The 72,089-nt window shown below is 34.4% G+C and overlaps 3 protein-coding genes across 4 annotated transcripts in view; all 3 read right to left on the reverse strand.

Annotated features, from left to right (window-relative positions):
- Positions 1-31,013: 31,013 nt before the first annotated feature.
- On the reverse strand, positions 31,014-40,731 carry LOC145062458 (putative WRKY transcription factor 47). Of its 2 annotated transcripts, none has more exons than XM_079010061.1 (6): positions 40,337-40,731; positions 40,065-40,115; positions 39,808-39,903; positions 39,490-39,696; positions 37,018-37,131; positions 31,014-31,698 (listed from the first exon to the last, which is right to left on the reverse strand). In XM_079010061.1, exons 1-6 carry the CDS (start codon positions 40,556-40,558, stop codon positions 31,120-31,122), a joined length of 1,269 nt encoding a protein of 422 aa, XP_078866187.1. In that variant the 5' UTR covers positions 40,559-40,731; the 3' UTR covers positions 31,014-31,119. The 2 variants fall into 2 exon arrangements, with proteins under 2 accessions (XP_078866187.1, XP_078866186.1); XM_079010060.1 differs by having other exon boundaries at positions 39,808-39,918.
- A 16,338-nt stretch (positions 40,732-57,069) lies between these two features.
- Positions 57,070-60,710, reverse strand: LOC145061166 (SWAP (Suppressor-of-White-APricot)/surp domain-containing protein). Its single transcript, XM_079008564.1, has 4 exons — positions 60,302-60,710; positions 59,661-59,821; positions 58,446-59,177; positions 57,070-58,349 (listed from the first exon to the last, which is right to left on the reverse strand). Exons 1-4 carry the CDS (start codon positions 60,552-60,554, stop codon positions 57,240-57,242), a joined length of 2,256 nt encoding a protein of 751 aa, XP_078864690.1. The 5' UTR covers positions 60,555-60,710; the 3' UTR covers positions 57,070-57,239.
- A 6,126-nt stretch (positions 60,711-66,836) lies between these two features.
- LOC145061888 (uncharacterized) overlaps positions 66,837-72,089 on the reverse strand; it is a 7,274-nt gene continuing 2,021 nt past the window's right edge. Inside the window, exons 7-22 of the mRNA XM_079009468.1 lie at positions 71,782-71,951; positions 71,542-71,708; positions 71,309-71,470; positions 71,110-71,199; positions 70,941-71,021; positions 70,714-70,857; positions 70,541-70,623; positions 70,309-70,450; positions 69,449-69,700; positions 69,247-69,334; positions 68,741-68,818; positions 68,574-68,640; positions 68,392-68,491; positions 67,371-67,487; positions 67,223-67,279; positions 66,837-67,044 (exon numbers count right to left, since the gene is read on the reverse strand). Of these exons, the coding sequence (XP_078865594.1) occupies positions 66,907-67,044; positions 67,223-67,279; positions 67,371-67,487; positions 68,392-68,491; positions 68,574-68,640; positions 68,741-68,818; positions 69,247-69,334; positions 69,449-69,700; positions 70,309-70,450; positions 70,541-70,623; positions 70,714-70,857; positions 70,941-71,021; positions 71,110-71,199; positions 71,309-71,470; positions 71,542-71,708; positions 71,782-71,951 (1,936 nt within the window). The 3' untranslated portion in view covers positions 66,837-66,906. The remainder of the gene's footprint in view (positions 67,045-67,222; positions 67,280-67,370; positions 67,488-68,391; positions 68,492-68,573; positions 68,641-68,740; positions 68,819-69,246; positions 69,335-69,448; positions 69,701-70,308; positions 70,451-70,540; positions 70,624-70,713; positions 70,858-70,940; positions 71,022-71,109; positions 71,200-71,308; positions 71,471-71,541; positions 71,709-71,781; positions 71,952-72,089) is intronic.

Raw genomic sequence — 72,089 nt, forward strand, 5'->3', positions numbered from 1 at the left:
CCGGCGGTTTACGGCCGTGGTATGCGGCTCAGAGTTTGCGGCTCAGATGATTGCGGCCTCGGCTTGGTGAATCGCGGCTCGGTGAATGGCTTGGGAAGTCGTCTCAGCAGCAGCAAGCCTTGCAGCAACATCTTATTAAAAAATAGAAGCGGAATTGGAGGTGTCGGGGTTCGAACCCGAGTCTACAGGTTCTTCAACAAACGCGCCTTACCAGTTGATCTACCAAGCATCTTGCTCCATTCCTTCCGTTTTTAATTGAAAAACTCTCATTTTCGAACCCAATTTTGCAAATTGACACTTTTAGCCCAAAAATTCAATTTCTTTTATTTTAAAATTCCATTTTCAACCAAAAATTTTAGTTTTTAAGTTTTGACTTTTATTTTTGACTTTTTATTTAAAATTTTGACTTTGACTTTTAAAGTTTGACCTTTGACTTTAAACTTTGATTTTCTCGTTTAACTTTTAAATTTTAAAATTTAGCTTTTTGGTTTGACTTTTCAATGTTGACTTTTGAGTTTGACTTTTTGATTAATTTGACCTTTAACTTTGACTTTTCACGTTTGACTTTTAAGGTTGACTTTTGAGGTTTGTAGTCAAAAGGTTTGATTTTTAAGTTTGATTTTGGCTTCTAGGGTTGCTTTTAATGGCTTTTGGGGTCTAGGAGGGAATTGAAGACATGAAAGAGATTCGTCAGGATATGTTACGACAAAATTTCAACATGTTCAACTACATTCCCGGAGAAACCATGGAGGCTCAGCTGCAGCGATTTACCACACTCACTACTGAGATGAATATAGCTGGGATCTTCTTGACCAAATCTGAGATAAACAAAAAGCTACTGAATTCACTTCCAAAATTGTGGGATATGAACGTAGCTGTCATCAAGAAGACAAAAGATCTCAATCGTCTTAGTATTGCTGATGTAATTGAAGAGCTTTATGCTTTGAAATGTGGAAAAACAATGAGAATGAGTTCCACAAACATCTCGGCCAATGAAGTTTCATGTACTCCATCTTGTCAAGATACGATTAAAATTCTTTGCGAACATCATGATTTGCTAAAAAGGGAAGTTGAGGACCTAAAATACGAAGGATATCGACTTAGGAAAGGACAGAAACCCCTGAGGGCTGAATTAGAAGCAAAAACCAAAGACTTTAGGAAGCTTCAGGAAGAGTATAGCAACAAGTGTGAAAATTATGACTATATTAAGAGACAACTTGCTGATGTAACTAAAGAACTTGACACTTTGAAAATTAATTATGGAAAAACAGATGTTAGTTTCAATAATTATATTGCGTCAAGTCAGACAGTCGAGTCCTTATTTGAAACCCAATTGAAATTCAAAGATAATCAAAACAAGGGTCTAGGGTATGATAGTGTTCCTCCACCTTTCAATCATAACTACACATCCATCCCTATGACACGGGAAGAAATTGTCAGGGAGGCACATCTACAATATGGAAAACCAGCTGGATTTGTGTCAGGAGGTATTCAGGTTGAAAATACTAATGTTTCTACTTCATGTGTAGGTAAAGTAGCAGAAGATGAGAACAAGGAGAACACTACTGAACAAACAAATGACTCCTTGAACTCAGAATCTGTTGCTTCGAATTTTGTTACTCCTAAAAAACTTGTCGTTGAGAAATACAGGCCACCAATTCCAGCGCAACAGAGTGCATGTTGCAAGTGTGCATGTGGGAACAATAAGAGACAAGGAAAGGATATGCCACCAGGGGAAGAAAGAAATAACTTCACAGTGAAGAAAAAGACTTGTTTTCACTGTGGAACACCTAGACACATTGCCAGAAATTGTCCTAATCGCGCATACGTTCCCTTATATGCACAAGGCTGGCAGAACACGCAAAGAGGGAGTTTTCCAAAAGAAACCCCTCAAGGTCACGTTCAGACAATGGTGACTGGAACGCGCAGAAGGCCAAGAATCAAACCCACAACGCCAAGAATCCGAATCCCAAAGGCAAGAAGGAAATGTCGGCCGAGAAGCCTAATCCAAGAGATGCTCCAACGAATTAAAGACCGCTTAGGTCAAAGTCATCTCAACGGCCGACATCAAGTTCAAAAGCAAGTACTGAGCCACCCATCTGATCGAAAAAGAAATGGGTTAGACCCGACTACAGATGGGTTCCGAAGGTTCACTCTCCCAAATCCCCTAATGCTTCTAACGTTTCTACATCTTCTATTTGTGATAAGCAGGATATGTCATGGGAGAGAGTACCCTGCAATGATGACAAAGGTCGACCTAGTTTCAAAATAGACTGGGTTCCAAAGACCAACTGATCTCGTTTTGTGTCGGAGCAGCTATGGAGGCATATCATCAAACTTCGGTTTGTTGATAGTGGCTACTCCTGGCACATGATAGGGGACATCTCTCAACTGTACAACACTCAGAACTTTAAGTGAGAGAATGTGTCCTTTGCGGGAAAGGAAGAAAGGAAAGGATCATAAATGGGGTTAGTGCTTAATGACATGAAGAATTTTTGGATTTGTTCTAAGATTATGCGTGCTGTTCTCAGACCTTCTGGATGCAAATTCAATCGGTGACTTACGGTTTGAGTTTTCTTCTCTATACTCCTAAGTTTATCTTACACTGATTCATTTCAAAGACAATTTTTCATTTTCTTATAGTTTTTCGTCATTAGGTATTGTTTGGGAAGTGATATCAAGAAAGTGATAACGGGCAGTCTAAAACCAGTGTAAGGGACTGAATCTGAATCATCTAGACTTTGTGTTCAATGTGTTGGTAGGCACGACGGATTTGACAGTGTGGATTTAGATAGGATTGTTTGGAATGACCATACGTCGCTCAGGTAGATTGAGCAGTGAGATAAACACGGGAACCCACGGGATACACTAAAAGTGCCTTGGTGGGTGTGTGAAGAAGAAGGAGAGGAGCTTGTGGAGGCTATAGCTTGAAGTGCAAGGTTGGATCTGAGATCTACAGAGGAAGGAGCTGCATTTGGAGGTATAAAGTTCAAAACTTTCCTCTTCTTTTTGGTTAGATGATTTCATGAACCATTTTAGGGTTAAAAGTCCCAAAGGTGGAGACTTTATCAGTGTAATGTGCTCCATGGACCTAGATCTGTCCCATTTCAGTGTTATTTGTGTTATAAATCCATAACGTTTCCATCTTGGTCGTGGATATGAGGTTATGCATGTGTATTGAGCTTTCTAGTGTGAGGAAGTGGAGTATTATGGGTGTTAGTGACTTGTCCAGCATGCAAAGGCTTAAAGTCGCTGACTTTATGGATTAAGAGGGTTATAAGTGGTTAGATCTAGAAGTTGGACGTGGGTCTTAAGGGATTAAGACCCCAAAATGCTTAGAGTCTGAAACTGGGAGTTACGTTGGGCGTAATCCCAGTACGCGCGGCGTAAGGGGCCGCGCACCCCGCTTTATGTGAAGACACCGAGTACACCCAGCGTACATGTGTGGTACGCGCAGCGTAACCCGGGGAGTTGACTTTTGTTGAATTTTAGGGTTTGGTCAACTTTAGGGTCTTTGAGCCATGAGAAGGGTAAAATGGTCTTTTACCCTTCTGAGAGTACTAAGAGGAGGAATAGTCTAGTCTTGAGAGATGTATTGATTTAGAGTGTTTATTTCATATGATTAGGCGGAGGCTTGATCGGATTTTACAGAGTTCGAGATTTCACCGAGTTACCCGAGGTGAGTCTTCTCACTATACTCTACCTAGAGTGGTAATTAGAGTTATGAGACAGAGTATTTGTATGTTCTTGCATGATGTGATTTTTATGTGCTTTATGTTATGTATGTTACAGAGTTTACAGAGTTAGGACCGGAAGGTCCACAGAGTTAGGGCCAGAGGACGCATAGAGTTATGGGACTGGAGGCTCCCACTGAGACACATTGACCAGAGGGTCAAACAGAGTTACAGCCTCGAGTGGCTAATATATGTTGTGTGTGGTATTTTGGGGAACTCACTAAGCATTTATGCTTACAATGTTGTGTTATGTGTTTCGGGTACCAGTGAGGATCACGGGAAGGCGTCAGCTTGATCGTTACACAAACGAGGAGTTTTTATATTTTGATCTTGGGATGTGATGTTATGTTTTGACTATGTGATACAATGGTGTTTTTATAACGATTATGAATGAAAATGTGTTTTATAAAATGTGAAAAATTATTTTGAAAATTTGGGTGTTACACAAGATTTAGAAACCCTAATCTAGCATACATATTTCATAAATATAACACAAGATTAGATCTAGATGTTTACCTCTTCAAGAACTCTTGAATCTTCTTCTTCTTTAAGTTTAGAGTCACAAGTGTAACTCATCTAATGGCTTACAAACACCACAATCAAGAAGGCAATTATGAGAGAGGGTAGAGGATATGATTTTTGTCCCTAGGTTTTCTCTTAGAATCAAGTGGCCGAAAATTGCATACAAGGGTCTATATTTATACTATGAGCAGCTAGGGTTTCAGTCAAAACCCTAATCGACAACTTAATCACCAAGAAGCCCATGGAACCTTCTGGAACGAGACCTTGGACGAAAATATGGTGGAATCCCATCATAATTTCGTTCCCCCTTATTCCATTAGGTTTCCTATCCCAAAATCCAACTATCACACATTTGACAGTTCAAGTCCCCTTTATTTAATTAATCTCTTTTAGCCACCAAATTAATTCCTAATTAATTTATGACCAATATTAATTAAATAGTATGATTTATCCTTTAATATATTATTCTTATAATATATTAATAAATCATAATATTCTCTCTCTCCATAAATTACCCTATCAAGTTGCTTTGGTGAAGGCAACCCAAAAGGACCATGCATAACCGGGTCAAGTACATACCAAATATAGTTATGGGGCTTAGATACTAATCCAACAGTAACTACTATCGGTCATAGTCCAATTTGTGCTCATTATCAATTTGGTGTTTAACTTGTGCATGGTAATTCATAAACTGGTAATTCTAGATATTTGATCATAATAGCTAGTAACAAAATTGGTAATCAATAGAATCCATCAATTAGAAATCAATCATAGGAGAAGGTGAAATCGGATCTAAGCATAAGTAATATTCAACTCTTGAAGTTAATTATTTTTCTTTGCTTGCTTAATTGTTTAGTGGATAATAAGTTCTTCTGATCTTGTAGAATCAATAAAAACCCCAATCAAAGTTTGTTTCTTAGTTTAATTAGAAGTAGTTATTTTATTTAATTGAATTACATTCTGTGTGTTCGACATCCGACTTACCTGAGCTATTCTACAATCTAACTAGATACACTGCCTATAAGTGCATAGTTAGTAAAAGTTTGTTAGGTTATAAATTTAATACTGATAGGTAGATATTATGCACATCACCCGGTCTCGGAGAAAACCCTAGTTACCTACATCCTCAACGACCTCTCCCCAAAGTTTGAGAGCATCTCCACACTTTTTTGCTACAAGGATTCGCTTCCCTCCTTCCTCGAGGCTCGCTCAACAATAGTCTCCGAGGAGCTCCATGTCAATTGAAATCACTCCCCTTCTCCTACCCATTTTGATCATGGTATGCCCCTCAAGTGCTCCTTGCCAACAACACCAGACTCGATTCACGACATCCCCACCAACATCGTGTTGGATTAAGGTATCTAAGGTCCTAATTAAATTAGTATAATGTTGACAAATAAAAGTAAAATCCTTTTTGGGTTGACCTTATAACAAAGAAATTGCTTAGATTGACTATTGGAGATAAATAAATGATTTATTAATATATTTTATAATTAATATAGTATATTAATTAGAAATTGTTCTAATTAAATTAGAAATAATTAGAACTAAATGTAAGGTAATTAGAATTATATAAAGGTTAAAGGACTAAAGCTATAATTGTTCAAAAGTTGAGCAGCGGAGAGGTTCCTGAACCTTCCTACTATACATGGTTTTGGAGACGCTAAGAGGGTTTTTGGAATCCTCCATATAGATAATCAAGGAGCTAGATACCTATCGTATTTGAGATAATATTATTTTATGCTCAAATTAGGGGTTCTTAATGTCTCTTGATCAACTATAAATAAAGCCTTATGCCTTGAGATTTTCAGCCACTCCTATTAAGAAACCAGATGCAAAAATTTAAAACTCTCTCCCCTCTCTCCTAATCTTTCAGGGGTTCATGTGGTATGGGTGTGAACCATTAGAGTCTCACATACAATTGGAGCTTGTTTTCAAAGATACTTGTGGATTAATCTTGTTGGATTCAAAGGTTTGTTTACAATAACAAATCAAAGGTATGTAATTCTTTTGTGAATTTTGATTTCCATTAGGGATTAGAAGTTTTATTGTTCAGTAACATGTTGCTTCAATAGTGTTATGACATAGATCAACGTAGGTTGCATATACCCTTAAGAGTATAAGAATTTTCCGCATTACTACATGTTTACCCATTAGTGGTATTAGAGCATTAGGTTGTCTAACACTTGAATGCGCATTAGTTGAACTTGAACAAATTGAAGAAAACAAAATCATCATTCTGTTGCAGCCATGACGTTGGAGTCTTTCTGCCACGTCGTGGTGATCGTCTACTCCACGTTTTTCATTTCTGTCACGACATGAGATTTCATCTACCATGCCGTGAAAAACCTCTTTTCAACGAACTTTTTTGATTAATTCAACTTGATTAAGATAACTACCTTAGCTAATATAATTTTAATTGTATAATGTCTGCATATTCAACCTGGTAAGTTGGTCTCCTAAAATCTTGAGTTTGTGAATTTTCCTCATGATTTTAATTACATTTAATTATTTGATTAATTAAACTATAAATATTGAAATCATTAATTGGTTTAAATAATTAGAAAACTAAAATGTATAATAAATAATTTCTAAACCTTGTTGTTTTTTAAAATGTTTAAAATACACCTTTATACTTATATATTAAACATTTAATATTATATATGATATGAATCAGATCATAAGGTATAACCTTACAATATATATATATATATATATATATATATATATATATACATATATATAGAGAGAGAGAAAGAGAGAGAGAGAGAGAGAGAGAGAGAGAGTTTTTTATCATTGTAACACTGTTAATTTTTCGAACAAATTTTTCATTTTTAAATCACAAAAATGCTCTTAATACATTTCACAAAAATTTCAATTATCAAATTAACAAAACATAAATCCATAATTGGTTTAATTAATGATTCAAGACCCTCCAAAACATAACTCTTTATCTCGTGTGTACAATCGAACCGTCGCCTTCCCGTGATCCTGAGAAGTACCTGAAACACATAACACATAACACGGTAAGCACGAAGCTTAGTGAGTTCCTCAAAATACCACACACACAACACTAAAGCCACTCGAGGCTATAACTCCATAAGACCCTCTTGGTCAATGTGTCTTAGTGGGACCCTCCAGTCCCACAACTCTAATGGACCCTCTTGGTCCTAACTCTATGAACCATCTTAATCCTAACTCTGTGGACGCTCTTGGTCCTACTCGGTAAGCTCGGAACATAGCACATATCACATAAAACAATAATGCATAATATAACAAAGACATAATGCACAACATAACACATAAGTCAGGATACATAATTCTCAATGTAAGCACATAAGACCCTCCGGTCACACATAAGTACCACTCTAGGTAAAGTATAGTGAGAAGACTCGCCTCGGATGGCGAACAGATCCTATAAATGCTGCTGCTACACTCCGGCTCCTATCACTAATCCAAACCCACAAATAACCTCATTAGGATCTAAGAACAACCTTCACATTATTAGGTCTAATTATGGTCCACCAATCCGGTCCATAATTAATCCAAGCCCAATGGGCCCACCAAGGCCTAATACCAAATGAGTTCACAAAGGTCCTTTAATGAACCAACTATGGCCTAATTTTCCAAATTGGGCCCTAACCCTCACACGTGCCTTACTCTAGAGCCCATCTAAATATTCTAGTCCACATGACTACTCTTGGATGGCTCATCAATGGCCTAATCACCAAAGCCCAATAAAAGGCTCAACACACGGCCCAAGTAAAAATTAGGGTTTCCACATAAAATGATGATTAGGGTTAAGTGTTTCTCACTTAACCCATCAAGTCCATGATTCCACGAAGCCATCATACAATAAAATCGTCATGAGTTATAACTTCAGTCCATTGGTCCAACTGCAGGTCCCAATAGGCCCAAACCATCAAACCCAAAAATTAGGGTTTTCCAAACCCTAATTAGGGTTTCTAGCCCAATAGCCATCCAACAAGCCCAGAGCAAGCATTTGGGCCGATTAGGGTTCACTATGCCAAGCTCCACCCACTACCACCTCAGGTAGTGGTGGTCATTGGCGGCTCATGGCGGCGACCACCACCACACGGTAGTGGTGGTGGTTTTTCCCTCAATTCCTTCACCAAAAATGCTAATACGAGACTCATTTCACAAGACATACTCATACTCATACTCATCAAAACAAATACACATAGCCACCACCATATGGCGGCTGGTGGTGGTGACGCGGCGGCAGGAGGCGGAAGCCACCACCTCGTGGTGGTGGCAGTGGATTTCCAGCCATATAAACATACATCCCACGCCTCAAATACCGAAAGCAACCCCCACACCCTAGCATGTGCCCAAACAGCCAACTCTTAGGCAGTAGGCGTCGCCGGAAAAGCAACAACGGCTCATTCAGCCACCAATTGAAGGTCGGCAGCACCCAAAGGCGTTGGTATCGGCGGTTGAAGCCGACAACGATAGCTGGGGGGTACCGTCGTCACACACCCACACCGGACGGATGAAAGAGGAGTAAGAATCCGAGTGCAGCCAACTTACCGATGGTTTTCAGCCGTCCAAAACTCCCAGCATTACTCAGAGCCCATCGAAGGATTCTGGTGGATCTCTCCGGCTTCTCACCTCGTCATCGGCAGCGGTATTTGGGGCGGCGCTCAACACAGTAGCAGGCGGTACCTTCCCCTTGATCGGAATAGTGAAGAGGAGGGATAGGTAGCGGATTGGAACTCATGTGTGGCGGCTGCATGCTAGGGTTCATGATGCAACAAGGGAATGAACGAGTTCAATCCCACATCCCTTAAACTTATGCTCTTTTTTTCACTTCTGGCCCCTTCCCAACATTTCTCTTACAAATGAAATCCAATAGTTCCCTTTTAACCCCTGATTCCATAATTCTTCACAGATTAGATCTAAACTTTACCAAGCAACCCCTTTTCTATAAATTATTTACAATGTCAGTCCCCGCCTTCATAAATATTCATAAAACCAATTTGGAACTTACGCTTTTAACCCCCAAATTCACAAATTATAACAATTGGCTCCCCAATACCAACACCCTGCTAAATATTATTTATTTTAGGGTTATTATTCATTAAATAAATCTTTATCTACTTATTTATTTAATTGGACGGGATGTTACAATTCTCCCCCACTTAAATTAGATTTCGTCCTCGAAATCTTTCCTTAACATCTCTTTCACTCCCAATAACTTGAACGACATGGCCACAAACCCGAGCATAACCCCAACCGTTCAACCCAATAGGGCTATCTCAAACAACTACATGTACACACCACGAAGTCCACTCTACTTCAAACAATGCTACAACCGATATGCAGTCACACATCATTTACGACCTCTTTCGCCTACCATTCACTAACTCTACGGATGTTGCGATCCTTCTCGAACCAATCGAAACGACCCTCCCAGGTCTAGAACATTAGATACAACCCAAAACCACTACAAATGAAAACCATCAGGAATCTGAAATCTCAACTCATCTATCCTTTACACAGATAGGGCCAGACTCAACTCGAGAGTCCTGTTCAACAGCAGAGTTGGAATCACTCATCTCCAATCAGATACTCACCTCACGACTTGTGATATGCGAATCTACGTGTACATTACTCTCCAATTCTTTTTGAATTACGACAACCTCCTCCTAATTCAAGATGTAATGGATCCCAACAATCATGGAGAACCCAGTCTCGCTCCTGATCCGGCCACAAGGTTCCCAAAGACTCAGTCGTTAAGGCTACTTAAGCCTAAGAACTCCTCTGTGTCATGCTCTAACCAGGGAATACTACGGATTCTCGTAGTCTTAAGATACTCTCACACGGACTCGTGGATGCTACAACTCCTCGCAGGCTGACATCACTTACTCACTCACTTGTGAATGTTACGGCTCCCCGCAGGCTTACATCACTTACTTGATCACCCTGGGCTCCCCCCATGGTTTTTCCCTGATTTTACAAAGTGATTACTCTTACCTGGATCCTCCTACTCTCTTACCACCCCATAATCTCATCATTAACCATTACCATATTGCGCTTATTGAAATCATGCTCCGTGATCCATCATGGACAGGTGCACCTACCCTTTTCTGACGACAATTGTCGCAACTACGCACTTTCTCTCGATACAGTTCACCTTCTTGAACCATCCCTGACTGATGACAACTAGTTAATGAGTTCCCACTGGAACAATAGCTATTCGATACTCCACCTATCATATCATAAACTCGAGTCTCAAAACAATCCAACAACTTAGGGCATCATACTCGGACACCTCGATACACCATCACAAAATCTCATAGTGACTAGCTACAACTATTTATCTTCTTCTCGCACAACTCATAACCTCGGGATACTCTACTCACAAATTGAAACACGGAGAAATCGTCAAGGACTGAGATCACATTAACGATCATCCGAAACCCCATTCTACTACTGATCAAAACCCATGCGAAGCTACTCATAATAACTCTGAAACTAATTGACAATCAAATGCTGCTCCTCCCGGGGTATAGATACAATCTATACATCAAACTCTCAAATCTCAACAATCGAACTAGACCTCGACGAACCAACCGCCTCGAACTCAACCATTGCAATCCCTGAAGAGTCCTTGACCACAATAAGATCCCTGATCAATGGATACTCGCCGTGGATACACTCTCTCTTTCCTGGACATGTACAATATGCATAATCTCGCTCTGTGCCTTGCCTCATCTACCACTAAACCCAAGTCTCATATGCCCGTACCACAAATTCCTGACACCCAATCCTCTAATCCCCAAATTGAACAGAGTGATGATCCCCCCAACAAAATACCACGTTCTCCCCCACTTAGGGTTCAAACCATCGCCCAATGTCCTACCCAATTAACCACACTACAGACTGGCTCTCCAAATGTATCACTCCTAACTCAGGGGACGTACCACCCAACACTCGATGACTTTCCGGAAAATGACCAAATAAATCCAAGTACCTCGAACCCCATATGAAAACCTCAGAATCGTCCCCATGTGACTGCCTCCAATCACCTTGAAGCCTCGGACCGACACACCGCCGGATACCCCACTATTCCGCATTACATCTGACTCAAAATCTGAAAACAATGCAATATCACGCACTTCAACTCTGACTCCTCCCCCGCTTCCCAAATCAGGAAATATTCATAAAAACAATAGACCACATTCTCATTGTCGATACTCAACGTAGACCACGAGGGCCACCACCCCGATATACTCCTCTTTCGCACCTGAAATTGCTAACAACATTTCGCCTTCCTCAATAAGGCACTTCCTTGTTCTCATTCATTTATTCCCACTGATGACTCTTTCATGGAATAAGAATACCTCGTAGAAAACATACTGCCCAAATACTCTGGTGAAAAGGTCGCAACCCCTTGTTACCCCACTGGGTCTACCACCAACTTTGAACCCGGAAGCTCAATATCCCTTCTGCTTCTCATAGAAAATAGCACAACTATAGTCACTGAATGTGGCACCTCCTCTATCGGCCGACTGCTCAGCTCAGACCGTAATCCTCCATAAAGCACCACCTCTACTCATCCCTGAGTCTTGCGACTCTAACTGACATCTCATCAAAATCTCTTGGAAATCAGATCGATTTCCCCCTCAAGGTATGCTCCATTGAAACTCGTTCAACATGGCCCCCTAGTTCCACCCTCTCCCAATCTAAACAATCTCAACGGGATAACTGGTAAAACCAGAAGCACTATCTACCATGAATCATGGCACTCAAACCATGCTATCTCTTCTCAATCTGCTATGGATCATGGTACTCGGACCATGTGATCACCTCTCAATCTGCTACGGATCATGGTACTCGAACCATGTGATCACCTCTCAATTTGTTACAGATCATGGCGCTCGAACCATGTGATCACCTCTCAATCTGCTACTTAGAACCTCTGGAATTTTCCCTGTATCGAGTATGGGTCCTCTACTTTCAGTAGTACGGGCCCATACTACCTGCCACATCTACCCATACTTTCCACGCCGATCTTCCCGTATTTCCTAAGTAGCTACTCAACTTCCCCAATCACTAATCCTGTCATATTGGTCGCTCTCCTGTGAATACTCTCCTCTAGCAGCATACTCATCCGACAAAGGTCACTCCCCAGGCTCTTCCTAGGTTCTCACACCTCTCTGCCATCAACTGCTGAAGAACTCCTTATGATGCCATCCGTCTACCTCCTGAATATCATCATATTCACTTAGTAGTTGACTCCCATCATCAGGAGTTCCACAAAGCACGAAGCAAGCAACATTCGAGCATCGAATAATCTCCACCATCATGTAAAGCCACTCTAGATTACAACTTCACTTTCTCTACACACTCAAAAGTGTCACCCAACTCAAGCAAATCTACCCCACACGGGTATCTAACTACTCTCTCAGTTGGCTCCTCCAATGCTCGTCTAGGTATCTCTCCTAGATTACTCCTCTGCTCAAAGCTCTCTCTAAAAGATTCATGTTGGATATTCTTACTACGTGCATACTCAAAGCACATCACAGATAACAACAGTCCCTAGGCTAAGGCATCACAAATCAGGCAACTCTAGCCCTAACATATGAAACACCTAGCCTATCTTCTAGCATGCAACACTAATATCTCAATAATAACTCATAACACAAATAAGTAAGGGTATTTTGGGAAATCACCGTTCGGGCTCTGGCTGATTGTACACACTGCTCTTTCTCTTTCTTCTCTTAGAAACTTTTGCTCGTTTTAGAAAATCATTTCTTTTGAAAAATTTCCTCAAATCCTCAGTTTGAGTCCAGACATACCCGAAGGTGCATCTAAATCCCTCGAACCAAGGCTCTGATACCAACTGGTAACACCGTTAATTTTTCAAACAAAATTTTTATTTTTAAATCACAAAAATGCTCTTAATACATTTCACAAAAATTCCAATTATCAAATTAACAAAACATAAATCCATAATTGTTTAATTAATGATCCAGGATCCTCCAAAACATAACTCTTTATCTCGTGTGTACAATCAAACCGTCGCCTTCCTGTGATCCTGAGAAGTACCTAAAACACATAACACATAACACGATAAGCACGAAGCTTAGTGAGTTCCCCAAAATACCACACATGCAACACTATAGCCACTCGAGGCTATAACTCCATAAGACCCTCTTGGTCAATGTGTCTCAGTGGGACCCTCCAGTCCCACAACTCTGATGGAACCTCTTGGTCCTACTCTGTAAGCTCAGAACATAGCACATATCACATAAAACAACAATGCATAATATCACAAAGACGTAATGCACAAAATAACACATAAGGCTGGATACATAATTCTTAATGTAAGCACATAAGAGCCTCCGGTCACACATAAGTACCACTCTAGATAAAGTATAGTGAGAAGACTCACATCGGATGGCGAACAGATCCTATAAATATTGTTGCTACACTCCGGCTCCTATCACTAAGCCAAACCCACTAATAACCTCATTATGATCTAAGAACAACCTTCACATTATTAGGTCTATTTATGGTCCACCTATCCGGTCTATAATTAATCCAAGCCCAAATGGGCCCACCAAGGCCCAATACCAAATGAGTTCACAAAAGTCCTCTAATGGCCCAACTATGGCCCAATTTTCCAAATTGGGCCCAAACCCTCACACGGGCCTTACCCTAGAGCCCATCTAAATATTCTTGTCCACATGACTACTCTTGGATGGCTCATCAATGGCCTAATCACCAAAGCCCAATAAAAGGCTCAACACACGGCCCAAGTAAAAATTAGGGTTTCCACATAAAATGATGATTAGGGTTAAGTGTTTCTCACTTAATCCATTAAGGACTTAACCCATTAAGTCCATGATTCCACTAAGCCATCATACAATAAAATCGTCATGAGTTATAACTTCAGTCCATTGATCCAAGTGTGGGTCCCAATAGGCCCAAACCAACAAACCCAAAAATTAGGGTTTTCCAAACCCTAATTAGGGTTTCTAGCCCAATAGCCATCCAACAAGCCCAGAGCAAGCATTTGGGCCGATTAGGGTTCACTATGCCAAGCTCCACCCACTACCACCCCAGGTAGTGGTGGTTATTGGCGGCTCATGGCGGCGACCACCACCACACGGTGGTGGTGATGATTTTTCCTTCAATTCCTTCACCAAAAATGCTAATACGAGACTCATTTCACAAGACATACTCATACTCATCAAAACAAATACACACAGCCAACACCATATGGCGGTTGGTAGTGGTGACGCGGCGGTAGGAGGCGGCAGCCACCACCTCGTAGTGGTGGCAGTGGATTTTCAGCCACATAAACATACATCCCACGCCTCAAATACCGAAAGCAACCCCCACACCCTAGCATGCGCCCAAACAGCCAACTCTTAGGCAGTAGGCATCGCCGGAAAAGCAACAACGGGTCATTCAGCCACCAATTGAAGGTCGGCAGCACCCAAAGGCGTTGGTATCGGCGGTTGAAGCCGACAACGATAGCTGGGGGGTACCGTCGTCACACACCCACACCGGACGGATGAAAGAGGAGTAAGAATCCGAGTGCAACCAACTTACCGAGGGTTTTCAGCCGTCCAAAACTCCCAGCATTACTTAGAGCCCATCGAAGGATTCTGGTGGATCTCTCCGGCTTCTCACCTCGTCACCGGCAGCGGTATTTGGGGCGGCGCTCAACACAGCAGTAGGCGGTACCTTCCCCTTGATCAGAATAGTGAGGAGGAGGGATAGGTTGCGGATTGGAACTCATGTGTGGCGGCTGTATGCTAGGGTTCACGATGCAACGAGGGAATGAACGGGTTTAATCCCGCATCCCTTAAACTTATGCTCTTTTTTTCACTTCTGGCCCCTTCCCAACATTTCTCTTACAAATGAAATCCAATAGTTCCCTTTTAACCCCTGATTCCATAATTCTTCACAAATTAGATCTAAACTTTACCAAGCAACCCCTTTTCTATAAATTATTTACGATTTCAGTCCCCGCCTTCATAAATATTCACAAAACCAATTTGGAACTTACACTTTTAACCCCCAAATTCAAAAATTATAACAATTGGCTCCCCAATACTAACGCCCCGCTAAATATTATTTATTTTAGGGTTATTATTCATTAAATAAATCTTTATCTACTTATTTATTTAATTGGACGGGATGTTACAATTATAATATAAAAAGAGTTAAGTATATGTTTGTGGGATTGAACAAGGTAAGTTACTAATACTTTTTCTTCTAAACCGTGTACCGTATCAACTATAGTTAGTAAAAAAAATTAAAGTTATGCTAATAATCGTACCAAGTATGTACCAATATGTTTGGTTGCTATAAATTAGTAATGGTATATGCATACTTCTATTAATTTTCATGGCACTATTTTAATATATACTAATACGTCGAGTAATTTTGATGATTAGTGAAGAAACTAGTTATGTAGATCTTTTAATTTACTAAAAAAAATTATATTGAAGTAACATTAAAGTAACGTGTTAATTTTGTAATTTAACATGGTAGTAGCCATTAACTAATGCGGCTGAAGGACTTAAATCATCGTCGTAAAACTGTAAACGTTAAATGCAATTGATAATTAATATATGGTTTTGTTTATATATATATATATATATATATATATATATATATATATATATATATATATATATATATATATATATATATATATATATGAGAAAAATGAATATACCCTTAAGGGTATATAAATTTAGGTACCCAATCCATAAAACTACTTAGTTTTGATTAGTTGTTTAATTTTTGAAAAAAAAAAATCCTTAAAACCTACATCTTTCCTTATTCACGATAACAACACAACTCAATTCCTATTTGATTTTCTGCTTCAATTGTCGTCTGGTTGTGAAAGAAAATAAAATTGTCGTACAATTACTAACAGGAAGCCGTCATTCTAACATCAAAGGTTTAATTTCTACTTTCCACTTCATCTATTTTCTTTTCGTTATTAATTACATATTTAAGTTATGAATTTGAGTTTTTACTTTCTCTAACATAACCTTAAATTCGCTCGCATGACATTTCATTTGTAGTTTTTTAATTCTTTTATTAGTTACATAAATCATTATTAGAATATTGAAATTCAAATGGATTTAAGCATAAATTATGTAATTTAGAGTAATGTTCTTCAAAATTTAACGACGTTTTCGTACATTTTTAAATCTTTAGTTAGATGATATATATTTTTAATACTTTTATTGCAATGATGTTATTTAACTAAAAGTAAAAGTTCGATTCTTAAAACGAATTCAAAGAAATTACAAAATTAAAAAGTGAACAAAACTACATAGTTTTGTAGATCGGGTATTTAAACTTATATATCCTTAAAAGTATATTCATTTTTCCATACACGCACACACACACACACACACACACACACACACACACACACACACACACATATATATATATATATATATATATATATATATACTTACAAATGAACTGGTCTCGTCGGTACGATATTTCAATGGTATTCAAAATTGTTTACCATTATCATATCAAGATTGTTCAATTGGTACGGTACTACTATGTTTAACATGTTGACAACCAATTTTATTGGTTCAATTGGTAATATTTTATTAGGTTTTTTTTGGCACAATTTTGACATATGTACTCGTTTGTAGTCATTATTACACGTGATTAGATGGTGTTTATTAGTATTTTCTATTCTGCAAAATTGCTATTACAACTTACAAATGGTCGTTTTTCTTAGTATTTATATAAAATCAAATAATGTTAGAATTCTTTTCTTTATAAAGGTATCATCATTTTTGCCATAATTTTCATATATATATATATATATATATATATATATATATATATATATATATATATATATATATATATATATATATATATATATATATATAAAAGGCTAGGTTATAATGTGGATGGTAAGTATTGTGTGGATGTAGGGATGAATGTGGACCAAGAGTATAAAATACATATTTTAATAGAATACTATAGGGCCAGGTTATAATGTAGATGGTAAGTATTGTGTGGATGTAGGGATGAATGTGGACCAAGAGTATAAAATACATATTCTAATAGAATACTGAGACAACCCGAAATTTATCCCGTCATTTTTAACCACATCTTCCGTTAATAAAACCCGCTTTATTAATTGTCCGTTAACCTTTTGGACTAGGATAATTAAATTGGGACTTTTCATGACTTCGTAAGGGTTGAAACAAATTAGAAACACCCTCAATAATCCCTTGAAATGTTTTAGTTTCAACCAAGTCAAATTACGACCATTTAATCGGGTGCGACCAAAAGCCCCGTTTAACGTCAGTATCAGGTAGATTTCCACCGAGCCACAAACTCAAACCACTATATAAGGGAGAGTAAACCTCATTTACACCCTTTTCACTCTCTCTCTCTCTCTACAAGTTGCTTTCGATCCAAAAACCGCCCATTTCGTGCCCCAAACTAGTAAGTGATCTACCCTAACTTGTTGTTTAGCTCATTTAACATGCAAATTCGTGTTTAAGACATCCAATAGGGACCAAATCATGTGTTTACGGCCCAAGAACACTCTTGGAACGTAAACACCCATAAGTGGGGTTTTGAAGCCCCAAAACCTTTCTAAATCACTCCTAGGGATTAGATATGACTTGTAGACTTGCATGTATGAGCTTAGAACACCAAAACCTTATCATATGGAGAGTAAACAAGAGTTTACGGCCCAAGAACACTCTTGGACCGTAAACCCCTCTTCATCGGCCGTGAACACCTGTTAAGGTGTTAAAATTGCCCTCAACACCTCCTATGGGTTGGGAAAATGTCTAGAATCAACCACAAATGAAGTAGGGGCTTTAAACATCAAAGAAACCAAGGAACTAGGAGTTTATGGCCGTAAACCCCCCAAGGATTGGTCCATGGGTCGTAAACTCCATAAAATGGTCATATGATGCCCCTAACACCCCTTATGACTTGTATAATTGACTAGAAACAAGTATGAACCATCAAAACACAAAAGGAAGGGACTAGTAAGAGTTTACGGTCGTAAACTCTATGTTTACAGCCATAAACTCCCATAAATGGTCTATTTGAGGACTTAGTCACTTCCTATACCCTAGATTTGAACCTAGCCTAATTCCACAAGTGATATAAGACCTTTAAGCATCCAAGAACACACCATCCATGAGTTTGCGGCCGTAAACTCATGGGGATATGGTCTTAGGGCCGAAAACTCCATAAATAGTTTACTCTTGAAGAGTAAACTCCCTAACTAGGCCATACACTCCCTTATTGCAACCCAATAGCCTCCTAGCAATTGACCAAAGTGTTTTCCTCACATTAGGATGTGTTTACGTGTTTAAATTAGTATTATAAACACTAATTGTATGTAAACATATGTCATCATATGTTAATAGGTCACTAAGTGTGTTCAAGTCTCTACTTGGCACCGAGCACCCAACCGGCACCTCCATCCGATCCACTTACAACAGGTGAATTCATACCCCTGAATGAACCTTTTAATGATTTTAACTGCTTGTATAGGGAGAATACAAGTTGACCTGTACAGTTATTATATAAATCACATGTGATTGATAACTGTATAGCAAAATGGATTTTCGTATGTTATACTGTTTTATCCAGCTTAAGATTTTCCAATCTCGCTTTCAACTCTTGTTAACGGTTTTCCAAAGGTTTTCTTCACTTAATCTGTTTTATACAAATCATTTTCAAAGTTGTTATGAAAGGCTTTTCAAAGGATTCCAAAGATTTTCAAACTTGTTTTACAAACTGACATCAAGTCGTAAATTTTCTTATGTGTAAAGATTTTCCAAGGTTTTCATTAGAGTTTTCTTCTATGTTTTTATCTCGTTAAAATGCATGCCTGTATTTGTATAATTATATAAACAATGTTTAAAAGACTTAGGAAGGCTAGTTCGCCCTATTTCCTTTTCCTCGTTGGGATGTGGTCTGGTGGGTAACGGTTATCCGTCCGAAGGTCGTTTAAACATTAGTTATATATCATGTATACACGTATAGACATGAAGGTTTTCATTGACCAGTTCACTTCCCTTGGATAGCAAGGGCATCCTTCCATCCATCATTCATAGATCTTTCGTTAGATGCATGCTTGTACTTGTATAGTTATATAAATAATGTTTGAAAGACTTAGGAAGGCTAGTTCGCCCTATTTCCTTTTCCTCGTTGGGATGTGGTCTGGTGGGTATCGGTTATCCGTCCGAAGGTCGTTCAAACATTAGTTATATATTATGTATACACGTATAGACATAAAGGTTTCCTTCGACCAGTTCATTTCCCTTGGGTAGCAAGGGCATCCTTCCAGTCACCGTTTATAGACCAGAGACACTAGTAACTATTATAGGAATAGTTAGGAAGTTATATTTACTCTTTCTAGTACGAGAATTCCAAAGGAGTCAGTTCATTCGTGAGTCTCTATCATTAGTCCAGTACCTATATTAGAATTCAGTATACGAGATGCATCTTCAGGACACGGATTCCCCCGTTGTCAAGTTGGTAACCAGAGTCTCCTGTAGGGAGAGCGGGCATTGTGTGTATAGATCTATACGGGACTGACACTCCCACACCCTGACTGCTAGCTACAGTCCACGGCCTACTATGCCAAGGGATGACAAATGTCACATTTATTCCGACGCTTGCAGGGCGTCAAGTACTCTAGTGTCAATCAGTATGGTTATGAGTATCACCATGTTTACCTTATAATTCATGGCCTTAAGGTAACGAGAATTAACACTGTATTCTTGAAACAACCCACTTAGGATTACCCTTTGTTTTAGACCTTGCTAGTTGTATCGTTCATTTGATACTGTCTGGGGTCTGTGTTTCTTTGTTTTAGACCTTGCTAGCCGTATCATACATTTGATACTGTCCGGGGTCTGTGTTTCCTTTTATTAGACTGAGCCAGGCGTATCATTCATTCGATACTCTCCTGGAGTCTATGACTTCTTTTACCTTAATCAGCAGGAATTCTGTTGAGGCATATGTTATTTTCCCCTAATATTTTTACTAGTGATATTCTCCTGCTTTTTTTAAAGTCAAATACCGTATTTTGGTAATGATAGTATTTAAGGGAAAATTTCTCTTTAAAACATAACACTGTCGATTCTTGGTAGGAGACTGCTTTTAATTAGAAAATATAGGATTTTCTGGAAAGGGCGCTAATACCCCGTAGATTCTAAACTACTACTTTTCATAAAGTTATTTTGAATAAAAATGCGTATTTATACAAATGACACTAAATACTTATGGACTCACCAGCATTATAAAATGCTGATACTCGCTTTCAAAATAACTTGTATTCTCAGGTCAGCGATAGACAGGTACATCCCAGGAGCTTTGTAAAGACAGCCTAGTACCGAGCTGCATCTATGTTATGTTTTGTAATTACTATGATATTACTATAACATGTAACCGATGTAAAACTATTACTATTAATACAATGGTTGTTGCACTTTGATTACTATACTGAATATGTTGTGATACTTGACATGACGTCATCCACCCCAGAACGTTTCCGCCGTTCCAGTTTTGGGGTGTGACAAATACATATTCTGATTGAATACAAACTCTGACAGAATACATATTCTGATTGAATGAACATTTTGAATAATAACAAATTTTTGAACCATGAGTTGAAGAATAACAACATTCTTAAAGAATATTCATCTATTATTAATATTATTGAAGAATCTAAGGTCCAAAAATAAAAATAAAAAAACAATTTTTACTATCACATTCAATAAAAATACAATGTCATCTTTTGCATTTTTGCCACATTCTATAAGAATACAAGCTTTATAGTAAGTCATTCTTGAAAACAATATTCATTCTATAAGAATACAATTCACCAAAGAATCTTCATTCTCATTCTTGTTTCATGATGTTATATTTTGACATTTTGGTGTGGTGAATCTCAATTGTCATGAAAATGTCTCTTAATTTCCATCCACCGTTGTGTTTCCAAATAACTTTTCTACATTCCGAGTGGTCTTGAAAAAAAACACATACAAAAAATGAAGTTCAAGAATATAAATACATACAACTTGTTGCCTCAATATACATCATTCTTGATACAAACTTTTTCTTGACCGGTTGAGATTCAAAATGTCATTCTTGAAGAAGAACATTCTTCAACTATCATTTGAAGAAGATTTGAAGTGCATCTCATAGAATAACATGTAAAACAAATTATGAAATGATCAATTAAGCATACTCTTAACCAAAATACTCACAGGTAAAACGAATCTAGAATTGCAGGAAGAAAACTTTGATCAATTGAATTGACAAAAAAAATAAAATTAAAAAACGTAGACTTAGATTGAGGGATCGAACAACATACCGATTTTGTGGAATCGAGAACTTACCTAGGAGAAATCGATGATGGCTAAGAGAATAGGGTCGGCTGAATCGATGAAGCACACAGTGGTCAGGAGGGCAGCAGCTTCCTTCGCATCTCCCCAGATCGTGTGTTGTTGCTTCTTGCCTTGACCCTCTCAGATTAGCCTTCTCCCTTCTCTTCACATTTGATTGCTAGAGCAGACCTTGCGCTGCTTTTCCCCTTTGGCGTCGCCGACCCCGGAGACAACGAACTCCCCTCTTCCCTCTGTCTCTTTAACCTCTTCGAACCCCGGAGACGATCCTGATTGCTTACGACAACCGGAATAGCTGACAGCGCACCTAAGAACTTCCCTCTGACGATCTTGACATCTTCGATGGAAGCAGGAGGTGATTTAGTGCCGACGATCTTGACATCTTCGATGGAAGCGGGAGGCGATTTTGTGGGTCTAGATGAAATAGTCAGTAGGGTTTTAAATAAAGTAATTTGCCTAAATTAAAGGGTGAAAGATTTAATTAATTATTTATTAAAATTAAATAATACTTGGTCCATATTAATCCCTACATCCACACAATATTTGTTAATCCATATTTGAACCTACCTCTCTCTTTCTCTCTCTTTATATATATATATAGGGGTAGATAATAATGTGGATATACAACTGTTGTGCGGACGTATGGACATAGCTATTCTATGAGAATTACTAAAAAAAATAGATTGTTTAGTAATGTGAATACGTTCAACCTCACACAACTATTGTCATTTTCATGTATTCTCACTAATTCTTATTAATTTTTGTTTTCACTCATCGTTTTTCACTCATTTTCTTTCTTATAGAATACGAATCAATAAACATTCTGACAACATTATAACAGAAAAAGATTAATACTATATATATATATATATATATATATATATATATATATATATATATAATAACCTATAGACGATTTAATTAGTGAGAATTTGTGATAATAGCAATAGTTATGTAAGATTGAACATATTCACATTATCAAACAACATGTTTTCTTTGTTATTCTCACAAAATAGAATTGTCCGCACAATAGATGTCAATCCACATTTGACCCTAGCTCATTCCCTCTCCTTCTTTCTCTCTCTCTCTCTCTCTCTCTATATATATATATATATATATATATATATATATATATATATATATATATATATATATATATATATATTCTGCTCTATCTTAATAAATGAGTAACTAATTGCCACGTAGCAATTGTTGAGCTCCCTCCCATCATTATTTTTCGCTCAAAGTTTCCATGTGAAGTTCCGAAAATGCCCTTTCTGCCTCTTAAAACCCCATCCGCCTTCATTTTTGCTCCAACGTTGGAAACAATTAAGAGTTTCCAACTTCTATACGACGGATCAGCTCCCAAAAAAATCTCAAGCATTCATCCTTTCCGAGAAATCAACAATCACCAAGATTTTCTCATGTTGATTACGAAGATTAGAATCAATTTCTTGGAAATCTGCTAATTCCACATCCTTATTCTGTTTGTGCAGGCTTTCTCATATTTACTTGAACTTTCAATGTCCAAATATTCATTCTTTATCTTTTTTTTATTCTTCTTGGTTATTGAAATTGATTGCTTAAAGTGGTTTTTTGTAGGTTTGATGTTTCTGAAACCATAATGCCCTTGATATAGGAAATTCTATTTGTTCTCACGTACACTCCTTGAGGATCAAAGAGGTATAAATCGATCGTCACTTATTACCTAAATTTCACCACATAAATTTCTATTGCCCTAATAATTTTTTTTGGCAATTTCATTATTCCGCATTCTTATTCACTTTACATTCCACTTTGTGGTAATTTTGATTAAAGGCAGTCGATTTGGTTCAAGACTGGATATAGAGATGCCATTTAAGTTCAAGCCCAATCTCATGATGAGTAAGTATGGGGAATTCCACATGAAAATTCTTCTTTGGACCAATACCTACTTCACATTATTTTATTTTATTTTATTAATTTCATACAGTTATTCTCCTTCTTGATATGTTTGTAAATCACTAATCGTATTTGGAACATTACCCATGAGTCCATATTTGTAGCATGTTGTTTTGTTGTTATTCATTTTTGAAATTATAGGACACATAATCAAAGGATGGACGATGGCATCGAGTCCATGAAAAGTAGGCAAAAAAATCCCTTTAAACAATTCATCTCTCTTGCATATGCTTCTCAAGATCTTTCAAGATTAGTTGTTCAGGTTAAGTGGAAAGGGTCAAATAAGTCCAATAATCCGCTTACTTTTATGTGGGGAAATGTGAGGAGGAATGTCACCAATAAAGGATCTTTGAAGGATGATGGAGTTGTCGAATGGAACGAAGAATTTGTTATTGTTTGCAATTTCTTGGGTTTCAAAGACGGGTGTTTTCATCAGTGGAAAGTTGCATTCATGGTTCTCAATGAAAGTCCTCGTCCAATTAACATAATCATATATTTTTTCAAGTTTTATTTTATATAATTCTTTCTAAATGATAATACTCATGGATTTTTGTTTTATTCCAAGAATTTATCCAAAAAATTTCGTCCTTGACTAAATTTACAAGCTTTGATTGAGTTGAGATTTTCATCAATCAAGGCGAATTGGAATCTGATAAACTTCGTTTTTATGAATAATCTTGGATAAATTAATGAATTCTTCATTTAACTTTTGTCTAGTTTTGACTTTATATGAAAATCAGAGTTGTATTCCTGTGGGACTACTCACGTAGTATGATTTTGAAGATCTGTTTTGACTTTATTGGGGAAACTTTCTATCGATTTCAATTTCTGTCATAAATATAACTTCCAATTTTTCATCCTTATGTAAATTATATTTGATTAACATATCACTTTCTTTAAGTAAAAGTCATATGTTGGATCAATAATTATTACATACCATCATATGTCCCAAGTTTTACCCCCAAAAGCGCTTGGGTTTGTAGGAGAAATTAATCATAAAATGTGCAAAATATTAAAATATAGAAGATAAAACAGGCTTTGAGTTCAATGATCTGATATTACAGGTATTATATGATCACGTGATGATCAACTATCAATCTCCATTAATCAGAATAGAGATTGATACACGTATTACTCTTAGTGGTTCGTTTTAAGTAAAGAAAAAAGGTTATACCTAAAGCTTTCCGATATTGAAAGTATGCCAATAAAAGGGAAAGATTGTAGCCTTTTTAGTATTTTACCAATTTTAGGCTATAGTTTGTATTTAATTATTCCTAACCATCTTTTATTGTGCCCTTCTTAAAGAGCTACATGAACAAGGATGAAGAAGAACATATATTTAAATTAAATCAACTAGAGCATTTAAAATTCTATTTCTTGATATCTTCTTAGTTTTCCTACCAAAGTTGACTTAGTAAGCAACCTATCCCAAATAACTTTACAATATTTCTCTACAAATAGAGGTTTCCTTTTGTCTTTAAACGTATATAAACTTTAAGTTTCTTTAAACGATCAACACATTAATCATTTATAGCATCCTACTTTGTAAAATGGCTTCTTTTGAGAATTTCAAAAGGGTGTTTTCTTATATTTGTAATGAAACCGGGATGATAAATAGAAAATAAAACTATGTTGTTGTTTAGTACCAATAATTAAGTGTGTTCTTTGGATTTAAGGGTAGGATGTACAATCATTTAATTCTTTTACTATCGGGCTTTCTGGAGTTATTTTTTTAACTCTTTTAAGCTCCTTTTATGATACTATTTCTTGACATGATCAAAGCTTCAAACTGTTTAATTTGTTGATTTATTGTCTACTATACTTTTGAGGTTTGTTATGATATCTATTTTGTGAATTTTCAATGTTGAATGATGTTAATTTACAATATGTTGATTTATTGTCTGCTATACTTTTGAGGTTTGTTATGATATCTATTTTGTGAATTTTCAATGTTGAATGATGTTAATTTACATGTTTTAGTTATGATTATTAGTTTATTATGATGTTTTCCTCGTGTAATAACTGGAATTTGATTAATTAGTATATAGGATGATGTTGATCAAGTGATGCAAACTGCAAAGAAAGCCACAACTAACAGGCACAAGGATTAAAAAAATAATAAAACAATTGCATTTAAAACACCTCAATGTAGGGTTGTAAAGTTCACGAACTGAATGTTCGGCGAACAGTTCATGAACCGTTCGGCGGGAAGTTCATTTATGTTCGTTTATTTAATAAACGAACAAACATAAACAAAATATTTGGTTCGTTTAGTTAAACGAACGAACACGAACAATGCTCTCGTTCATTCATTTACGGTCGTGAACGTTCGTTAACATTCATTCATTTATGTTCGTTTATGTTCGTTCGTTTATTTTTGTTTACGTTCGTTTGTTTATTGTAGGATTGGCTAGAAGGGAAATACTTTTGTCTTTTTGAAGTATTATTTTGTTATTTTAATATGGAATGACAAACAACTTAATGAAACTTTATTGTAGTTTTTGTCGAACAATTAAGTAGAGCGTTATTATTGTATGAAAATGTAGAACATATGTTTGCTTTTGTTTAAGTTCATGGTTGTTTCTTTATGTTCGTTTAAGTTTGTTTGTGTTTGTTAAATGTTATTTTAAGTTCGTTTGACTTTGTGTTCGTTTATGTTCATTTATCAACTAAACGAACGAACACAAACACACTAAATTGTTTAACAAACGAAGAACATAATAAGTTTGTTCGTTTAGTTGTTCGTGTTCGTTTGTTGATCGGTTAAAGTTAAACAAACAAACACGAGCAAGCCTCTGTTTGTGTTCGTTTGGTTCGTTTACAGCCTTACCTCAATGTGTTCGACATAAACTCTAGAATTCAGCAAAGGTCCAAGTAGAAATGAACAACAAGATTCCAAAATTTAAGGATCATCCAGTAAACAAAAAGGTAAAAAAATTACTATTCTTTGTAATTATTTAAATTTAATGAAATTAAGATTTTTGACCTAATATTGATTTTTGAGCTCGTTGTCATTTCATAAAAGATATCGCATGTCTAGAAAACATTTTTATAAAACATAATAGTGTCAGAGTACAAATCCCCATGAAGATCTCATAATGCGGAATACAAGGCATGTGTGTGATGTGCCACTACCGCGCCAACTCCTTCCCCTTCGAAGAAGAGGTACCTGAAACCAAAACTGAAAACTGTAAGCACAAAGCTTAGTGAGTTCCCCCATCATACCACATACCATACAATCACATATCATACATACTGCCGGGCAATTCTGGGGTGCCCAACCTACCCGGTACGACCATTCTGGGGTGTCGACCTACCCATGTCAAGCCGTTCTGGGGTGCTGACTACCCGTGTCAAGCCATTCCGGGGTGCTGACTACCCATCGGTCCTAACAACCGATCCTCGGGGATTATTTCACCCCCTACTGCTACTATCACATATATCATAACATAACATATTATCAGACATATATGGGGTGTCCAATCTACCCTTCGGTCCTAATGACCGAACTTGGGGACTATTCCCCTCCTACTACCATTATCGCATCTAACATATCATGCCAGCATATAAACATATCATCACATACTGTCAGACATATCTGGGGTGTCTGACCTACCCTTCGGTCCTAACAATCGAAATCTACTACTATCACATATACATATCATACCAGCATATAACATATCAGGTAGTAGCAAACCTAGATGATATCACAAAGACAATCATTTACCATACAACTCCTACTGGCGGGCCGGCATTGTGGCCGTAGACCCACCGCTACTAGAAGGTAACTCACCTCAAAGTAGATGTTGATCTGTGTGGGAACTGACAGTCTGCTACTGCTGCTGCCCCGGGAATCCTCCGGCTATAATCCCCACAAAACACTCAGTCAAATACTGCTAAACGACCTCAAGGTAAAATGATCATTTACCCTTAACCAAACCAAGATTCAAATTCAAAGTCAACTTCCAGTTGACCCGACTCGCCGAGTTGGCTTGCCAACTCGCCGAGTCCCTATCCATTCGATTGACCATAATCCCATCTCTACTCGTCGAGTTAGGCATTGACTCGACGAGTTCTCCTTCTAAACCAAGGTCCAATAGTCCTTCATCCTACTCGCCGAGTTGTATGAACAACTCGTCGAGTTCATCTTCATCCGAAGAACATTCTATGCTGAGACTCGCCGAGTTGTATGAACAACTCGCCGAGTCTGTTCTTGAGGCAAGAAGATTGCCTTGAACTCACCGAGTCAGGGCATTGACTCGCCGAGTTCCTTCATGGGTGAGTCTGGCTTCCGACTCACTGAGTCACACCCCATGACTCACTACTCCACCCCGCAAACACGAAAAGGGGGAAAACTCGGGGACTTGCGACTCGACTTGCCGAGTCTGTCACATGCAAATACTATATACTCGATTTTACTTGAATCCAAATCATTCCATTCATAAATCTGGGTTTCTAGGGCTCGATTAACACGTAAAGTTTCCAACTTTACGTGTAAATAAACACTAATGAAGGTTTTAGGGCTCAAAATGCACTAAAAGAGTAGATCTAGGGCTTTCATGCAATATGGCTCCATAAAGGCAGTAGATCCAAGCTCCTGGAGCTCAATCATGCTTAGATCTAGAGGCTAAACAACTTATTACAAACCCTAATACACAATCAAGCTTGGGGAAAGGCTCAAGAAGGACTTTCATGGAGCTATAAGGGACTATAAGCATGAAAACAGAGGGAAACTGAGTTATACCTCAAGGAAATCACTGAAGTAGCACCAAGATGTCTGGCCTCCTTCTTCTCTTCTTGATCTACTCTCCTTTCCTCTCAAAATCTTCAAGAAAACACACCAAAATGCTTCAATCTCACAAGGAACAAGGCTTGGACGAAGTAGAGAGCTCTGAGGGTGAAGGGGGAGAGCTTGGGGCGGATAAGAAGGTTTAAATAGGGTGCAAGCCCTTGAAATTTAGGGTTTCATCAGACAGCGGGGACTCGCCGAGTCCAAAATATGGACTCGCCGAGTCGCCAACTTAAACGTGTTCCATATCCCGTCTCTACTTGGCGAGTCGGGCCTACAACTCGCCGAGTCCAAGGCTAAAAAGGCAAAACACTTAGATAAATTTTACATACCAAGAACCAGGTGCTACAATATTATAAACCGATTTTCTTATGATATGCATGCGTTTAAAAATATTATTAGTCTTGCGAATAATTTATTTTCACTTATATCGATCATGTACAAATATAAATATTAATTATATACGTACGAATTATAACAATTATATCTTGGAAATCATTCGTGCATGTGAAGAAACATATTATCAATTTTAGCGAGTGACATACATTTTTACGGATTTATCGAATTTACTCGGCTTTTATTGTGAAACTTTATCGTATAACATAGTTAATGACCTTTATAGTGAGACAGTATTCATTACCTAAGCTACAACCTCGACGGATCATCGAAGCGGGTGATAATTATCTTTAGTTTAACTACGACGCCCAATGAAGCGTCATAAGGGATTGTAACTAGTCACATAACTCGGTTATAGGACTCGCTATAGGCATTAACTGGACTCTTTAACTAGAAACCACGGATTCAGTTTCTCTGTTTATCAAACATTTTAAGTATGGATTTACTTATGGTTTAACTCTTTATCAAGCATTTTAAGTATGGATTTACTTATGGTTAACTCTTTATCAAGCATTTGAAGTATGGATTTATTTATGGTTTAACTCTTTATCAAGCATTTTAAGTATGGATTTACTAATGGTTTAACTCTTTATCAAGCATTTTAAGTATGAATTTATTTATGATTTATTTATTTATCAAGTATTTAAAGTATAGGTTTACTTATGGTTTATCACTTTATCAAACATTTTAGGTATGGATTTACTTATGATTTATCTCTTTAACAAATATTTCAAGTATATATATACTTATGATTTAACCCTGTATCAAACATGGTTTTAACGACAAAAGGAATACTTTTAGACTTTTACAGTATCTTTACTACGGTTAGCAGAATACCTGTAACTCTCACTAACCTTTATGTTGACCCTTAAATTACATGTATTCTCAGGAGATCATTGAAGCAGCCTTTAATAGAAGAACTGTTCATGGATTCCATACAATCTAGTACTCTTATCTAGTTTTTGTTATATCGGCCTACTTGTTAAGACGAATTTATGAACTCATTACTATTATATGCATGAATCTTGTATTCGAACATTAAACTGGAATGTAACTGCTATGTTGTTATTGTTGTAGCTTGTGATGTATATTCAATTTGCTTGTTATCCATGAACTAAGTCATACAGCTCGGCGTATTCCGGTGCCTCGGTCGGGGGTGTAACCAGGTCAGATATTACGAAAATGAAAATGTCGGGATAATCATCACCACCATCGGACTATCCACTGTTCGTCGGCATCTCCACCTTCTGTTCCCGCCACCTGCTTCCTGGATCCCTATACTTTTGTCGTCTACTAATGACAGACCTTGACAAGATGGTTAGTTAGTCACCTTTGGAGGTCATAAAGAGTCGGAAAGATGACAAAGGCAAAATGTTAATCTAATATATTATTCTAATTTAACTTGAGATCCAGAAAAAAATTGGAAACTATAAATTTATAACAAACAATGAATTATAAATGGCATGGCTAATAAATTCAACCTTTTATGTTGTTTCCTTTATCGATTCTACCCCGCAACGCAGGGTTCTTCTCTGGTTTGTTGTAATTTTCCATGTTAGTTAGCTGGTATAACATTCGCAAAAGTTAATTATTTGCATCTATTTTGGAATTAAAAGTAAGAAAGTTCCTTCCAGACATGTCATTTCCAAGGAAATAACACAATGTTTACAACTAAACCTTATTATAAAAACTATATGAAAGATGAATGAGGAAAACAATAGATTTGAAAATATTCAATTTGTGTATTTTTTTCTAACAAATTTAATATTTTTTTTCTGATCTTTGTAATGGGGTGTAAACCTCTTGGTTTATTTAAAATATATAAATAAATAAAACTTTGCTTTCCGCAAATGATATTGGTAATTAGGATATAAACCTTTAAACGTTTTCAGTTTTTTTTTTTTATTTCTTTCTTTTATAATCTCCACTTTTATTAAAATTACATATTTAAATAATAAATTATTCACCATTTATTATTGATCACTATTATTGAAGATGGAATCGATAGTCAAGCATATATTAATAAATTGTGCATCATTAAAGATTACTTTTTTGAGTTATCAATACTGTTTTTCCTTTTTAATCATGGTTTTTACAGGTTTAAATATAGTGTGTGTATATGTGTATATAAGGTTGTATCTTAACAATATTACATTTTATGTCAGCTTTTTCAGTATTAAAACGACATTAATGAAACTGATTTTGAAAATACACTACAAGAAAAAATAATTTGATTCAACTTTTTATAAGAGTGTGTATTTGTTTCGTTTTGTACATAGTCTATTTCGTTTCCTTTTGGCAATATATACTTTGGAGAACTCTAATTTGTTGTAAAATTATTATCACTTCTTTGGCTGTTGTTGACACCGTCATTGTTATGGTGGTCATTGGCAATAATGGAGCCAATTACGGCAGCCAAAGCTGCCATGAAATGTGGATCTGTTGTGACCGCCGCCATGGCTGCATCCATCAGCTCTTGGTCGGAATTTGGGATGCCAGAAAACTTCCTTACACTATACTGTTGAGTATCCAATTGTGCCAAAAGTGATGGTTTATCAGGAAGACTGAAATTAGGATTTGTGTTGGTCGAAAAAGGAAAGTGAAATGGGGGTTGTTGGAGGTGGTTGGAGCTAGGGTTTGTGAGGTCTAATGTAATGGAAGGAAACGGTGTAGTGGCTGACAAGGTAGTGGTAATATTCGGATGATAAGAAGAAAGCATGGATCCTACGATAAGGTTGTGGTTATGGTGATTTGAGCTTGAAACTGAACCAGAGAGTAGCATAGAGGCGGCGGCAGAGGTGGTGGAGGCCATTGCCATGGCAGTTTGTGGTAGTGGATGGTTATGAGTGCCTTCATATGTCGTTATCAAAATTGTCTGATCATCCATAGATCGTTGTACCTATATAAGATTTAGATAATTTTTTGTGAGTCAAGAGGTATTTTATGAATATACTTTGAATATTGATGATTTCCTTAGTCAATTGTATTAACATCAATAACCTTGATAAAATTCTAAATTTAATGGGATAAATTGATATTTTTAAAAGGTAGCTTTAATCTATTTATTTATAAATTTATTCTTTCCAGAAAAAAAAAATTGTTTATTTATTATTAAATTATATTACTTTTGTAATAGTATAATCCTTGGAATTATATATATATATATATATATATATATATATATATATATATATATATATATATATATATAGGGAGAGAGAGAGGGGGGGGGGAACCGATGACGACTCTTTTTTCGATAAGGACACCTAAAAAAATAAAAAATAAAAATACAAATCATAAAATCAAGCATAGTACTATATCATAGAGAAAAAAAATTAGAATTTTTCTTTTTTGAATCATTAAAATTGAAGCATCGATCTTTTTTATGATCCATGATTCAATTTTAATGATTCAATTTTTTTTTCTCTCCGATACAGTCCTACTTTAGATTTTATGATTTGTATTTATATATATATATATATATATATATATATATATATATATATATATATATATATATATATGTTTCCAATTTTTTATCTCTGATATAATACTATGTTCAGATTCACAATGTGAATCTGTTCAAATTCACATTGTGAATCTGTGCATATATGCAAATTCATAGTGTGAAACCTGAACAGATCACAAAAGTAATATATATATATATATATATATATATATATATATATATATATATATATATATATATCAATTTTAATATCGATGGAAAGATGATGAAAATTTATGAATTTCTATATTTTTAGATTTTTTTCGATAAAAAATGAAACCTAAACTTCCGTGTATATATATATATATATATATATATATATATATATATATATATAAGATTTAGATAATTTTTTGTGAGTCAAGAGGTATTTTATGAAAATACTTTGAATATTGATGATTTCTTTAGTCAATTGTATTAACATCAATAAACTTGATAAAATTCTAAATTTAATGGGATAAATTGATATTTTTAAAAGGTAGCTTTAATCTATTTATTTATGAGTTTATTCTTTCCAGAAAAAAACTGTTTATTTATTATTAAATTATATTACTTTTGTAATAGTATAATCCTTGGAATTATATATATATATATATATATATATATATATATATATATATATATATATAGGGAGAGAGAGGGGGGGAACCGATGAGGACTCTTTTTTCGATGAGTACACCTAAAAAAATATAAAAGAATACAAATAATAAAATCAAGCATAGTACTATATCGTAGAGAAAAAAAAATTAGAAATTTTTTTTAGAATCATTAAAATTGAAGCATGGATCATTTTTATGATCCATGATTCAATTTTAATGATTCAGTTTTTTTTTTCTCTCCGATACAGCCCTATGTTTGATTTTATGATTTGTATTTTTTATATATATATTTTTTCCAATTTTTTATCTCTGATATAATACTATGTTCAGATTCATAATGTGAATCTGTTCAAATTCACATTGTGAAGCTGTGCAGATTCACACTGTGAATATATATGCAAATTCACAGTGTGAACCTCAACAGATCACAAAAGTAATATATATATATATATATATATATATATATATATATATATATATATATATATATATATATATATATATATCAATTTTAATATCGATGGAAAGATGATGAAAAATTATGAATTTCTATATTTTTAGATTTTTTTCGATAAAAAATGAAACCTAAACTTTCGTCCATATATATATATATATATATATATATATATATATATATATATATATATATATATATATATATATATATATATATAGGGTTAGGTTCATTTGAGACCACCTATATTTGTGAGACCGTGAGACGCATTTTTTTTATATATATTTTTTTTTATCTTTTTTTAGTTAATTCAAGTTCTGAAAATAATATTTAAAAAAAGAATTTTTGGATTTTTCCATTTATTTTGTATTTTAAAATTATTTTTTAGAATATGTACAGTGTAATATTCTATTAGAATATTTCACGTATTTTTCAAAAAAAAACGGGATTTTTTTTAGTTAATTCAAGTTCCGAAAATAATATTTAAAAAAAGAATTTTTAGATTTTTCCATTTATTTTGCATTTTAAAATTACTTTTTAGAATATGTATAGTATAATATTCTATTAGAATATTTCACGTATTTTTCAAAAAAAAAAAAAAAAAAAAAACGGGATTTTTTTATTTTTTTTTTATTTTTAGTTAATTCAAGTTCCGAAAATAATATTTAATTTTTTTTTTGGATTTTTCCATTTATTTTGCATTTTAAAATTATTTTTAGATTTGGTCTCACGGTCTTAGAAAATTAGAATGGTCTCAAATAAACCTGAACATATATATGTATATGTATATATATATATATATATATATATATATATATATTGGGAAAAAAGTGAATATATTCTTAAGGGTATATAAGATTAGATACCTGAACTCACTATATTACGTCGTTTTGTATCATATATATATATATATATATATATATATATATATATATATATATATATATATATATATATTGTAATGATCTAATGTTCTTACAATTCAACTTCTAACTTGATTTAATTTGAAGAATTTTATAAATTTTACATTTATCTTCCTCTTACATATTTTTTATTTTCAATTATATTATATATAGCGTAATAGGTGTTCAACATAAAGATGTGATGTAAGAAGAATGGAGAAAAAAATATTTCTTTAAACAATGTATAGGCTGATATAATTGAGTAGATTAAGTTAGTTTTAGGTTTACATGTTTTAACTAAATATGTTTACAACTCTATCTTATTTAATTTATTTAAGTAAACTAGTTTTAAGACTCGTATGTTATACGTGTTGGATAAAACAAAAAATCAAATATGAAGGTTTTAAAAAAAATATTTAAATTGAAATTTTAGAAGTAAAATTTAAATTTTAAAATTTGAATTTAAAAGGAAACATATTAAATACTATATAAGTAATATTAAAATTTGAGGTGTAAATATGATTTTTTAAATTAAGGAAAAATAAAAAAAAAATGAGAAAATGACAAATAGGAAAAAGCATTTATTCAAAAATATCAAAAAATAACATGTGCTCAAATTAATGAGAGAATAACATGTGCCAAAAATATTTCATTTATTATGGAGGATGGGTTAAAAAACTTCATATCCTCTCAATTTATTTATTAAAAAAGTTAGTTTTAAAAAGTTTTTTATGGCTTTGTCATAACATGTTACTGCTTCAAAGTTTGTATTTAACGTCATGGCTAAGTTATATATTTATAAAAAATATATATATAATTATAGAATAGAAATATAAAAAGATTAATTATATAAAAAGTTATCGTCTTAACAAACGTCGTTATTCGTAACAACTTATAAAGTTTGAGACTTAACATTGTCGTCATGTCATTATAAGTATGTATTTAACATAACATTATAAATATTTTTATTCTATAACTTCATATTATTTTATTAATGTAATAATTTTTACAATCAAATTTATTAAATTAAAAGAAAATGGAAGATGATTTGTACACAACAATTTTTCTTCATACACAATGATTATTGTTTTAAAATGTTGTATTGTACAACTCTATAATACATAAATTGTTGTGTACCGCAAAATTTTGTTATGTACGAATCACTTCCCAAATAAAATATACAAAAGTTGAAGGTTGCCCCAATATGGCTCCACCCATTAATTAAGGGGAAAATGACTTAGGAGGATAACTACCTCTTATCCGTGTTCACATATTAGCAACTTCTTCTTTTTTGTACATAATAAAGCAACTAACTTGTTTAATTAACTGGTTAAATTACACCAATATTACCGGCTAAAACAGGTAACTCAAAGGGAAAATGACTTAGGAGGGTAACTACCTCTTATCTGTGTTCACATATTGGCAACTTCTTATTTTTTGTACATAAGAAAGCAACTAACTTGTTTTAACTGTGTAACATCCTAAAAATCATGACCAAAAATTTCGTTTTTAATTTAATACTAAAAACATAATTGTCAAACCATTAATTTAATACTCGGCATTGGGCCTCGCCCGGCATCAGGCCCCGCCTGACATCGAGCCCCGCTCAGTATACAGATCTGTCTCTCTTAGGCCCCGCCTGTCTCCGGGCCCCGACCGCTAAACACATACAATCATATAACATGCTAACACATAAAGAAGCATACTCTACTGTATCCATGTCCTAAGAAACATACTCTGCTAATAATGAGATATGGAACTTTGTCCGTACTCAGCTAGTTCCAGCCAAGTCTTCAGCAGTGCAAGGTGAGTCTCCTCACTGTGTGAATGGGTCTAAGGCCACAATGCCAACCCATGTAATCTATGAGTAGGAAGACCCGAGGGTTAGCCCTAGGCATTGTATGCTAGTATGTTATTCCAGACCAAGGTCTGATGTCGGGCGGGTGCCCGAGGAATGTTTGCATGTTAGATTATACTTGTTGTCCGTGTGATACTTGTATGTGTCGGGTAGAGAGGTGAGTGTGGGCGAGGTCCCATATCTCATCACTAGCTGAGTACGGACGATGTTTCGTATCTCATTATTAGCAGAGTATGTTTCTTAGGACAGGGATACAGTAGAGTATGTTTATTTATGTGTTAGCATGTTATATGATTGTATGTGTTTAGCGGGCGGGGCCTAAGAGAGATAGATCTGTATACCGAGCGGGGTTCGATGCCGGGCGAGGCCCAATGCCGGAGTATTAAATTAATGGTTTGACAATTATGGTTTTAGTATTAAATTAAAAATGAAATTTTTGATCATGATTTTTGGGATGTTACACAGTTAAAACAAGTTAGTTGCTTTCTTATGTACAAAAAATAAGAAGTTGGCAATATGTGAACACAGATAATAGGTTGTTACCCTCCCAAGTCATTTTCCCTTTGAGTTACCTGTTTTAGCCGGTAATATTGGTGTAATTTAAACAGTTAAAACAAGTTAGTTGTTTTATTATATACAAAAAAGAAGAAGTTGTCAATATGTGAACACGGATAAGAGTTAGTTACTCTCCTAAGTCATTTTCCCTTAATTAAGGCTTGTGCTAAAAAGTTCATCTTTTTAATGGTTACCAAATATCCTTTCATTTCTATTATCACCAGCTAGTAGAAAAAATTATTTATAAAAAAAAAAAAAAAAAAAAAAAAAAAAAAAAAAAAATCTTATTATAAGTTTTAGATGAGAAGAAAACGATGATGATGATGAAGGAGGTGAACCTACTTGCTTACGCACTGGACAACCTACTACCATGGTGCAACGATAATAAGCTCGAGGACATGGATTTCCTTTCGCCATTTTTTGCCCATATTTTCTCCATTGACATCCATCTGAAATCTGTAAAAATACGTACAAGCATATATGTGAAATGTGATTATAGTTTCTTCGTGTCTTTAATTTGCATCATATAAACAAAATACGAATGTCACTAACTCCAAATTAAGGTTCTTATTTATATCTTGTATATGTATAGATGTCAACAGAAGCAAACGGGACGGTGATTGCATCCTAAACCTCCGTCTCCGATTGATTTTGGACTATCTTATTTGGGCTAAAATTAAGAAGTCTTGTTTGGCTAAAAGAAACTATTTTTTTTATAATAATAGTTATTTATAGCATAACTATAAATGTCACAACCAACTTAAAAATATTTTTTTTGTTGAATTTTGGTACGTAAAAATCATCCTATTGTTTATTATATTTATATAATTAATATATATATATATATATATATATATATATATATATATATAATTTATTAATGGGGCCCCATGGGGGGTTTTGGGACGAGACTGCCAACCACCGCCCCCGCCCTCGTCCCCGAAATTAAAACGGAGGTTAACCATGCCCTCATCCCCGATTTTTTTTTCCAGCAAATAACCACATACGGGACGGGGGCCCCACGTGATCGGGGTCCCACGAGACTTTTGACATCCCTAATTTATATCATGTGTTTAAGGATAAAATAATTAGGTTTCCATAGAAGAAATTATTGTCGACATTGTTGCAACAAAATAATTATTTCCAATAAATGTGAATTACATATATAGTACTATTTATTATACAGACATCGTTAGCATAGATCATATATTTTAATATTTTTAGGGAAAATGACATATACGTCCTATAAACTTTTTAAGGTTTACTCTTTTAGTCACTTACCTTTTTAAGTGGCTTTATGAGGGAACAAACTCGTGGTTTACCTGTCTTTTTAGTCCTCTTGACTTGTTATAACCGGTTTGAGTGTCACATACCCAAAACTTGGGTCCCTCCCTTCTTCCCCCTGCCGAGCAACACCACCAAAAACACCCATGTGTGAGCTGCTTTTACCCTCAAACACCAGATCGGCCATGATGATGGTCAAATCGAAGTTGAAGGCCATTGGAAATCGACCTCCTCACCTCCTTATGTCGGTTTTTGCAGTCTTCCCATCACCGATCTGCCTCTTTCCCCTTCGTATTCCTGCTGGTCGGACCGGAAGGCAACAATCTAGAGGTCACTGGAACAATCCCTACGGCTATTGTTATCGTTTTCAGTCTCTACAACGTCGATTTAAAAGTTTGATCTCCGAAAATCGGTTTATGTCCCACCTTCCAACTTACCAGTCGACTTCAAAGAAAGACTTATATCAAAAATCTAGAGGTCACTGGAGGGTGACCTTCAACGTCGATTCAAAACAAAGACTTATATCAATTTCCTTACATCTATATTAACTAAACTTTAAAAAAAACATTCATATTGTTATCAAAAATTAGGATATAACTCATTGAGTTTCATGTGACTGAAAACAAAAAACCCAGAACATAAATGGGTAACCAAATGTGACGAGGAAATCATCTTAATTCTTCTGGAAAATTAGGATATAAGTTATTGAGTTTTACGTGATTGATTTAGAGAAGTTCAATTACCCATCGTACTAGATGCATCTACCGTGATTGAATCAATTTTCGTCCCACCCTCCGCCTTGGCCCTTTTCCTTTCACGTTTTCTGCTAGACAAATGAGACAAACGAGAGCATGGTCTAATTTCCTTGAGATTTGATTTTGCGATGAATAGGGTTTGATGGAGTGAGGGCTAGTCAAAAGCATCGCCATCAAAGAAGCCTCCGTCAACTCTCCGGATTAAAGAACTCAAACAAAGCATAATTGGTGATGAGGCAAGTTTGGTCAACAAATTGGAAAAATTCAAAGTCAATTTAGGGGAATTGGTCAAAAAATGTCAATGTGGCAAAGGGGTAACCGGGTGACCCCTTCACTTCGGCCAAAATGACTTAATCAACCCGACAAAAGGAGTTCGGTTCCCTCATAAAGGCATCAAAATAGTTTAGGGACTAAACAGATAAACCTTAGAAATTTTATAGGACGTATATGTCATTTTTCCATATTTTTATGGTATTTGTAGTAACAGTTTAAAAACTCACATTCGGTCATTAATTCCGATGATGTGATCGCCATAATTGACATGACTCTAACTAAGGATGACCAAAGTCCACGACTCTTAAGTCTGACAATTTGTAAGTATTTTTGTCAAACTTAATGGCAGCTTTCGTAGTCGTAGACTTATATAGCCACCATTTGCCATAATTAACTAGATTATATGCAATTTCTACGTCTTTCATTTCTGTAAAACTGATTTTAAATATTAAATACATAATTTAATTTAATTATTGTTTTAGCAAATAAATAAATTACTAACCATGGATGCTTCGGACCGAACCCTAACCGACACACGGGCCCTTCTCATAGTTGTTTCAGCCGTAGCTCCTTGATCACAAATATCCTTTGGTGAATTCAACTTAACATCTTTGTTCATATCAGAGCTATCAACATTTGGATCAATCTTCATTAATGGTGGAGTGAGTTTCTTGAATTCCAACGTGTCGTCTTCCACCTTATTTATAGTCTATTATTTTCCAAATCAAATCCCTCAGTTGAATCAATGTCATTGTAGGGTAATTAAAACGAAACTTGATCAATGGATTATATGTTGATTTAATATTAGTTATATGTATACCTTAATATGTCTTTGTAAAAAGCTATATTTTTCTTTAATTTGAGCAAGCATCGATCGCAAACTTTCGTTTTCTCGCTTCATCTTTTCAAGCTCGTTCTGTAATATAGCCAACTTCGACCAAATATATCAGACTACTGAATTCATTTCTAATAAACACCATCATACTCATCGTTTGTTCACAATTTGGAAAAACGATATTAGGGTTGCTAAAGAGTGCCTTAACTGGATTGAATATGTACGTATGAGTTTATCTATACCTTATGAGCATCTTGGTTTTTCGTATTTATTGTATTAAGATTCGAACCCACCTGCATATATACGACACATAAAACACGAATATGTTTGGTTAAAGAATTTTGTTATAGATTAAAACGAGTAATTAAAGGGTCAAGGATAATCATGTTCATGCATCTGTTCATCATAATCTAGATATGACTGGTCATCTCAACCCGCAGTTTGAACAAAAACCATCAAAAACGATACGAGATTAGCAAGAAGCAGATGTAATTAAATGGTTAAATCAACTTACATTTAAGTTAAGCTGGAGTTCTTGATTAACTCTGTCGTGTTCTTTGTTTTCTATGGCATGATGAATACTAGAAGGATGCAGCTGGGAAGAATTACCAGTAGTACTAGTTCTCGAGAAGAAATCCACTTCGTTAATGATCGCAGACCTGTTTTCATGGCGATTGATCGGAAACTTGTGTCCGTCGAATGAATTGAGAACCATATTCTCACATCGAGCTTCCATTACATGAACGGGTAATCAGAGTGGTTGATGGATTTGAAGCAAAGAATGAAATGCGTATTGATGAAGATTGGAAGAACCCTAGATATCGTGTGATCAGGAAGAGAAGAAGACGACTGGTTTGCTTTGAAAAGTCGATGAAATGGAGTGGGGATTAAAAAATAAGAAGAGGAAGACTTGGGACCAAATGTGAAACGAAGTGAGTTATGGAATAAATATATAGTAGTATTATTAATTAAAAAAGGGTGTAGAGTTTCGTCAGATGGTGCGTCAATAGGTACATGTGTCTTCTTCTCCATGGGGACTACCCTAACCCTAGGCTGATCTAATTAACTTATATGATCCTAATCGCTTCTTATTCTTTATTCTTATTCATGTTTCTTACTTTATTTATTTTAGACCAGCTGTGATGTAATAAATTTGTCTATTTAAAAAAATAAATAACAATTTATAAAATTTAAATTTATAAAAAAAATAAAATAATTATTGTTAAAATTGAAGTATTTATTTATCTTCTAAATTTAAACTAATAATTCAAATAAATAAACAACTAAAATAGTTAGATTAAATTTAGAAATTTAAAAAATATAATGAAAGTTACATTAATGAATTGTATATATATTTATAATTACATTTAAATATTATATAAAATTAAAATAAAATAGAAACAAACCACTAATTTGATCTAAACTTACCACATAACGATATGTAATATAATGGATAAAAAGATGACAAGTAGCAAAAATTATTTTCATTTATTAGGGACTATATACTAAATTATTTAAATACTCTCTTACATTTTTTTTACCTTTCTATTCATGTCAAATGTTGATATGCGATATATTGATACAACTAATAATATTTTAATCCATTCATCAACATTTAATATTGATAGAATGATAACAGAAAAAAAATGTATGAATAGATTTAATTTCTCTTTAACTTTTGTTAATTTTTTTTTCGTTTTTATTTTTTTAACACTTAATTTTATTAGAAAACACTGAATATATTAAATGTCTATGTTTGAGGGATTCGGACGCAGTCTACAATATTGCAGGTTACCTTATGTTTTTAAATGATAAATCTATTTTTTAATTAGATTTTTGGTCAGAAATTTGGAAGATTACAACTTGGTATTAAACCCTTAGTTTGAGGGATTCGAATGCACTTTACAATGTGTCTGAACTCAAACTGAGGACTGAGAGATTTTTTAAATTAAGTTTTGGAAAAGAATGCTTTTATTCAAAGAAATTTAAGAAAATAGTTGGGTTAGAAACATGAGCTCGGTCTTGTCATGTTTTTGTCTGATTGTTGTCTTAAGACCACGAGCATGGTTTTTTGAACTGATTTTTAACTTATAAGTAGAAGATGAGATACGTATTGTTAGTCAGAGCTAAGGAAGTAAGAGACTCCTAATATACTGTAACATCCCAAAATTTATAACCAAAAAATTTCATTTTTAATTAAATAATTATAAAACTACTAGTATAAAAACATCTATCGTGTCATCTCATATCAAAAGTGCAAATAATCAAAAAATGTCATATTAAAACATCACCAGAGTATAACTCCCAAAGATCTCATGTGCGGAAATCATGGTGTGACGCATTGCAATCATGTCGGCTCCTTTCCTTTTGAGGAAGAAGTACCTGAAACCAAAACTGAAAACCGTAAGCACAAAGTTTAGTGAGTTCCCCATCATACCACATAGGCACATACTGTCAGGCATATCTAGGTGCCCAACCTACCCCTTCGGTCTAGTCCGACTGGATACTGTCAAGCATATCTAGGTGTTGCCCCCCCCCCCTTCAGTCTTACCGACCGGATACTGTCGGGCATATCTGGGTGTTGGCCTCCCCTTCGGTTTAACTGATCGGATATTGTCGAGCATATCTGGGTGCTGGCCTCCCCTTCGGTCAAACCAACCGGATACTGCCGAGCATATCTGGGTGCTGGCCCACCTTTCGGTCATACTGACCGGATACAGGGTCTATTTCACCCCTACCACTACCACACAATATCATAGCATACTATTACATAAAACATAATAGATAATGGCATACCAAACAATTATCACACAGACAATCATCTAACTTCAAACTCCTACTAGTGGGTCGGCCTTGGTGCTTTAGACCCACTGCTACCAGGAAGGTAACTCACCTCGAATACTGGAATGTAGCTAGAAATCCTCGACTCCGAACGTCAACCCAACTCAAGTTCCTAAACATGAAAGATTTCCTTAATTACCCTTTCATACTCAAAACCCCTTACGGATCAACTTTGGTCAAAGTCAAAGTCAACGCTCCGAGTTGAATCGACACGTCGAGTTTGTCCTTCAACTCGCCGAGTTCTCAAGAATTATAAAATCGTGGAATCGCCATCCAACTCGTCGAGTTTTCCTCCAACTCGTCGAGTTCCTCCTTGACTCACAGAGTCGCGATATCCTGAGTCGACTCGTCGAGCTTCTCCTTTAACTCGTTGAGTCCCTCTTTTCCCGCAAAGTCGGGACATTTTCAGAACAACTCGTCGAGTTCTCTTATGAACTCAACAAGTTCCTCAATTTGTGAACTTTCTTAATGCATTAAGTCTCTATTCTTCAAATCAAGGCCCTATCTTGTGGATCCAAGTTGGAAATACCCATTAAGAACCTCTCACCAAGGCATAAACTCAAACCCTACCCTAAAAGGGATTAGATTCAACTCCAAAAACCTTCACAACTTCAAGATAGACCATGAGGTCATAGATATGGGCTCTAGGGACAGTTTCGTCACGTAAAGCTCCCATCTTTACTTGCATGCAAGTTCTAATGGGGCTTAGAAGACCAAAATGGCGGTCTAAACGTTGCATGGGGCTTCCATGGCCCTAAAGTTGGCACCTTTATGCCACGAAGTCCCCTCAATACTATAAATCTGAAGGTTTTTCCCAAGTGGGATGTCCAAATCCCAACCATCAATAAATTGGACCAAAACATGAAGCAATACATCCCAAAACTAGATCTAAGTATGCTTTAAACAAGGTTGAAGCTTTATACCTCAGATGAACCCAAAATAAAGCCCAAATTTTGGATCTACAACTCTTCTACACGTCCTTGCTACTTCTTCTATCTCCTTCTTCTTTAAAACCACCAAGAATTCACAAAGTTAGCTCAAAACTCTGAAAGATGCCTTAGGGTTTTGTGATTAGGTTTTGGATAGTGCAGGATGGAAATGAGGCCAATTTATTTGGGTTAGGTTGTTTAAATAGGGTGCAAAACCCTGTAATTAGGGTTTCATTTAAACCAGCCTACTCGTCGAGTTGAGGCCTCTCAACTCATCAAGTAGGTTTTCCCAAAACTTGCGGTCCAAGTCGTTTCTACTCGACGAGTTTGGGCTACCAACTTGTTCAGTGGCTCTGTAAAAATGAATGATTTACAAGTTTAAATACATACCAGAAACCAGGCATTACATATATCCATATGGTTGTGTATTTTATGTTCTGGATAGATATGCATGCTAAAATATAGGTTAAGGATATGCTCATGAATTACATGCTAGAATTGTCTTATTTGTATAGATGTCTCATACATAATTAGAATCTAATAGCCTTAGAATTTGAGTTGGCCTTATGACATGTTCCTTGTCTAGTTTTGGTTTTAGGTTAGAGACACTTATTTAAATGTCTACTTTATTCTAGATTATGTACGGCTTCGCATTTGTGAGACATTTCAAGAGATACTTGTGGCAACTTTGTTCAACTTGCAGGTATATGGGAGAGAAAATTCTAGAGAGAGTCTAGGAAGTGTAGTACTATGTATATTGTTAGACTGATGCATGTGTGATAGGTATTTAGTGGAGTGGTACGAAGTGACTTAGGAGTCTTAGAACAATCCTTAGAGAAAGCATTAATAGGTGTGGAGGTTAAAATATGGGCTCGTGCTACCGAAAGAATAAAATTCGTACTTAGGTTAAGGAAGTGTTACAAGAATACCAAGGAACTAGTAAGTGGATATGTATAGTGTAGGTTAGCATTGTGCATTGATTATGATATGTTCCTATTATCTTTCATATTCGGTATGGTGACTATTTCGTGATGAAGGATCAGATTTGGTATGGCAGTGTGTTGGATTAGGTATCTAAGCCCATAATTATATTTGGTATGTACTTGACCCGATAGTAGCATGGTCCTTTTGGGTTGCCTTCACCAAGGCAACTTGACTGGATGATTAATGGAGAGAGTAGATATTATGGTTTATTAATATATTACAAGAACAATATATTAAAAGAGAAATCGTATTTTTTTTAAATTAATATTAGTCAAATAATTAATTAAGAATTTATTTTGTGGCTAAAAGAGATTAATTAAATAAAGGGGACTGGAATTGCAATTATAAGATAATTGGATTTTGGGCTGTGAAACCCTAAGGATTAAGGGGGACGATTTTAAGGGTGGAAGCCCACCTAGAAATCGACCAAGGCCTCATTCTGGAAGGTTCCTTGGACTGCTTAAGGCCTAAGTTATCCAATTAGGGTTTTGACTGAATCCCTAGCATCACACCTATATAAAGGACCCCAAGGCTTAGGATTTCGGCTACCAGTTGTTCCCTAAAGTTCATAGAGTTGAAATTAAGCCTCCATTCCCTCTCTCTAAGATCATCTTCTTGCCTTGGTGTTTGTAAGCCATTAGAGGTATTACAATTGTGATACTAAAGCTCTTGGAGTTGAAGATTCTTGCAACAATCAAAAGGTAATCTTCTAAACTTGTATTTAGTTATAGATCTCGAATTTGTATGCTAGAATTAGGAATTGCAAGATTTTGATGATTTTCATGTACAATAGAGAAACCTAGATCCAAAGCTTTAGGGTTTTGCATGCGCACCATAGGATTTGCAGTAAGCCAGACCATCTTAAGGCTGATTTGTTGGATTAGTGTCTAAGTCCATAACTATTTTGGTATGTACTTGACCCGATGGTGCATGGTCCTTTTGGGTTGCCTTCACCAAAGCAACTTGAATGGAGAAATAAATAAAGAGAGAGAGGTTATTATGATTTATTAATATGTTATAAGAATAATATATTAAAGGAGAAATCATATTTGTTTAATTAATATTGGTCAATAATTAATTAAGAATTAATTTTGTGATCAAGTGTAATTAATTAAACTAGAGGGGCTGAATTGTAATTATGTGATAGTTACAAAATAAGGTAAGGATTATCTTATATATATGGTGAACGAATTTGAGGTGTAAATCCCTTAGAATTCGACTAGGATAAGGGTTTCTAGGACTTATCTTATGGTTGCTTGGTGGACAAGCAACTAGATAAGGATAAGGACTAAAACCCTAATCTTTACACCTATATAAACCCCCTAGGGCTTAGGAATTCGTCCAACCCTTCCCAAGAAGTCCTAAGGACGAATTCTAACCTCCCTTCTCTCTTTTTATACCTTCTCCACTTGCTTATGGTGTTTGTAAGCCATTAGAGGAGTGACACTTGTGACTCTCAGCTTTCCAAGGTCAATTCAAGGAGGAATTGGATTGTTATTGCTATATAACAATCAAGGTATGTTCTTAAACCTAATTACATGTGAATTCTGATTTCCATATGCTAGAATTAGGGTTCAAAGTCTTGGATTCAAAGTATGTACAATAGAGAAACCTAGATCCAAGCTTTAGGGTTTGTATGAGCACATAGGATGTCTTATGACCAAAACCCATCATGATTATCCGCAGAGAGCAGAAGGGGTGGTTTTAGATCCAACACCTTTAGTTTGGCAGTTATCAGATGGGCATCAGGGGACAAATGAGGTCCCCATGGTCAGGGTTAGAGTTATCTAGCTTCTTTAGAGCAGGCGAGTGCAACATCTGCCAATGTCATCGGCACATTTACATTTATTTTTCTTTGTTTTGTTGTAATCCTTGATGATTTAGTGAATAGTATTTATTTTAATCGATTATGGATCTACGTTAGAATGATTAATTATGGTTGATTTGCTTGTTGTTGTGGGATTATAAACGTAAATTAGTATTTATTAGCCATTGATTGAAGAATTTGTGTAACATCCATTCTAGGTATGAGTTTATGTTTTGTAAGCCTAAGTAGAAGAGTTGGGTTTTGACCATGGCGTGGTGCCATCAGGAGCTCAAAACCTTAACGTTCATATCTTTATCCCTATTTAAGGAATGTTAGGGATAGGGTTTCTTCCCAACCCCAGCCTCCATCTTTCTAAAACATTTCCTCCAAACCCTAGCTTCCCTTCTTATGTTTTAAGCATTTTATGTGTGTTGTGGCATTTTATAGGAAGAAGCACCACCCCTTGGAGTTTGAGGGTGTGTTGTAGAAGATCCAGCACCTTGGTTACCTTCTGGACCTTTGTAAGTGCTCAAGTTCTCAACTTTATGGTTTTAAGTTCATAGATCTAGAATTTTGAGTCCTTTTGTTGGATTTGGATGAATTTTATGGAACAACTCCAGGAAAATCTTGCAACTTTACCAATATAGACTATCCCTTAAGTGTTTTATCTTTTAGATCTTGAACGAGGGAGTGTTTTAGGACCATGAAAAGAATATAGGTCTCATTTTTACTGTTTTGACCTAGAATGGTGAAAGACATGCATGGGGTGTGAATATCCATAAAGTGATGGTTTTTATGTGTAACATCCCAAGTTCATAAGCAAGATTTCGAGGGTGTAAAGTGTAAATGGGAAGGTGGACTCGGCGAGTTGGATCAACCAGGAAGGCTGACGTTAACCAGGACTGAGACTTGGACCAAGAGTTTACCAGTTGATTTCCAAGGGTATGTTGGTAATTTGGGTTATGATGGTGATGGTTTCATTGGAGTGATAGGTGGTGGTGTTCGTGGCGGTGATCGAGAGTTTTGATTCTATCCTTCCAGCTCGGCAGGTGCAAGGTGAGTTATCCTCACTATACTCAAGGGTCTAAGGCACCAAGGCCAACCCTTTGATTTGTATTTGAGATAGTTACATTGTGATATGATAGCTCAGTATCCTAGTAGATAGGATGATTGTTATGCTGGTATGATTGGTTAGATCAATATTTTGATAAAGTGGATGTGGTTATGATTAGTGACCTACAGTTAGTTCTGATTGTTTGTATGTTGATGGGAGATTACCTACTATATGTGCACATGATTGTTTATTAGTTGTGGGGTATTCCATCCCGAGGATGATAGGACCCTAGTATGTTATCTGTATAGACTATGATATGATTATCAGGTATCAGTGCACATGGTTGACTGGTTATGTGGGGTATTCCATCCCGAGGATGATAGGACCCTAGTATATTGTTAGTTTAGACTATTATATGGTTATCTGATAGATGCATATGTTTGTTAGTAGGTGGGCATTCCAACTCGATGGTTGTGGGCCAAGAGTATTCCATCCCGGTAGGATGATTGGACTCATAGTAGGTGGGCATTCCAACCCGATGGTTGTGGGCGGGGACTATTCCATCCCGGTAGGATGACTAGACTCATAGTATGTTGGCATTCCAACCCGATGGTTGAGGGGCCTGGGGTATTCCATCCGGATGGATGATTGGACCCATAGTAATTATTATATGTGTAGGAATGTGGGCATTCCAACCCGATGGTTGTGGGCCGGGAGTATTCCATCCTGAGGATGATTGGACTCGTAGTATGTTGGCATTCCAACCCGATGGTTGAGGGTCAGGGGTATTCCAACCTAATGGTTGAATGGACCCATAGTATGTTGTTTTGTTACTATATGTGTATGGGTATTTTGGGGGTAACTCACTAAGCTTTCGGGCTTATAGTTTCAGTGTATTGTTACGTTCATGTATGGTATTGAAACCATGCAATTATAAATTGAAAACATCCCTTATGCTCCGCATATTACAAAAAGAGATAATTGCATCTAAACGTTTGATAGAAATTCATTGTAATTGCATCAGTTTTTAAGTTATGAAAACCTTTATGTTTAGCTTGTATTCCCCCCCCCCCCCCCTGAAAACATGAAAAACTCGGAAAAGTTTAGGGGTATGAACTCACAGTTTAACGTAGGATTCGGGTGTACAATATATATGAGTGTTGAGTGTCAACCGATGTTTAGTACGCGTGTGGACCCTATTAACATATATATATATATATATATATATATATATATATATATATATATATATATATATATGTATTAGATTGGGTATCTCATGAAAAATCATGATGGAAAACCACCCTAAAGACTTGGAATCACTAGAACTAAGTGTCCCATGTTCCATACTTAGAGATCTTTACAAGTTTAAGGCCAAATATGAGCATTAGAGTGGGTGTATGGCCATAAAAGTAGGTGTGCGGCCAGGGAGTGCGGCCAGACTTGTGTGTGCGGCTGTACAGAGGGGGTGTGCGGCCGTACACTCCTCATTTGTGCCCGAAATGTCAATTTTTGAAGTGTTTCAAGTTCCAAACTAAGTCTTAGATCGATTATAGAGGCCATACTCTCACTTTGGAGGGTATTTGAGTATGTGCGGCCACCTTATGAAGGTGTGCAGCCGCACTCCTTCAATAGATGAAGAATACAAAGAACACTATGAGTTTTAGGCCTAGATTTTGGTGTTTTACCTGTAATACAAGCTAGATGATGGTGTTAATCACGATTTTGAGGTCCTTAGCGTGTTCTTGGATGAGATTTTTAGAAAGAGAAAGTAGAAAGAAGGAGTATAGTGTGCAGCCAAAGAAGAAGAATTGAATGAAAAGAGGGTCCTCTACTATATATAGGGTCGGGTGTGTGGCTGGGGGAGTGTGTGCGGTTGGATGGCCGCACACGCGGGTGTGCGGCCGCACACGCCTTCATTGGTGTGTTTGGCTCGATTTTGTGATGCTACACCTTTTCTAACCCTTCTTAAGACTCATAACTAGGCTATACTAAGCCTAAAGCACTCATATGGACCCATAATGTCACTAAAAAGATGATGAATTCGAGACAAATATTGATATACGGATCGATTGTACAGGATAAAAGTTTCGGGTTGTCACATATTCCGGGGAGGTTTGCTGAGGTTTCTACAGGAAAGACACGAAACCTAAGATACTCTATGCATGAGTACCTCGGAGTTCTGGAATGACGGATTCGCTAGAAAGGCGATTATGGAGAAAAGAATTTTCGCACAAAACTAGTATTGTGAGGATCGAATTGACTCAAGTTATATGATAGTATCGGACTCACTTGGAAATAAAGACATTAGACTGGATCATAAAGGTGTTACAAACAAAACACAACAGTGCAACTTCTAACAGAGTTTCAGTACTTTAGTTTACTACAAGACTACTGCTGCGAACAAAGTATATTACAAAAAGCAAGTATACACAACACGAGAGCCCCTTGAATGACGGGATCTCGCAAAAGATAAGACTCGAGTTGCACTTGTTTTTAACAGTTTAAAAGTCTACTATAACGAAACGCCCTAGTATTTCAACGTGGGTCCGGAGTAGTCTCTCATGCGGCAGTGATCCTTAGTATCTTCCCGTCTGAGCCAGAGTTCTTTGTTATTAAACAATCCTTCTTGAGATGTCCTATCTCACCGCATTAATGACATATCTAGCTTGCACCAGCATCGGTGGTGGAAGTGATGTGTCGGGTCGGAGTTATGTGGACACGAGTGCTTTCGTTGTTCTTCCCTTTTGGACACTTCCTTTTATAGTGTCCGGTTTCACCACAATAATAGCAAGTCGGGCTGATTCCGATGTTAGTGGTCTGGAAGATGGTTCGTGCAGGCGCTTTACAGACACGAGTAGTGTGCCCCATTCGGTTGCAATTGTTGCATTGCAATTCACGACAAACTCCGTTATGATGAAAGTTACACTTGTCACATTTCGGGAGCGCTCCGTGATATGGTTTGATCGGTGCTGAAGTGGCAGGGGTCGTCACTTGTTGTTGTTGCATGGCAAGTCTTTGGGATCGCTTGCGCTCCTTTTGGGCTTGACGCTTTCGTTTCTTATTCTCAGCTTTACGGCGTTGCAAGCATGTGACCATTATCATTTGTTGACTTCCCGGATCGATACAACAATTGGAATTGTCAACCCCTTTGCCAGTCTTGTTTGCGTTGCTAGAATTGAGGTGTGCAAGGGCAGCTGCCACGGCAACTGTTACCGGGGCTTGGAATGTAGCGGCGTCGATATGAAGGATCGGGGTTTCGTTGCTCGGCTGACTATTTTTGGATGACGACATGATTCTGTTATACGAAAGAAAAGGAGTTTGTGAGTGATTATGTTCGGTACTAGATGTATCTTACTCTTTTATGTAAATGTAACTTTTTCATTTTGTTTAAACTGTTCTCGGTGGTTTAACCTACATCCCTATGATGCAGTACTAGAAAAGAGTTGAATTAAATTCATAGAATGGCCATTAGAAGATTGATATTTCAAACTAGATTATCATGGGTGGGTGGATAAGGATAACATGACCCAACCTTCGACAAGAATTGGAAATGATCCTTGAGTTAAATGACTACAACTCAAAAATTTGACGAAAGTGAGATTTAGATAGAATTCTATTGATAGTAGAATGAAATTATTTGGACAAGGATTGTCACAAGGATTTGCCGACTGACAATATCATTGATATTTAAGATGTAATAAGTTCGGGAAAATTGACCTCGGAGTAGGTCTTACATCATATCCGAAGTAGAAAAGTTTTGACAACATAAAAGCCTAACTAAAAGTACTTACAGTACAGAGATAGTTACATAAAAAAGTGCTACATAGGGCATAAAAAGGAAAATGATTTCTTATCCCAAAGGAAGGAAGGTAGAGCATCTCCTACTGGTGACGGTCATCCCTCGTGTGAACTCTTAGCTCAGGCAGTTGGCGCTTCATATCAAGCAGGTGTCTTTCGTACTCTGGCATACTCGAAGCTCTATGACTTCGGCTCGAGTTTCAGCTAGTGCTTGTAGCAGAGCCTCGTGGTCTCTCCCAGACCTCTCTCAAGCATCTTCAAGATGAATGGTGCGGATGGTATGCATTCTTGCATTGGCATCAACCTCCGTGATGCGATGGAGAGCCGTCCTGCCCTGAATTTCGTTTCAGGCAACTCTACGGACCAGGATTGGCAGAACTTTGTCCGCTGAGCCTCCTTCGCTTAGGTTATAGAAGCTTCGGTCTCCATTAAATGGTATAGGTTGATCTTGGTCTTCACTCCATGTCTCCAAGCATTCTACCCAAGGAGGCGTCGGGCCTTGAAAAGTCGGACGAGGGTTAGGGTTTGGAATGGGAGCCACCGGGGGTAGGTTCTCAACCTCATGTTCGGATTTAGCACCATCCGAAAAGCCTTCAGCATGGTGATCATCCAAAGGGATTGGATGATCCTCTTTTGGCTCTTCTTCAAACCATCCAACATTGCCTTCTTTTGGGAAGTACGGGTCGTCGTGGGGATAGGGTCCAGCCATGTTATCTACGCGAGGATTGGGATAAAGAAATAATTAATAGACGTACTAACTAGATAATTATAAAATAATCTTCATCAGTTACTTCAATACTTGTACAGTGCATACCAGTTATATGTAATCAAAACAGAATAGGCCTTCGAATAAGTGACCTTAACTCCAAATCCACAAAGAACAGGGAGTAAAGCAAAAATTCATAGATTCTAAGTCTATGTCATCCTAGTTACATATAACCTTAGTATATCCACTTAGCAACTATTGACCTACTAATGAAGACCTTTAGTTCTCAGATAAGCAATTATGGTAATACGTAATACGCCTATAGTATTTTAGGTTTTTGTTATGTTCTAATGTTTTCATTGTAGTAATATTGGTAAGTTTTTAGACTTGCTGCCACATCACAACCATTCTCGGGAATATGCTAATCACTTCTCGGACCAGTATATTTGTTCGGGCTATGCCACTCCCAGAACTGACCATACATCCCCGAGTCTCCTTGTGATGTTCAACAATCGTAATACTTTTGTTCTGTCCTAGTGACACTGATTTTATTATGAATGCAGGTATGTATACTTAGTTAAATATTTTATTATTTAAAAGTATAAACTCTTGGTCAGAGTATTTTAATCCCGCTGTGTTTATAGTTTGTATATCTTTTATGGGTTGATACACTCGATTCACTATAAACGATGCTCTGATACCAATCTGTCACACCCTAAAACCGAAACGACAGACACGTTCGGGGGTGGAGGACGTCATGTACAGTATCACAACAAAGCATAGTAGTAAACAAGCAACAACATCATCCATTGCATTAATAATATAATTTTATACAAGTGTATTCTATGAAGCTTATAAGACATCAAAATGTAATCAAAATAAGAGATGAGTCTTGAAGGAGCTCTATCTTCTCAAAACCTGGCATCGATACTTGTCTACTGATTACCTGAGAATACAAGTTATTTTGATAGAGTTTATCAGCATTAAAGCTAGTGAGTTCATAAGTATTTTAGTGTCATTGTTTATATGAAAATGTTTGTAAACGTTTGAATATATATAAGTTTGTAAATGTTTGGAAGTGTTTGAGTGTGTTTGTAAAATGTTTGTAAGTGTTTGAGTGTGTACGTTGTAAAAATGTTTGTAGGTGATGGTTTGCTTTTAGTTTTCTAAAAAATGAGATGAAAAAAAAATTGTGTGAGTATAAGTTTAAAACTTTTTCTATGGGAACTACTTTATTATTATTATTATTATTATTATTATTATTAACTGCAAATCTAACTTACTCTTACTAAACTACTCATAACACCATATATGTTACGAACAAGACTTAAAACTTCGACCTTAAAGATGGAGAACTACATTTGGTACCGTTGGGCTAGAAACTCCTTGTTGCTTCAAATAACTTTTGAAAAAATTTATTGTTTGTCATTTTATATCTTTCAAAACTTAAAATTACTTTTATCGACACTTAATACAAAAATAAAAGTTCTTCTAGCTATCTATTTCAAGTTTTTTGATTTCATTTAACAACTAGTTTTGACAAAGGATACCAAACACTTAATACAAAAATAAAAGTTCTACTTATGTGTTTCCGGCTTTTTAATTCCGACTCACAACTAGTTTTGACAAAGAATAGCATACACTTAGTACAAAAATAAAAGTTCTTCTAGCTATTTGTTTCCAACTTTCTAATTTCGGCTAACAGTTAATTTTGATAAAGGATACTCCAAGACTATCATACAACTAGGCAAATGTCCATGCGTTGTGGGAATTAAAATTTGATAGCTAAATGTTGTTGAAAATGATTATTTCATTGACATTAATTATGAAATAACAATTTTACATCATGTTGATATGTAAAGATGTAACTATTTAATTTTAACGATATAAAAAATAAATAAACTACAAAAATCAATATAATACTTGGTTTAGTATTAGTTTTAACACTTCTTATGATTAAGTAATTTAAAAATTATTTATTTGACTACTTTTTGTATTTTGGTTCATTATTTAAAATATCAATATTTATAAGATAATGTAATGTAGTGTAATTTATAATTTTATATTATTGCAAATTATTATTATAGTTAATTTTAAAACCGCTTATTGTTCTCAAAAATATATAAAAGACTAAAATTTAGATATAAGGTTGGTAGGTAAACCCTTTTACTACTTTATTTTTTGCCCGTCATCGTAATATCATTTTTTTTCTTATATTCCCCTCTGATAGAAAATGATCATCTCACCATATGGTTTGGTGTTCACTGCACTACCGTCGTGACATCTCACCTCACCGTGGTATGTAGTATTGGTACTCCTACTCGTCAATAGTTTTCCTTGTATTTATCTTACATTAATTAACCAATTTACGTGACACAAAGGTTTATTAGAAATTTAAAAGTTTATGCAAGTTTCAAATGAATGTGGTGCAAGTAATTTTATGTTTTTATAGATAGATATAAATATAACCAAATAGGCTAAGACTTAAATATGTCAGAGGTGACAATATGAGGTTATTTATAGGCAAATAAATCGACTTCTGCTTCATTTCATCAACGGGTAAAACACGTAATCCCAAACAAACTTAAAAGTGCGTAGCTTTATAGATAAACTAGGCGAATGCCCGCGCGTTACGCAGAAACACCTATACAGTTGAAGTCTTTACAAATATATGATTTTTTAAATATAACAATAACGTTGTTGTTAAATTTGATATAATAATTTGTATATATGAAATTGTTATAATATATTGATTATTTTGAATTATATGATAATATACACATTTATTATAACTTCATAATCTCAATCGTTTGAATGACTTCTACTCGCGAGTTACACATGAATAAAATTAAATATAATATATGATTTGATGTTATCTATAGTTGTTTTTATTGTTAATTAATTTTTTAAAACTTATTTGCTTAATGTTTTAATTTCTATTATTATAATTATTTAAAACATCAGACATTGTTTTTTTTTATTTTAAAGCTAACAATATAATCATTTATATAGAGTTATTTTTAACTATTGTTATTATAAGTTATTTTAAGCTACTTATTTGAAATTTTTTTAACGATTATATAAATATATTTAGGAAATATTTTAGTTAAACTAATATTACAATTTAGTTTTTGTATTTATCACTATAATTTGTCACTTTTAACTATTTACACAATATTATTTGGTTTTTTAGTGGAACTGAAATTTATATTTAAGTTAACATTGTAATGTTATATTTAAATTAACAATTTAAGTATTTTGTCCAAACTGTTCAAAAATTGTAGCTTTAAATTGATAACGGTTTACATGCAACAACATTTTAAATCTAATAAATTAAGTATAATATGTTAAAATTTAAGGAAATAACTTTATAAATAGAAGTAAATATATTATTTTAAAATTGAAATTTAGTCTATTTATGATTACACTTTAGGTTTGATATTTATTTAACCTTATTAACCAAGTTACAATCATTATTAGAAAAACACTACAATTTATCACTTTTAACTATTTATAAAAATAATCTTTGAATTGTTTAAGTTAAATAAAATTTATATTTAAGTTGAGCCTATAATGTTATATTTTAATTAATAATTTAAGTATTTTATACAAATTGTTCAAAAATTATACCTTTAAAATGATAATGATTTACATCCAACAGTATATTAAAACTAATAAATTAAGTATAATATGTTAAAAGTTAAAAAGCATAATTTTATAAGTAGAATTAAAGATATTATTTTAATATTGAAATTTACTTTATATATGAATACACTTTAGATTTGATATTTATTTAACCTAATTACCAAATTATAATTATTATTATAAAGAAATTATAAAGTCATGGGAGTTTCAAATGAATGTGGTGAAAGGAAAAAAAATGGGGGTTTCAAATGCATGAGATTCAAGAAAAAATGCTAGCTTTATAAGTATGTAAAATATTATTATTAATATTTGTGTCAGCACAACATAAATATATTTAACAAGTTATCTATTTACAAAATTCAAAAGAAATTGACAAAAAGGCGTTACAAGTCATCCCGACCCGGCCCGAACGGTTACCCAACATACCCATTTTGACACCCCTTAACTTTTTTTAATAATAATTGTATATTCTAACAAAACAATCCTAATTAAAAGTTTGAAAGGGCAAAAGATTAATTTAAAATAAGAAAGAGAGTTGACTCTTGACTAAGATTCTGCTAACACGATTCTTACACGCACACAAGTGTATCAAATATGCCAATCCAAAGAGTTGAATTTCTATCGTCTTATGTGGACATAAACTAATATAATCCACATTTGGGAATGTGGGGTTCAAAAAACAAGCATATCAAGAATTCTTGCGACAAAGAAATTGTAAATCGTGTCAACATGAGTAGTTTAAATGGAGCTTTCGAAGAGAAATCAAGTCATTGACTATGTGTGAAACTTCTTTTCCTTTAGTTTTTGGAAGTGGGTCAAGTAAAAAATATGGAGACCGATTCAACGCCAGTAATACAAGGGTACTATTATTTCTTCCCTTTGTTATGACGCTTAGTTAACTTTCACTTTCGCCATCACTAGATTGCCATTTTTTCATATCATTGTCGTTTTCTACCTTAATTCGATATAGGATAGGGTTCTAGTTGACAAAAGGACTACCATTATTTAATATTTACAAAAAAATAATAATAATAATAACAAGATAACGATAAGTATGAACAAGGATTCAGATGAGTGAAATATTGTAACATCTCAAGCGTCTGTATGTACATCTGAGATGTTTCCACTATAGTAGACCTTTTTCACAAAAGCTTATTTGTTGGTATCAGAAAAAAAAAAAGTTATTTATTTGTAATTGATAAGACAAAAGAATAAAACATCATTAGAATTATGAAAAAGCTCTATATAGTGAGCTTGTAGATTCACAAGGAAAGTGAAAAGGGCTATGTGATATTAGCTTTTGACTCCCATTTCTTGGGGTTTTATTTTACTTGATTCCAACTATACAAGACTTGTAGCCGTTTTTGTTGACCCCAAAGGAGAAAAGCATGCAATTTCTAGCTTCTTTTGTTGACCCAAGAGAGAGAGAGAGAGAAAATAATAGGATAACAACTATGAAAGTTGACCCAATAGTAGCTCATTCATAATGTGTTTTTATTATTATAACAATTTAGAGCAATAGTCATTTGTTAATCTACACTAAACAATTCTTAACCCTAGACCCAAAAGCTTAACATGTGATCTCTTTTAGTATATCATTGTATGCATATATGCAACTCCCTAATACATAAAAATGTAAAAAAAAATAACTTACATTGTAGACATCAACATTGCTCTGATTTTGGCTCTAAGATCATCAGGAACCTCAGTTATCTGAGAGGGCTGTGGCTTTTGTTCTTGATATGCAGAACTTGACACATCAACAGAAGCTTCTCTACTGACATTATCAACCACATGTCCCCTTTTTGAACTCATCTCCCCTTCTTCTGAATTTGAAGCCTTTCCATCATCATGAGTATGCTTATGTTTATGCCTAGAAGAATGAGAACGACTTTTCCTATGTTTATGAGAAGAAGAAGACTTGTGAGACCGATGTTTTCTTCTAGAATGTTCATATTCATGTTCGTCTTCATCATCTGAACTACTAGAAGAACGATGCTTCTTTTTCCTTTTGTGATCTTTTTTTTCATTGTTTTTGTCCACGTCATCATGTTTATGTGAAGTACTATGATGAGATCGATGTCTTTCTTCACTCTCATGAGATCTATGCTTCTTCTTCTTCTTATGGTGTCTATGTGAAGACCTTTTTTCTTCTCTCTCATCACCCTCATCAACATCATCGATATCATTATTATGTATGCTAGATCTATCTCTGTATTTCCTCTTTGAACGTTTTTCATCATCCAAATGCTCCTTTTCTGATTTTATTTTTTTGTCGATTGATACTACTTGTGGCTCAGCTGATAAGCCACGTGTGGGTTCGGCTTTTGATTGGTTGGTCCCACTTTTCAGCATTGCCACAAACATTTTAGCCCGTTTTAGTCTCTCGGCTTTTAACTTTTGCTCATTGGAATCAGTTTCATTTACATTAGAAGAAGATGATTGTTGTTGTTGTCCACCAAATTTTCCATTCAAGATCCCTAAATTTGGATGTTTGATGCCACGTGTAGCAGCTTGAAGAATAGCTGCAGCTTGAGCAGCATCCACCTGGACACTTTGTTCTTGTGTGGGTTTAGATGGAGGATCTGATGCTTCTTTTCTAGACTTATTCATTACCATTTTGAATTTCTCTTTTCTATCGGAATCAAGAGGTATATCATCAGATTCCATTAAAGAAGCTTCTGTATCCCTTGAGTTCAACATTTTCTTGTGGGAAGCATTTCCTTTCTCATTGTGGAAACTCTTGACAGTTGACTTCGACTACAAGATAGAAAGAACAAAAAATGAGAACAGAGTGTTGACCTAAATAATGTAAATAAACAGATTGCTAAGAAGAAAAAAGAAAAAAGAAAGAACCTCGTGAGCTGTGTGAAGAACTTTTAGATAGTATGGATGGAATATGTTAGATGGGATTAGAAAAGGGAATCTTCCATGACCACGATCTTGTTCCATAAGTACTCCTTCAAACTGCCTCCCATTCTTGATGATGAATTCTACAATCTTCTCAACCAGTTTTTTCATGTCAGATGGAGGATCCATAACCATGAGCTCAGTTTTGGGAATTGGAGGAAGAGAAGAAGCCCGAATACCAGAGACTGAACTTGATGTTGATGATTCACCTTTTCTCATGATGCTAGTTTTTCCAGCCTTCACTGCATTTGGAAAAGAATTCTTTCTAATAATAGGAGCATCATCCAGTGATTGCTTTGAAACAGACTCGTCTTTGCCAGCTGGCAATATGGTTGTTTTAGTTTTCCAGCTGGCAACATCTTCTTTTCCAGATAGTGATGATGATGGATGCTCTGTTCCATTATCATCATCTTCACCAGTGCCATATACAGAGCCAAGTAAAGACAAAGCTCCAGTGGGGTTCTCTGTATTGGATGTTTTCTCTTCGTTTGACTGAAGGAGATCCTTGTGGTTGACCAGAAACCTGAAGTAAGGGTGTAGGTGATGATCAGGCATTAAGAACCCAAAAGTTGGGTTGTCTCCTTGTTTGACTCTAAGAACAATCTCTGATTGACCTCCATTTTTGCTGACAAAAAGAGCAGTCCTTGAAATAATCTGATGTACTTTCTCTGTAGGAGGCTATAAAAACACAAAAGGAATAGAAAGCAAGGAAGGGTTCATTTTAGTAATGGAATTGGTAAGTTTTCATAAGAAGATGTAACAGGAGATGACAGATAAAGCATAATAAACCTGACAAAAGTAAGGAAAATCACTAAATCACAATAACAATATAATTAACTGAGGATGTGTGGCTTCCATTTTTCAAGTTGTGTGATGATTTTTATGGTGATAAAACATTTTATAATCCTAACCTAACCCCACCTGCACGGACCCTTGCACATGATATCAAAAGAGAACATGGTGCCTGTGAATGGCAACCTTAGGGCATAACTCGATCCCTGCTCCGAGCATCTGTAAACTTAGACATGGTAAGCTTTTAAATAAAATATGTACCTTAGGGAATTGTCCTTTTGGTCATATCCATCTAAATAGCAGTAAATAATAATAAACAATAGCTTCAATGTATTCAAGTTCAGGGAAAGCTGATGCATTTGAGCTTACCAAATTCTGAACCAGGCTTTCAGGAACAGGGAAAGGGGGATGAAATGCAGGGACTTCTGATTCAGCTTCAGCATTCTTTTGATCATTAGATTCCTCATTGTTGCCATAAGAAAATGGAACAGCATTAAACCCACCCACAGGTTCCGGTTTTGGATCTGCTTCTGAATACAATGGAACAGTTGGATGAGAATTAAGAACACCAGTATTAACAGAAGAGTAAGAAATGTATAGTAGCCATACTTTAGAAAGATGTGAGCATTGAAACAGTTTACCTCTACAACAGTAATATAATGGCACGACAAAAAACTGAATATCACATTAAGGTCATAGATCTTTTCTGGATGCATTGAAGTTTCATCCTTTCAGAGAATTTTTAAGTTTCGATATCATCTGATATGACATTTTTCTAATTCCTCGAAACTAAAACCTGATAACTAACAAGCTGTTTTATCAACTTATTTAGGCATTGCACGAGTTCACAAATATCAACTTGCAACAAAACATGTTGTGATAATCATCCTTCGACAATTGACAGTTCAATCTAGTAGAATATTACTTCATCCGAACAGATACAATCAATTAAGTCAAGGAACTTATAAACGTGAAATGCAACTGTTTGTGTAATGAGCAAGTGTCATTACCTTCTTCCTCGGAAGGTGAGGGGAGATCCAGGTACCGTTCATAATCGATTTCCGCATCAGCGGAAGTTGAATGCGAGGTTTGAGGATTACGCCGCCTCCGAGATGGTGGAGGGCTGAAAAGGAGGTGGCGAACGTCGTAACGATCGATTAGTAGAGAATTCCAGTCAACAAGTGCGTCTTGGGAGTTGACGAAGGCTGCCGTGGTATCATCGTCGAAGAGGAGCGCATGGCGCCCAACAATTTCAATATCCATTCCTTCTGCAATCAATTTGCTGGATTGAATAGCCTGAAGAACTCGATTAATTTGTAAATGTAGGGAGTTTAAGAAACCCTAGGAGAGAGAATCCGGCCGACTTGAGGGGTGGGTATGGGCGATAGGATGAACGCTTTGATTATTATTTTCGTCGGTTGTTCTTTTACGAGGATGCGATAAAGTATTACTATTATTATTCACTACATTTAGGTTATTGTTTTGATAAAGTAATATTATTATTATTCATTATATTTAGGGGGTGTGGATATGAAAAAAAAAGGTGTTTATTGCTTATTTTCACTAAGTTAACTTTGAGTGTTTAGATAAAATTCAGCTAAATAAGCTAATTTTAATAAGCATCTCTCCCCATGCTTATTGTTTATTCTCACCACAAATAAGCTAATAAGTTAATCCAAACACCCCATTAGGTTATTGTTTTCTTATGTTGCATGGAGGGAAGTCGGCAACTCCGCAATGGAAAATCGAGTCTCTTTCTTTTACCTCTATTCTCCCTTGCTTCTTCTCCTCACTCTCCAAAACACTCTTCTCAGTAGTCTCTGTCTTTTTCCCCCATTTCTTGGTGGGGGGAGTTGGAGTTCGATGTGTTCTACACCACTCCACTTGGTCTTAGACATTTTGTATATTTTATAACTTTCTTTAGTTAAAAACCATTTGATTTTAAAGTCATTTTATTATATAGTTTGATGTCACTGTTGAGTAACATGTCCATCTTCAAACGCATACTACTTTTATGTCCCGTGGGCCGTGGGCTTTAATCATTATTCCTAACAAGACTATCAACAGGTTGTTGTTGACTCTCATAAAAATGTCTGATAGACGTGTTATTGATTTTTGGAATGTCATTGAATTTGTTGGCTTTCAACAATTGGTTGGTTTATCTTGTGACATAGATTTTGAAGAGAACATATTTACATGGTGTAATGGCCATCATAGAAAGTAAACACATGCAATACAAAACAATTAACATGGTGTATTATGCAAATGTATAGAAGTAGTTCTTATATTTTACCGTTTTTGGTTAATTTTTTAATATCAATTCAAATGGATGTATTTTAAGTTTAAAAAATAAAAGAAAAACTATCTAAATGTATATTTGACAAGTTTAGTTAAAAACTGGGAGTCGAAAGTTTTATTTATATAGAAGTATTCGACAAATTAGTTTGCCGCTTTTAAAAATATAAAACCACATAAAATTAAAAGTTAAAAGTTTCCAAAAGATAAAAGCTCTCAAAAACTAAAATTATTTTTTGGATGATGAGATTTTTGTTAAAATAAAATTTTAAATTGATACCTTTAAACATAGTTTTTTTCTTTAATCTGGATTTTTATCTAAAGGTTATTTAAAAAAAAAAAAAAAAAAAAAAAAAAAAAAAAAAAAAAAAAAAAAAAAAAACTTGAAAGTTCAATGCTAAAGTTGTACACAACCTAAATGTTTGTTTAGCTGATGAGATGAAATTACAAGCAATTGATAAATCAAAATCATTGAATAAACAAGACAATAGAAAAATCCCTTTACTTTTTATTTTTATTATCATGTTTGTTTGTTTTAAATTATTAAAATAAATAGCTCTAACATCAAATAAATAAATTAAATTAAATGGAAACATTAAAGGAATAAATTTGACCGAACAAAATATATCAATAAATAAATCATATATATATATATATATATATATATATATATATATTCTAATAAAAGAATAGTTTTAGGCCATGTTTGATAGTTTCTGAATGAGAAAGTGCTGACTGAGAAATATCTGTCTGAGTAAGATATTATGACTGAGTAAGAAATCATGCCGTTTGATTGAAAATCTGACTGAATATGCTGACTAGTGCAAAATGACTATTTTACCCTGATGTTCTACGCGTTTCTATGCAATATGATGATAATATTAATAATAACAACAACAACAACAACAACACCAATAATAATAATAATAATAATAATAATAATAATAATAATAATAATAAATGTGTTATTAATCTATTAAACCACATATTAGATTACTACCAAAGATAAGTGTCTTTAATTATATATTATTAGTATATAAAATAATAACAATTCAAAAATAAATTCATGGTAGTTATGAGATTATTTTTAGTTGTATAATCCAAGATACACGTATTGGGCTTTTATTTTTTTCTTTTAAAACCCTAGGAGTTATTAAAAAGAAAAGAGGCGTCAATTTATCTCCAATTTTTGGAGTGTTTCCTTCAGTGGACCAAGTAAAGAGATAAGAAAGGTGGAAATCGATCCAACCAAGAGAAGCAAAGTAATGTCACAGAGGCAAGGTAACGTCGGAGATGTAAAGCATCAGTGTCGTCACCGGACCAAGTTCCACCGACACTCTCCTTCAATTTCCTTCCTTATTGTCTCGATCGAAGACCACAGAACCACCCCCCCCCCCACCTGCTGTGTGCCTAATCTGCTCCACCCTTCCTTCCCCTTTCGTGTTTCTTTTTGCTAATCCTCCACAAGACCACCTCGTTTGCTGCCTTTGTTCATTTTCTTTTTCCCTTTCCAGGGATTAAATTGATGGCTATGAGGAAGGAGGATGAGGGTGGTACCGGTTCAGGGGCAATGGTGGAAAGGATATCAATCAGATTCAGTCAGCAAGGTTTTTGGTTATGACCGAGTAAGACATTGTTAACCCGCTCAGATGTAAAATTGAAGCATATCAAACAAGCGGAGCTGACCGACTCATATATTTTTGTCTGACTGGACCCAGTCAGATCCAAATCAAACAGGGCCTTAATCTCCTTTTGACATGTGTCATCATATTAGACCTTCTAATTAATACACATTTTATTCTTTTTTTGTCATGTGTCACCCTATTAAACCTCTTAATTAATGCATGCCACTTGTCAACCTATTGATTATCTATTTCAAATTTTAAAATTTTCACTTTAATTACAATAAATTAATAACAATGCAATAAAAATTAAAATAAAATTAATAAAAATTATAAGGTGATATAATTTCACATATTTATTTAAATTAATGATTACGATTGATTAATAATTTTGTGTTCTAACTATTAAAGTTTAATTAATTTTGTAGCCGTGGTTTCACGAGTTATAAACTAGTATATATATATATATATATATATATATATATATATATATATATATATATATATATATATATATATATATATATATTATACTTATCTAATAATTAGAAAATGTCAGTTCAAAATCTTGTTTTTAAAAAATTAAAATGTTAAAATAACTAATTCAAACATGTCATTTGTATGTATATAAAATAACTAAATGAAATTGAATGGATAAGTTGGAAAAAAATATCATTTTAAAAATTAAATTTTGATTACATGAAAATATATCAATAAATAAATTATGCATATACATATTTAATACAGTTTATAATATATATATTATATATTTTTTAATATTTATAAGGAGGTCATCAAAATCTTGTTTAAAAAAAATACATACAAAGCCCATGATATCTTTAAAAAGCAATATAATTAAGAATATTTTCACTATTTTTGGAATATAACAAAAAAAAGTGTGCATGGATTATAATTTTTTTTAACTATAGAGATTGTATAAAAAACTGATTTTTATTTATAGTATAATCACGTATCTAATTTATCAATAAGTTATTTTATTTTTTTGGAACAACATACTTAAGATTAAAACTAAACTGACTAGATAGTAGCAATGAAATACAAATTAAACCAGAACTATATTGTGTAACCATATAGTCTTTTTAGCCTAGCGTTTCAAAAATAAAACCAAAAAAAAAGTTAAAATATTCTCAAATAGTTGCTCATCATATTTGTGTTGTTGAAACACTACAAAATTCAAATACGTCAACAACATCCAATTAAGTGTCATGGTATAATTTATGATAGTTGGCCGAAATTTTATTGTTTTTAAAGGGTAAAAATAAATAGAGAAGAGAGAGTGGGAGGAGCACCTACAAGAATTTGCTCAACCCTCATCTTTGTGGTAACGCATGTTGGTGGAATGATGGCACCGGCGGTACCACAAGTTTGCATGACTCTGTGCACCCTTATCCATTCACTTTATCATCTTCGGTTACAAACATGTTCATAAAATCCTTTTGTTTTTTTTTCTCGTGTTTTAGATTTCGTCATCCATTCCTTTTAAAATCTTTTTAATAAAACTCTAAGTAATGCAAAGCCTTTCTATAAATATACACAAAAATGCCACATTATCACCAAAAAAAAGTCTCAAAGTGTTATAGTTCAACTAGAATAAATGAATAACCATAGTTAAACCACAAATTTTTCAAAATGGATGTTGATATATATATATATATATATATATATATATATATATATATATATATATATAGGGTTAGGATTAAATGTGAATCACAAATATTGTATGAATGTATGACTAAATTCTAATCACTAGATTAAATATAATGAATGGATATGATCATTGGATGCATGTTATTAAAATGGACTAACATGTTCTATATATTACACTTAATTAGATATAATGATATATATATATATATATATATATATATATATATATATATATATATATATATATATGGCATTTTATTAAGAGAGAGAAATATAATTTCCTACATTTTAGCAAATAAGTCAAAGTAATTAATTCAAATCTTATATTTGTTTCAACACATAAAATTAAATAAGATTTTTATAGTACGACCTCCTACAACATATTTAACACATTTTTATTCTTTCATTCTTAAAGAACACTATTGCATTTTATTTTTTTTAGAATTAACATTCTTAAAGAACACATAATGCATATATTCTTAAGAACAACATGTTCTATACGAATAATAAACATTCTTTTTTCACATTACACAAATTACAAATCCAAATCTCACATTCTCATGATAATGAAATTAAATTAAACTAGCAAACAAATATCTTTAATCATTCTCAGAGAATATGTGAATACGTTTTTTGATAATTGCATTATGTGAGAATGCTTGCCATGAAATCAAACTCTAGGTCTTCTTTCTTTGCATTTGTGTTTTGATGGCAGCCCAAGAAAAAATCGAACCCCGTGAAATCTAACTTCGACTTTCATACTATAATCTTAATCATTCTCATAGAATATATGAGAATCACATTCTTAAAAAATACTTTCCTTGCAATATGTTGTCATCTTCTTCTTGTCGTCGTGTTCTTCTCCAGGTGCTACTTAGGTGCTACTTACTGATCAGGCTTAAAAAATAGAGAGAGACGAGGAAACGAGTGAAAACAAGAAACAAATCATCAAAAAGCTGATTATAGAAAATAAATTAAATGTGCATTATAAATTATTACACATTAGATATCGATTTGAGAAACCAATTGTTATGTGAATACCATTACTCGGTGGCAATAACTAGACCACTAGTTATAAACTTTAATCATATCAAACAAATTCTATTATAGTATTTTCCATTCCTTGGTTTACTTAATTGGAATATCATATGATTTTACCACTACTTAAAAAATGTTTTAGATCACGTTGTTTGTCATCAAGGCTTACCTACATATGATTCACGTTGCTACATAGAGGGATATGTTATTTTATAACAAATATGTTAAAATCCACAAAGCTTACCTACATATGATTCATTAGAGATAGACCCAAAAAATTTAATTTAACACAAAATAAATGCAGCAATCCTAAATTTATGTGTATCACCTATAGGTATAAGATACAACTTATTAACAAAGGCAAAAAAAAATGTTTGACGAGGAAACATAAAAACAATTTATGGCATCAAATAGAAAGAGAACAAATTATGAATTAGATGTACTAGTAGCATATTTTGTAGTCAAAGAAGGATGAGGGGGATGAAGATGGTGATTCGAATTTGGAGTAGAGAAGATGAACATCATCTTGTTGGTGGTGTCGATTATGGTACATGGTGATGGCAACATGTTGGAAGTGAAGAAAGGAATGACCGTTTGATTGTGAGATTAATAAGAATAGAAAACTAAAATAATGGATTTTTATATTAATGATGATGATCAAGTTTCCTAAATTGTTGGGATTTAAATTAGTTAATAGTTAATTAAATTAAGTAAATAATTATAATACTTTTATCAAATGATTGGACCATATTTGGTTATACATTCACACAATAATTATACTTTATATATGATCCTCTCTCTCTCTCTCTCTCTCTCTCTATATATATATATATATATATATATATATATATATATATATATATATATATATATATATATATATATATATATATATATATATAAAAGAAACCCAATTACATACAACAAAAAACTTGCTTCTTATTATAAACATATATATTTTTTGAAAGTGTGTAAATAGATATCGATAATTATTTTCCCCCAACAGACACCGGGGACTGTTTATGCACAAAATTGATAGTCGATTGCAAATATTTATCAGCGGGCCCAAGACATGATCTGGCGATCTCCACCAACTTAAAGCATACGGAAGATATCTCCTGATTCACCTGACCAAAATAGCAACATACTTTCATTTCTTTCTATTACAACTTTTCTTATTCTTATTAAGGCATTGTACTTTGATAACATTTTTCAGAGTAGAATGCTGTAATGGGAAGAAGTGAAAGTAGGTTGCTATTTCTTGAATTGAATCCTTGTGTTAATAGAACATGACATCAAACTTACATTGAAAGACATGGCAATACAGTTGCAAGCTTCAAGTGCCAACTTTCCTCGTGTAGCCTGATGACAAAAAAAAATATCAAATTTTGAGCATTTTTGTTATAACATGTGAAACCTTCAAATAATAGCAGCATAGTTTTGAGCTGATGACCTGTGAAGATTCTTGTGGAATAATATCAACCATGTTATGAAGAATAAGAGTAGATAATGATACAAGTTCTTGGGTGTATCTTGCATCACCAAAGAATAAACTGTCATTGCCAAAAACCTGGAAAAAATATATAAATATAATATTAAATCTCATGTTTTAGATATACAAAATGTTTGTGATCAATGATCATATACCCACATAATATCCAAAGTCAGATATTCTTTTGTGGAAATTGACTTGTGTGTTTATGTTTATATTATAGGGAAAAAAAACACACTTGTATTTTCACAGTTTTTATCAATTTAGGCACTTGAATATATTCTAGATAGTGATTAAAACCATTACATTTTTTTCGTTTAACAAAAAAAACAATTTTTTTAGTTATCGGATTTTCAAAAGTGGGAAATACAGAAAAGCACAATGTACTTTCATCATTTCATCAATTTCAACGTTGAACTATTGTTTTTTTTTTTTTTATGATTATTATGATAATACTTTGTTGGCTAAATTGATAAAGAATAACAGTTTGGTAGAGATTAAACAATTTTATCATTTTATCAATCTAGCCATTTAACTATTTTCTGTTAGTGATTACAACCATCATATTTTTTAGTAACCAGGTTTTCAAAAGTGGAAAATACAGAAAAACACAACGTGCTATCACAATTTCATAAATTTAGAATTAAACTATTATTCTTTTTTATGATTATCATAATTATAGTTCGATTGCTAAATCGATAAATAATATAACAGTTTAGTAGTGATTAAAGTAACCGATTTATTATTTTATAAATTTAGCCACTTAACTATTTTCTGAAGTGATTAAACCATTATATTTTCTTTAAATAAAAAACACTTTTTTACTTACCCAAATTTTAAAAGAGGAAAACACAATTCATCTATTTAAAATTGAATTATTATATTATAACACTTGTTTAGTTCCCCCAAAAAAAGAAACACTTTTTGAGTTACCCAATTTTGCACTGTATTATATAAGCAGTTAACATGAATTTAGAAGTACCTCTTCATGAATTGGATGATAAGGGAGCTCATTTTGAGAAAATGTTGCAGATAAGGAAAGAAGTGAACATAAAACCCGTATCCTTAATTTTGGTGTAATCCTACAAAACAAAACATAAAAAAAATTAAAAATTAAAACTGGATGTCAATTTTATTTATAAAATTGAGAGCCAGAAGCCTAACCATGATTGGGAATCAAGCAAGGATAATATGTTCTTTAGAATGTAGGTAACTCCTTTTTCCAAATTACCTTTAGCAACAAAATTCAGCATCATATAAAAAAATAATAATAATAAATCGTTTAATAGTAAACAATTATTTTCAAGATGAGCAAGCCAAAAATAAATAACCTGGAACCATAAGCATGAAGCTGCAGAGCTTTCTCATTAAGGAAACAATACCATCAGCATCTTCATTTTTACGCATGCCTACACATTTAAGCTAATTTAGGGGTTTTTTTCTTTTTAACTTAATGGGCTTAATGGGTTAAGCACTTAATCTGGACACATATACATGGTTGTTTCTTTTTGACTTGGTTACGCCAAAAACCTAGCTTAATGAATAAGACACTAGCCCTTTTACCTATTTGCCCTTCTTTTTTCCACCCAATCCTTCCATGCTAAAATTGATGCATATTGTTAAAACTGATGATATAGTGTGAAATTTCTTTGTTTTTTTTTTTGGAATGTAAGGATAAAATGGTCATTTAGTCTCATTCAGAAGGTTTATTTAGTCTAGAAAAGAAAAACAGACCTTATGTATACAAAACTTTATCACACATACATCATTACCCATTCAGCCACTTTAACAATATGGACAAATTTGTAAAAAAGTTAGGACTTAATATGGAACTGACCATCTACCAAGTTAACATCTTGTAAGCAGCTGATTGCAGAGTCTAAAAGCCCATCTGAATGAGAAATCAAGCCTCCCAACAAAGAAACCTGATATTTTACCAACAAGATTAATAATAATAGGCTCTTGATTAATTTAAGTAAACCAAAAAATTATATATATATATATATATATATATATATATATATATATATATATATTACCTCTGCTGTCTCAAGGTATAAGATTAACTGCCTGGAATAAGATGGAATACATGGTATTGTAACTTCATTAAAAGTAATGCAAGATTTTATAAAATTTAAAGTATCTTTTTTCTCTCTCAATCTTAAAGCTCTGGTTGCTAAAAGATTGCTGGAATGAACAAGAATCTCCTTCAGATCATTCATGCTACTGAAAGCTCCACGACACTCAATCAAGAAAGTCAAATGTCGGTCCAAATCAATACCATGGTCAACCTGGCAATAATGGCTACCCAAAATTAGAAAAATGACTAAATTACATTTTTGGTCCCTGTGTTTAGGTGCTTTAATTCGGATCAGGTCCAAAAAAAATCTTTTACAATTATGGCCTTATGCTCTTATCAGATGGTTTCATAATTTTTTGGTCCTTATCCCTTGTAAAAATGACTATTTTACCCTTTATCTGATTACTTCCCATAAGAAAAATATATAAATTAGAGTACATTACAACTTTGTTCCCTGTGCTTTAACCCAAAATCACAAGTTTGGTCCATTTTCCAAAACCCGTCCTTAAGTATTCATTTTGTTGCAGATCTGGTCCCTATGCTTTACTCAGAATCACAGGTTTGGTCCAATTTTATTCCATTCAGGACCTGCATTCGTTGTCAGAGGGACTAATAGTGCAACGGAATGCAAAGTTAAGGATAAATTCGGGAATATTCCAAATGTGTAGCTTACTCAAATTAATTTATTAAAACATCTGATATAGGATAAAATAGTCATTTTTGTAAGAAATCGGATAAAGGGTAAGATAGTCATTTAGTGATAAAGGTCCAAGTGCAAACAAATAATAAAAATTTGCATGCATAATGAGCATTAATTACCTTATCTATAAAACGAACAATTAATCGCTCAGCTTGTTGATTATCATCCTGTTTTGTGCTTGAGAAATCAACACTATCATGCAGAGACTGAGCAACATCAAAAAGAAGTTTTATTGTGGTAGGATCATTGATGTCATCATTTCTGCTCAATAACAATAACAAAGGATAAAAGAGTCAAAATAAATTTTCTGGAAGAAAACACATAAATCAACAAATAAATAGTAAGTAGTACCTTGTGGCATTATTGAGGATGTGCATACTCACAATGCTTCTTGAGCTTCCATGCATTACATCTAATATGTCAACAAAATAGTTCTGTAGTAAGACAAAAAAAATAAAATTTATTTTCTGTTTCTTTTCAGTTTTTTTGCTGAAAAGGAGCTAAAACAAGAATGTAAAGCTTACCAGGTCAAAAACTTGTTTCATATCATCAAAATGTGTGACCAGTTTCACAATAATTGATTGCAGGTTAGCCAGCTCATCTTCAGTAACCACTTCACTGCATAATCTCTCAAATATTTCACTTAGAATGGAGCTTAGATAATGATCCTGGAACATACAGATGCAATGTTTAAAAAAATTGGGAATTAATTTAAGTGTTAGAAAGTATAATCACAAGTCATAAAACTTACAATCTTATATTGAAGAATAATATCCATATAGGCATCCAAGATCTTCAAGTACTCATCAAGGCTCTTCCTTTTTATAGCAACCTAAAAAGAAACTTAGCAATAAGCTGTTAGAAACTTGTAAATGTTATATTTGTTATAAAGTAAATGGAAATTGTAAAACATTGAGTACCTGAATCACTTCATCAATTAATACATCAACTGTGTTCACTTGAGATATTCCCTCACAAAGCTTCAACCCAAGCACCTTGTAATTTAAACACTGCACAGAGAACAATTTAACAGAAGATAACATGTATACAAACTGAAACTAAAAGTTGACCAAAGTCAAGTGGCATAAAGGATTAAAGGTAAAACCTTTCAAAGGGTACCTGGTCAAATGAATAATCAGAGCTGCAGTCAACAAGGTGAAGAATTTCTACAGCATTTGAACATACTACTGACACTGGAAGTTCTTTAAGTAAATAATGAAGGATAACTGATATCCAAGGAACTTCTCCATATAATTCAAGCCTCAAAATCATATCAGCAACCTGTAGTCAAAAAGTCAACATCTCATAGTGATAGTATGCCACTGATTAGTCAAAAAGTCAACATCTCTAACCTGGTTAGGGTCCTTAAAAATGCATCTCATAGTATACTCGATTGTTGGTTCCATCAAGCTGATAACTAACCTTCGATCTCCCAAAAAGTTCCCATATTTGGTTTCTTTCATGGATACAATCCGTGTAAGCACAATTTTTGTGTCATTAATGCACGCTATCAGATGCCCTATATCATATAGTCAAAACATATAATCAGGTCACTTAATCTTTTGCACATTACAAAATATAAAAGTCAATACCTGTATCGAGTTGGGGAAGTTTTTGGGCACAATGAAGCAAAAAGAAGCGACAGTAGGCTGATGCTAATGGATCTGCAACCCCTCTTATCATTGTAACCAATCGCATGAGGTCATCCATGACATTATCATGCAAAAATCGCCAGCATGGCAATATCGCAAGCTCAAGATAGCTAAAAAGGCAATGTCAGATTAGCACAAGTTAAATCATCATAATATCGAGGGGCAGTTTCTTTTATACTTAATGGGGTTAATGGATTATGCACTAAATCTAGAAAGCTACACATGGCTGTTTCTTTTTCACATAATCA

The sequence above is a fragment of the Lactuca serriola genome, chromosome 7 (assembly GCF_051521515.1).
Source record: "Lactuca serriola cultivar US96UC23 chromosome 7, Lser_US96UC23_V15, whole genome shotgun sequence".
NCBI classification, from domain to species: Eukaryota; Viridiplantae; Streptophyta; class Magnoliopsida; order Asterales; family Asteraceae; genus Lactuca; species Lactuca serriola.

Excerpts from the sequence above, each read along its gene's own strand:
- LOC145062458 (XM_079010060.1), bottom strand. The coding sequence starts at position 40,558 with ATGGAAGCTCGATGTGAGAATATGGTTCTCAATTCATTCGACGGACAC. Across the intron at positions 40,116-40,336 it reads AACTCCAGCTTAACTTAAAT|GTGGGTTCGAATCTTAATAC; the intron begins GTAAGTTGATTT and ends GTATATATGCAG. Across the intron at positions 39,697-39,807 it reads TTTTACAAAGACATATTAAG|ACTATAAATAAGGTGGAAGA; the intron begins GTATACATATAA and ends GGAAAATAATAG.
- LOC145061166 (XM_079008564.1), bottom strand. The coding sequence starts at position 60,554 with ATGGATATTGAAATTGTTGGGCGCCATGCGCTCCTCTTCGACGATGAT. Across the intron at positions 59,822-60,301 it reads CTCACCTTCCGAGGAAGAAG|AAGCAGATCCAAAACCGGAA; the intron begins GTAATGACACTT and ends CATTGTATTCAG. Across the intron at positions 59,178-59,660 it reads AAAGCCTGGTTCAGAATTTG|CCTCCTACAGAGAAAGTACA; the intron begins GTAAGCTCAAAT and ends GTGTTTTTATAG.